General features: G+C 44.5%; 1 protein-coding gene across 2 annotated transcripts; it reads right to left on the bottom strand.

The window, feature by feature from the left end:
- Window positions 1-29,999: 29,999 nt before the first annotated feature.
- On the bottom strand, window positions 30,000-64,121 carry RARRES2 (retinoic acid receptor responder 2). Of its 2 annotated transcripts, none has more exons than XM_063450869.1 (6): window positions 64,042-64,121; window positions 48,045-48,340; window positions 45,740-45,844; window positions 35,054-35,152; window positions 32,903-33,043; window positions 30,000-30,507 (listed from the first exon to the last, which is right to left on the bottom strand). In XM_063450869.1, exons 2-5 carry the CDS (start codon window positions 48,234-48,236, stop codon window positions 32,933-32,935), a joined length of 507 nt encoding a protein of 168 aa, XP_063306939.1. In that variant the 5' UTR covers window positions 48,237-48,340; window positions 64,042-64,121; the 3' UTR covers window positions 30,000-30,507; window positions 32,903-32,932. The 2 variants fall into 2 exon arrangements, with proteins under 2 accessions (XP_063306939.1, XP_063306940.1); XM_063450870.1 differs by having other exon boundaries at window positions 32,912-33,043.
- Window positions 64,122-72,089: the final 7,968 nt, after the last annotated feature.

Genomic DNA, 72,089 nt, shown 5'->3' with positions numbered 1-72,089 from the left:
CTTTAGAGAGCTTGCTCCTTTTACGCTCTCCTTGGAGGAGAGGTCTTCCCCACACGGTCCTGGATGCTGGAGGTTCATACAGGGTGGAAGGAAGACGGCGAGACTCCAGTTAAGCTACGGCGGTTGTTATTAATATTGGATGTATGCAGGCCCGGACTGGCCATAGGGCACACCGAGCAAATGCCTGGTGGGCCGCGGTGGCCATGGGCCGAGGCCGGCAGGGGAAGGTCCCAGGATCTCCCCTGCCGGTCTATGCAGGGCCGGCACTATCCGAGCGCCGGCCCCGCTGTTTTCAATGAAGGGCCGGTGAGGAGATCAGAGATCTCCCTCACCGGCCCCCTTGGAGAGACATGCGGCTGGGGAGGGAGGTAGAGGACCCGGCGGAGCTCTATCTTGCAGCTCCCCCGGGTTCCTCTCGCGAGTTACGGCGCGTTGCCATGGCAACGACCGGATCTCGCGAGAGTGAACTCTAGGTTCACTCACCACTGGACCACTAGGGATGGTGTCGGAGTGCCGGTCCGCCCCTCCCACTCACCAGCATGCCGGTCCCCCCCTCCCAGGCTAAAGGTAAGAAGGGAGGGGGGGACATAATGCATACTTTTTTAACACTCACTCACTCCCCCAACACTCAATCCCTTCTAACATTCACACACAGCACACACATCACTATCACACACAGCACACACATCCCCATCACACACAGCACACACATCCCCATCACACACAGCACTCTCACTCCCATCACACACAGCACTCTCACTCCCATCACACACAGCACTCTCACTCCCATCACAGCACTTTCACACACAGCACTCTCACACACAGCACTCTCACTCCCATCACACACAGCACTCTCACTCCCATCACACACAGCACTCTCACACCCATCACAGCACTTTCACACACAGCACTCTCACACCCATCACTCTCACTCCCATCACACACAGCACTCTCACTCCCATCACACACAGCACTCTCACTCCCATCACACACAGCACTCTCACTCCCATCACAGCACTTTCACACACAGCACTCTCACACACAGCACTCTCACTCCCATCACACACAGCACTCTCACTCCCATCACACACAGCACACACATCCCCATCACACACAGCACACACATCCCCATCACACACAGCACTCTCACTCCCATCACACACAGCACTCTCACTCCCATCACACACAGCACTCTCACTCCCATCACACACAGCACTCTCACACACATCACAGCACTTTCACACACACAGCACTCTCACACCCATCACTCTCACTCCCATCACACACAGCAGTCTCACACCCATCACAGCACTTTCACACACAGCACTCTCACTCCCATCACACACAGCACTCTCACACCCATCACAGCACTTTCACACACAGCACTCTCACACCCATCACACACATAACTCTCACACACATCACACTCAGCACTCACACACATCATCCACAGCACTATCACACTCGGCACTCTCACACACATCACATTTAGGACTCACACACACATCACACTCAGCACTATCACAAAACACATCATACACAGCACTCTCACACACATCACACTCAGCACTCACGCACATCGTCCACAGCACTATCACACTCGGCACTCTCACACACAGCACTCTCACACACATCACATTTAGGACTCACACACACATCACACTCAGCACTATCACAAAACACATCATACACAGCACTCTCACACACATCACACACAGCACTCTCACACATCATCCACAGCACTATCACACTCGGCACTCTCACACACAGCACCCTCACACACATCACCCTCAGCACTCACACACATCATCCACAGCACTCTCACACTCGGCACTCTCACACACATCACACTCAGGACTCACACACATCACACTCAGCACTATCACAAAACACATCATACACAGCACTCTCACACACATCATACACAGCACCCTCACACACATCACACACAGCATCCATCATACACACATACTGCACCCCTCACATACACACTGAACCTCCCCAACACACTGCACCACACACATACACAATACTTCCAAATATATATATATATATATATATATATATATATATACACACGCGCACACACACACTACATTCCTGACATACACACTCTGGAAACCCTATACACACACTAGATTCCTTGTAAGCAAACACATACTACACCCCTAAACACACACTCTCTACAAACACTACATCACATATACACACACACACACTATAGCCTGTATGCACACACTTGCTACATCCCCTATACACACATTCTTTACAGACCCTAGCCACATATGCATTACATTACACCACAAACACAACACGACTAAAACCGACCTTATTACACAATACCACACCACAATCAGCTCACTCTATACACACACACACACTCAATCCCACAAGCAGGCTCCAAACACAGCACGATACTCTTTCCTGGCATTTTTGTCTCCTGGTATCCATTTATAGAGACACCAGAGACAAGTTGCAAGGAAACACAGTGCAAGCATGTTATTCAATTTGCTTGCACTGTGCAGAACAAATACAGGGCTTTTTTCTCATGCTAGAGCTCTTTAGCAGAGCTCTGCGCATGGTCTGCCCTGGCCTGCACTTTGAGAAGGGGGCGTGTTTGTCGTTAGTGACGACAAAACACACCCTCTTTGCACCGCCCCTTCTTAGTGGACCGCTGTGATAAAAAAATGCCCGGGCCGAATTTTTATCCCAGTCCGGCCCTGGATGTATGGTTTTAGAGTTATGAAAGTTGGGTAAAAAGTATGTTTAAATTGTAAGGATAATTGGGTTACCTCTCAGGCTTAGGGGAGGGAATCTGTGGGATGTAACCATTGTGTGATTGGGTAATGTATAATTATATGTGGGCATCTCCCTTGCAGGGGAGAATTGCATAAAAGCAGAGTGTGTGCCTGTAATGGCACCCCGGGCATAAAGGGGTTAAACCGCCGTTTAGTAGATCTTCCCCTTCCAGAGATACAGGCACAGCTACTGCAGAACACCAAACTCCCGAACTGGATACAAAATAGCACTCCAAACTGGAACCTCACGAATAGCTGCTAGCAGACGAACAGGAAAAGCAGACAATCAGCTTACACTCCTGGCAATCAGTCTCTAACAGCATACAGTAAATCCCCCCAAGAACGAGAGCTCCGTGTTGAGGGTCAAACAGTGGTCTGTTTAATGGCACCAAAATAACCTTCTTATATGACAGTTTCCCTTAGGTAGGACCACCCACAGGGTGTTACAAAATAACCAATCATAGACGTACATTACAGAAGACACTCCCAGCATTTACACACAAAATCCTCCCCTCTGCTGTGATACAATTATGTTACACAACGGTTTAACATAATTATCACAGACAGTAAAAATACAGTTTTTACATATGTACTATAACTTTAAAACCACACATCCAATCTTCATGAAAATATTATTAATCAGCATACTTGAAATATGAACATACTCAAAAATCAGACAAATCCTTCCATTAGTTCAAAAGTTATCTGGAAGTCCTTTATGACCGACCACAGGCACATTTTCCTGCCCAAAACAGTTCCAGAGATTTGAGCTGTGCGGTCGGTCTATTTTACACAGAAAAATGACTAAGTCCCATTTGAATGCACGAACGGGGCAATTCGTGCATTTAACTTAGTATAGCAGTGAGTTCAAACTGCCGAACGGGACTTAATCTCTGCAGCTGAAAACTGAGTGTAAAAGAAGGTAAGGGTCAGCGGTGTTCGTTGAAATGTGTAGCCAATTTCAGTTCCATGGATTTGGCTACACATACCGCTGACCTCGTTCGAATGAACAAAGATGGCCGCCGCCACGTGTTTCTTTGTTGAACGGCGGCCACTTCGGATGCAGCGGAAGTGCCGAAGTAGTCGAAGTGCCAATTTAAAGCTGCAGAACTGCTCCAATATAATGCTATAATATGCTATAATATGCCGAAATACTGTATTTAAAGGGTCAAATCTCCCAGGGGCCATAGTTAGCAGGCAGGAGGCGGGCAAACAGGCTTCTCCAATGCAATGTGACGAGATTGGCCATTAAACCTGAGTTCTTCTTGACCCTCAACACGTAGTCTTGTCTCGTGCTTGGAGGGTACAGCTATATTCACACTGGGGATTGCTATGCGCTACATACTCCCTTGAGCTTTAATCACTTAGCTCTTGTTCCTGATATGCTCTTCTGGAGGAGAGGTCTTCCCCACACGGTCCTGGAGGACAGAAGCTGATTCCAGGGTGGACGGAAGACGGCGCGGCTCCAGTTAAGCTACGACGATTGTGGAGTCTGCGGTGGTTGTGGTGTCCAGTGCCGTGCTTGTGGTCCTCGGCGCAAGCTAGGAAGCGTCCATTAACAGAAGGTGTCCGTTACATACGCCATTCCCTCAACTGGGCTCCAACCAGGCTACTGCCGTGGTAGCGCTGGCAGCAAGGCAGAGTACCGCTGGTCTCTGCCCACTCAGCAACCCACCGATCCGGAGCGGTAGTACCCCCCAGAGCCGAGGTGGAGCTCCTGGACATGGACAAGCTACCCACTACCCCAGGTGTAGTAACCAATTCTGGTGGGTGGGTTATACTGTGGATTCTGTTTTGTGGGTGGGTTGCTGGACTAACCAGGGCACTGACCGACAGGAGGTCAGATACCCTGTTAGTCTGGTGGGTAAAGGGGATAAATGTGGCGGAACCAGCCCCGCCACTTGTGCCTGGAGAGGACTGCTTGCCAGCCTCTTTCCCTGTGACTATGGCCCTGGGATGTTGTAACGGACACCTTCCGTTGACGGATGCTCCTAGCGCTTCCTGAGGACTCCAAGCACTGCAGCAGACACCACAACCACCACAGACTCCACAACCGCCGTAGCTTAACTGGAGTCTCGCCGTCTTCCTTCCACCCTGTATGAACCTCCAGCATCCAGGACCGTGTGGGGAAGACCTCTCCTCCAAGGAGAGCGTAAAAGGAGCGTCTAAAGAGCCAGCGGTGTTTGTGCAATTGGGTAGCCGAAAACAGTTCCATAGATTTGGCTGCACACACCGTTGACCGCGTTCGAATAAGTTAAAATGGCCGCCGCCACGTGTTCGTTTATCGAATGGCGGCCACTTCGACGACTTCGGCACTTCGACTGCTTCGGCACTTGACTGCATCCGAAGTTCCAGTTTAAAAGTTGCAACACTGCTCCAAAGTAATTAAAGGGCCAGGAACAGCATTATAAAAATCCATTATGCCCAAATACAGCTCTTAAAGGGCAATACATCCCAGGGCCATAGTCGCAGGGCAGGAGGCTAGCGATCAGTCCTCTCCAATGCCCAGTGGCAAATGGCAGTTTGTCACAGATGTATTGCCCTTCTAGGAACTGATTTGGGCATGTTGTATTGTATTATGCTGCTACTGGCCCTTTAAGAACCATCTGGGGACATACTGTGGAGTTACTGGGTGGCCACCATTTCATGTATCAGAGGCACATGGTGAGAACAATAGATGAAGCACATGGTGAGAACAATGGATGGCGGCTTTTTTAACTTACAGACACTGTTGTGACTTTTCTACACGGTGCCATCTCGCCGGTATTTGGTGCACAAAGACATTGTGCAGTAGTTTTAAACTATACAACAGGGGACACATTATACAGTAATTATTTTTAATATAATCGGTTTATGTTCTGCGGAATCTGCATTAAACTGTATCTTCCAAACTACTGAACGGATCTGGGTGAATTTTGGATATATGGTTCACCCAGATCCCCCGGTTCTGGTTTTATGAGGTTATTGCATGTTTTGGGGTCCCTGTGATATGTTTTATAAAACTGTATTTCTCTGCCTGTGATAATTATATTTCCCATTGTGTTCAGTAATCATATCACAGGCAGAGGGGAGGATTTTGTGTGGGAGTGTCTGTGTGTATTGTACGGATTGATTGGTTGTATTTCAAAACCCTGTGGGCAGTACTATGTTTGTGGATTGTGAATAAAAGAGGCTGTATGTGCCAGGACAGGCAGTTCTGCTTGACCTCAAAACGAAGTGTCATCTCGTTATTGGGGGAATTGGATTGTATGCTGATTGCCAGGAGTGTAAGCTGATTGTATGCTTTTCCTGTTCAGCATTTTTAGATTCATTACCCCCTCCGATCAAATCTCGGTGGTCAACGCCATCATCGGTAGCCGATTGGACTACTGCAATGCTCTGTACCTTGGACTGCCTCAGAACATCATACACAAGCTACAGTTGATACAGAACGCAGCTGCAAGGCTACTTACGGGTGTGGCCCGCAATGACCATATCACTCCATCATTAAGAGCCTTGCACTGGCTGCCCGTTCGTGAACGGGTTCTGTTTAAAAATGGTTGTTTGGTATATAAGGCAATCCATGGTATGGGACCAGACTATCTGAAGGATAAATTCACACGCTATGCTCCCAGTCGATCCTTGAGATCGGCTGATTTAGCCTTATTGAAGATTCCAAATTTTAAAAAGAAAAAGTGCGGAGGGAGAACGAGTGATGTTCAGGGAGCGCAATTTTGGAACTCCCTGCCTCTGACATTAAGACTTGAGAATGATCTACTGAAATTCCGCCGGAGCTTAAAAACTGTTTTATTTGCTCAGGCGTATGGGATGACATGAAATTTTTAACTTGGTTCAAATGCATGTGATTATAATGCTGTGGTTTTGCTGGATATTGTTTTGTCTGTTTTTATTGCTGGTATGCGCATCGAGACCCTATGGGTAATAAGACTGCGTTTTCTTAAGAATTTCTAATAAATAAATAAAAAAATAAGCTGTTTCCAGCATTCATATGCTTGAGAGCATTCGTATGCTTCTCCAGTTCGGTGGTTGTGGTGTCTGCTGCAGTGCTTGGAGTCCTCACGAAGCGCTAGGAGCATCCTTCAATGGAGGTACTCAGTCGGGGTGCCCGTCGATCCATTACAATGTGCATCTTGGATAGATATGTAGGTCCATGGGCAATCTGGGCCATCATGGGGTACAATACTCGTGGCAAACACAGTTTTTTTACCTTTCCTCCACATTCTGTCATCATCAGGTTCTGCATCTTGTTTCCTCCAGTGGTCATGTTCTTGCTTGCTTGCCTGTCTTTGTAAGCTCAGCAGTATATTGTAGTCAATGGTGTCATCTGTAAGAACAACTTGCAGAAAGGTATTACTAATGGTCTATGTGAGCGGTTTAACGTTACCCTCAAGAAGATGTTGAGAACCATTACTGCCACTTGCAGAGACTGGGATTGATTCTTGCCCCATCTTTTGTGTTTGCATCGAGAGGTGCCGCAGGAATCTACTGGGTTTTCCCCTTTTGTGTTACTCTATGGGAGAAGGGTACAAGGTCTCCTCTTTCTCATTAGGTGTAGCGGAAGGCACTAGGGCTGTCCTGAAAGACTGTGGTGAAATTGTAATTCGTGTGTTTTTTCCCATTGCTATGGTTAACTTATATGTATTATTCGTATGTTATTCGGTAGTTTCCATCCATACTCTATGCGAATAGAAACTACCGAACTAATGGACCACCCCAGAGAGAAGTGTGTCGCCTATTAAGCGCTCACACTTCTCTGACCGCAAGTTAATAGGCACTTTATGGAGATATCTGGGTGGCCGCCGTTCAGTATACGAACACGTGGCGGCGGCCATCTTACGCACGAGAATCTCAGCGGTGTTTGGTCGTCGAGTGTCTGGAACTCAAATCGGACACTCGATTACCCGAACACCGCTGAGACCTCCAGAGCTTCATAACTCCCGAACGGGAACCCCCGTTCGGTAGCTTTAAAGTACCGAACGAGGGGATTCGTATGAAGGGAAAGTTAATCGTGGATGGCAGTATTTTCTATGTATTTTATCTCCTGAACAAAGACCGACTGCAGGGCCAAAATGCATGGAACCCTTTTCGGATACCACCTCGTGTGCGGTCGGTCAAATTACACCCTCCACCTAACTCCCGAACCCCTGGTCCGATCTGGGTGAATTTTGGATATGTTAGTCACCCAGATCAGGGCTACCAGGGGGTACCATTTAGATAACTGTACCAGGCTGTTTTGGGGTACATCCAGAATCGGGGTAAAAGTGTGTAACTTATAAGTGGATTATGTGTCACACTGAGGGGTGGAGATGTATGGGAGGTAACTACTGTACTATTAGCTAATGTACTAATGACTGTAAATCCCTCCCTTGCAAGGGAGAACCCTTTATAAGCAAGCTGTGTAATTAAAGGTTTCAGTTCTACTCCTGATACTGTGTGTCGTCCAGTTATTGGGAAAGGTGTTGGGATATCTGTGGATTATATTGCTGATCGTGCTATTTACCCTATTGGATTTGTCTTTTGTTCCTGCCTCCTCTGGATATATTGGTGGAGTACAGCTGTGGGAAATCAGCTCTCCGCTACATTAGGCAACACTGGAAAGGGGAAACGGAGCATGAGGGAACCCCCATTGTGCCGTATGTGCTGGAACTCCGACACCAAATGGAGCAGTTAGCCAAGATGGTGAAGGAAAACCTCCAGTTGGCCCAGGGGTGACAGTGATATAGATCCAAATATTGATCTTTGTTATATTCAGAGGAAGCCCAAATTGGATTGCTTGGATTGCTGCTTGCTTGGCAGCTTCAACTGCTTTGTGGTTTCCTCTTGTAATTTCATCTGTGATCTTCACGTGAGCTGCCATCTTGTTGATGCCTACTTGAGTGGGTAGCATGATAGCGTCCATAAGTGCACTCATGGCTTCAGAGTTCTTGATTGGAGTTCCTGCTGAGGCACGGGCGTAGGAACCGGGGGGGATGGGGGGGACGCATCCCCCCCAGGAAATCATCTGGGGGGGACAGATAATGGAGAAATCCCCCCCAGGTCCGCCGGCCAAAGGGGAGCGCAAAAATCACTTGTCAGACTGACAAGTGATGTTTGCCGTCCCCCTGACAGGCTGCGTGCGGCTCCATAATGGAACCGCACAGAGTGTACGCTGGGAGGGGGAGCACCTCCCCCTCCCGCTCTGCATAGGAGCGCCGGGTGTCACGTGACTACCCGGCGCTCAGTCTGACACCGTGCGCCGCTTGAAGAGGTCCCCCTCCCCTGCTCTGTGCGGTAAAACGGCAGGGAGGGGGACAACAGTGTGCAAGGAGGAGAGTGGAGCCGGCGTCATTATAAGCTCAGACGCCGGCTCTGAAAAAAAAGCAGCTGCCTGCCCGCCCTGCCACTGCCAGGTATTTAGTATGGAAGGGTTAGAGAGGGGAGATATAATTTGGGGAGGGGGAGGGGGAGGGGGAAGAGGTGGGTAGAAAAATGAATGGAAGGGGTTAGAGACTACTAATAGGAATGGAGGGGGGGGGTGGAAGGGTACTAATAGGGATAGAAGGGTATCCTAATATGAATGGAGGGGGTGGGGGTACTAATATGAATGGAGGGGGGTAGGAGGGGGTATTAATATTAATGGAGGGGAGTACTAATATGAATGAAGGGGGTAAGGGGGCTAATAATATGACTAGAGGGGGTGGTGCTGTGGGGGGGTAGTAATATGAATAGGAGGGGGTAGTTATATGAACGGAACAGGTATGTGGGGGTAGTAATATGAACGGAAGGGGTATGGGGGGTAGTAATATGAACGGTAGGGGTATGGGGGGGTAGTAATATGAACGGTAGGGATATAGGGGTGTAGTAATATGAACGGTAGGGGTATGCGGGGGGTAGTAATATGAACAGAAGGGGTATGGGGGGGGTAGTAATATGGCCGGAAGGGGTATGGGGGGGTAGTAATATGGCCGGAAGGGGTATGGGGGGGTAGTAATATGGCCGGTAGGGGTATGGGGGGTAGTAATATGGCCAGAAGGGGTATGGGGGTAGTAATATGAACGGAAGGGGTATGGGGGGTAGTAATATGAACGGAAGGGGTATGGGGGGGTAGTAATATGAACGGAAGGGATAGGGTAGTAATATGAATGGAAGGGGTAGAGGAGGTAGTAAGTGTCCCTAAATAGCAGTTAGGAAATGTGGTCACCCTAAGTCAGGGCATCCATTAACACGGGGCAAAAAGGGCAGCTGCCGGGCCCAGTTGCTCCTGGGGGGCCCAAGGCAGCTGCCTCTTGAGCCCCGCTGCCCACAATAATATGCTAAAAATGTTCCCTCTCAAATCCTGATCTGATTCAATCCTCCACTATTCGGCATCGCCACATATTGAAGGACTTTGTTTGCTCCTCCCGACCTCCCTTGCCCTCTGCGTACGCGCGTTCCATGATGTCACGACAACGCTAGGGTGAGCTCCGGTCTCCTACAACTGCAGAGCAGCGCCTCACGCTTTCAGCCCTGAACCCAGATCACTGCTGGTGTCTTCAGTACTGTAAGTACAAGAAGATATATTACTTGTTTTATGGGGGTTAGGAGGCTAGGTGGTTGGAGGGGAGACAATTAGGGACGGGTGGATAAAGGGGTTAACCAGGGATATCATACTGATTACATGGAATGCTCCCATCCAGCCAGGGATATCATTAGTACAGTACTATCTGCACATTGTTTCCCAAAAAAAATGATAGACATTTTTATTTCATACATTTGTGATGATTCTTTTTTTCCCTCTATATTCAAGTGACACTATAGTCACCAGAACCACAACGGCTAAACGTAGTAGTTTTGGTGTTTATAGCATGTCTCTGCAGGCTTTTTAAAGGACCACTCTAGGCACCCAGACCACTTCAGCTTAATGAATTGGTTTGGGTGCCAGGTCCAGCTAGGTTTAACCCTTTTTTATATAAACATAGCAGTTTCAGAGAAACTGCTATGTTTATATAAGGGTTAAGCCAGCTTCTAAATCCTCTAGTGGCTGTCTCACTGACAGCCGCTAGAGGCGCTTGCGTGATTCTCACTGTGAAAATCACAGTGAGAGCACGCAAGCGTTCATAGGAAAGCATTGTAAATGCTTTCCTATGCGACCGGCTGAATGTGCGCGCAGCTCTTGCCGCGCATTCAGCCGAAAGGGAGGATCGGAGGCGGAGAGGAGGAGGAGAGCTCCCCGCCCGGCGCTGGAATAAAGGTAAGTTTTAACCCTTTCCTCTGCCCAGAGCCGGGCGGGAGGGGGGCCCTGAGGGTGGGGGCACGAGTATGTTTTCCTGGCACTATAGTGGTCCTTTAATGTAAGCGCACTGCCTTTTCAGAAAAAGGCAGTATTTACATTACTGCCGAGGAATACCTTATCAGGCGGCCACTAGAGGTGCTTCCTAGTCCAGTGTTGCACAACGTGCAGCACTAGCATTCACGCTGAACACTCCTCATAGAAATGCATTGATTCAACGCATCTCTGTGAAGAGATGCTGATTGGTGCAGCGCAGTGTTTTGCCACGCATTGGGTTGGCTGATATATATTCAAACACTGTATATTCCTGTGCATTGTATTGATGAGGTGATCTGTAATACGCTCACAAACTGCACGTTCCTGTGAGTTATTTTGCTGTAGAGCTTGTGATACACTCACACACTGCACTTTCCCATGCATTTTATTGCTGAGGTGTTCTGTGATGTACTTGCACCTCACACATTACTGTCAGTTGTATTGCTGTGGAGCTATGCGATACACTGATATGCTTCACATTATATTATTTCACACACACACACACACACACTTAAAATGTAACATTATTATTTTATTATTTACATAGCGCCATCAAATTCCGTAGCGCTGTACAATGGGATAAACAACTCCCAGTTTACTGAATAAGAATATACCCGGCGAGTAAGAATGCTATCCCCCCCAGATTTGTGGGGGTTCCTACGCCCATGTGCTGAGGTGAGAAAATCACGAGCCCACTAAATAGAGCCAAAATCATGGGCTATACCGAAGGCATAGCGAGAGTCTGTGTAAATATTAGCTGTCTTACCAGAGGCCAGTGTGCACGCTTCAGTAAGTGCCTTCAGCTCTGCCTCGTTTGCAGAACAGTGAGGAACGAGTGGTTCAGCTTTTATTACATCATGTGCAGAGACTACAGCATATCCAGTGTGGAAATTACCCTTCTCATCAGCATATCTGGAACCATCTACAAAAAACTCAAAATCTGCATTAGATAATGGAGAATCAATTACATGCGAAACACCTGCTGTCTCTTTGTGCCATTAGTGCTGCACAATGATGGGGTACCTGGGCGTCAGCTAACTCATCTGGTGAAAGTGAATTTACAAAAAGATCAGAAGTACAAGTACCATTCCCACTCCCCTCTTTTAAATCCAGGAGAAGCAATGTAGATGGATTTAACACCATCCACCTTTTCAGAGTAACATTAGGTGGCATAAGCAAGGCACATTGCATTCTGAGATGCCTTGCAGTAAACATAGAAACATAGAATGTGACGGCAGATGAGAACCATTCGGCCCATCTAGTCTGCCCAGTTTTCTAAATACTTTCATTAGTCCCTGGCCTTATCTTATAGTTAGGATAGCCTTATGCCTATCCCACGCATGCTTAAACTCCTTTACTGTGTTAACCTCTACCACTTCAGCTGGAAGGCTATTCCATGCATCTACTACCCTCTCAGTAAAGTAATACTTCCTGATATTATTTTTAAACCTTTGTCCCTCTAATTTAAGACTATGTCCTATGGTTGTGGTAGTTTTTCTTCTTTTAAATATAGTGTCCTCCTTTACTGTGTTATGTATGTGTTTTGGTTGAACTTGTATGCTGTTGATATCATGCGGTGTGTGTGTATATGGTCACTGGATTATCCAAAACAATATCAGTGGCTTTGTCCAGGAGGGCAGTAACAGCCGCCACTGCCCTAACACATGAGGGGCACCCCTGGCAACAGGGTCCAATCTGGTGGAGTAATATGCTATTGGTCTTTGTTTCCCACCATGGTCCTGTGTAAGGACAGATGTAGCATTTTCTGCTGCATGGGATAATTTAAATGGTTTGATTTAGTTGGTGAGACAATCATACAGGGGCTGCATGTAGATTGCTGCGGAGCAAAGCCAAGGTCGGCAGTATGAACGTAGCTGGGCTAGGCTGCGGGGGGAGGGGGGTTTAATATTTTGAACTGCAGTCTTTCTACTTTCTGTGAGATGTTTTATGCCATGGGAAATACAATGTCCTAGGAAAATAACTTTTTCAACACATGGTTGCAGTTTCGCTTTTGTGGCTTACAAGTTTTCATATCTTTGCCACATAGCTTCAATAATCTGGGCCATAGCCATGCTGTACATAGTGGGTGAGTTTTGTGCGCCCTGTGGCAATACTGTCCAAGTGTACTGCTTGTGTTTATGTGTAAATGCAAATAAAAACTGGCTGTCGGGATCCAGGGGGACACTGAAAAATGCATTTGCCAAGTCAATAACAGTAAATACTTTAGAGGAAGGTGGGATCTGTGCCAACAAGGTGTGTGGGTTGGGAACATTAGGGGCAATGAGTTCAGTTACAGCATTAATTGCCCTCAAATCATGTACCACACGGTATACCACGGGTTTCCCTTTCTCTTGCTTTTTCCTAACTGGGTACAATGGTGTGTTACAAGGAGAGGTGGTCTGGACAATTACCCCTGCCTGTAGAAACTCTTGCACAGATTGGGAAATAGCATCTTCCTGTGCTGGGCTTAGGGGGTATTGTTTTTGGTAGGGAGGTTTGGCTCCGGGCAGGAGATTCACTTTGACAAGTCAATGGTAGGTTCTGGCACATGGCTGGGCATAGTGAGAGTTGCCAGAACATTTGAAAGGAATATCATTTGTTTGTCTCTAAATGCACAGACAATGTTCATTTTCCAGTGGGGCTATACTGGATATAAGAGCAGACAGTATATCACTGCCTAGTAGATTAGCAGGGGCATGAGGGCTGACAAGGATGCCTCCCAAGCAGGGGTCAAGTCCTGGGTAAAAAAGTGCAGGAACTCACCCAAGATCCACTCCCCGCCCCCTCCCCCTCCCGTCCCCCCCCCCAAAAAAAAATGATATATGCAGGGGCTGAGTAAGGGCACAGGGCTGAGGAGGGGGACAGGGGCTGAGGAAGAGGGACAGGGGCTGAGGAAGAGGGACAGGGGCTGGTGCTCGTATGCAGGGGCTGAGTAAGAGCACTGGGCTGAGTAAGGTGGACAGGGGCTGAGTAAGGTGGACAGGGGCTGAGGAGGGGGACAGGGGCTAAGTAAGTTGACAGTGCTGTGGAAAAGGGACAGGAGCTTAGGAGGAGGGGGGGGACATGGGTTGAGGAAGGGGCCATGGGCTGAGGAAGAGGGACAGGAGCTTAGGAGGAGGGGGGGGGGGGCATGGGCTGAGGAAGGGGGCATGGGCTGAGGAAGAGGACAGGGGCTGATGAAGGGAGCAGGGGCTGATGAAGGGAGCAGGGGCTGATGAAGGGAGCAGGGGCTGAGGAGGGAGACAGGCACTGAGTAAGGGGACAGGACTTGAGGAGGGAGACAGGCACTGAGTAAGGGGACAGGACTTGAGGAGGGGGGCAGGGACTGAGGAGGGGGACATGGACTGAGGAGGGGGACAGGGACTGAGGAGGGGGACCGGGACTGAGGAGGGGGACAGGGACTGAGGAGGGGGATAGGGCTTGAGGAGGGGGACAGGGACTGGGGAAAGGGACTAAGGAGGGGGACAGGAACTGAGGAGGGGGGACAGGGCCTTAAATAGGGGGACAGGGACTGAGGAGGGGGACAGGGACTGAGGAGGGGGACAGGGACTGAGGAGGGGGGCAGGGACTGAGGAGGGGGGCAGGGACTGGGGAGGGGGACAGGGACTGGGGAGGGGGACAGGGACTGGGGAGGGGGACAGAGACTGGGGAGGGGGACAGGGACTGGGGAGGGGGGCAGGGACTGGGGAGGGAGACAGGGACTGGGGAGGGGGGCAGGGACTGGGGAGGGGGACAGGGACTGGGGAGGGGGACAGAGACTGGGGAGGGGGACTGGGGAGGGAGACAGGGACTGGGGAGGGAGACAGGGACTGGGGAGGGGGACAGGGACTGGGGAGGGGGACAGGGACTGGGGAGGGGGGCAGGGACTGGGGAGGGGGACAGGGACTGGGAGGGGGACAGGGACTGGGGAGGGGGACAGAGACTGGGGAGGGGGACTGGGGAGGGAGACAGGGACTGGGGAGGGAGACAGGGGCTGGGGAGATGGACAGGGACTGGGGAGATGGACAGGGACTGGTGAGATGGACAGGGACTCAGGAAAGGGATTAAAAACAAACAAAAAAAACTAAAGTGCCTTCCCCCCTCCCTGAGGCTTACCTTGGGCCAGGAGGGGTGGGACTGTATCTGGAGCCTGCAGCCTGCAGTCAGTGGAGTAAGCCAGCCTCTCCTGATGATGTCAGGAGGAGGGGGCGTGGCTTCCTCTGCTCCCCAGCGGTCCTGTGAGAAGAGCCGAGAAAGTCACGCCCCCTCCTACTGACATTATCAGGAGAGGCCGGACGACTCCACTGACTGCAGGGGGAGAGGTGAGTTTAAAAATCCGAGTCCCCAGTCAGAGGCAGGGGATTCGGATTTGTCCTCCCCCTGCTCTGGCAGCCGCTTGTGCCAGCCCTGGGTCCTGCAGGACTAGTAATGGGAACTGCGTTCCTGCTGTGGAAAAAGTGCACGAACGCCGTTCCCACGCGTTCCTGCAGGACTCGAGCCCTGCTCCCAAGCCATCTGAATGTTTCTACAGATTCATCTTCCCCTTGTACTATATCACCTCATTTATGGGCTTTGTCCTATGTCTTTACTTTAGCCCATTCTCTCATTGCAGTGACATAGCATGCTCCAAATGCAGACTTGGTTCTAAACCATTCATCTGTCTTTACGTGTTGCCTCTTCAGGCCCCAAGGAGAGTGCGCAGCTTAGCGGACAGGGGCACATGTATTAGTGTGGGATGGATGATGCATGATTGGCTATATGCTACATGTGGGAGTGTGAGATGTGAGGAAGTGGGTGGTGACAGATTAGACTGACCTTAGTGCCACTTAGGAGCCGGGCCAGCAACAAGTTTCCCGCACACCCTCCCTTTGCTGCTTTGGGCCTGGGGGGTTGTCACAGCGAGGCGGGGGGGTGTCCTTGCCAAATAAGGGATGGTTTGGTAGATTAGATGAAAAAGGGGGATAATGGCCGGGTCTCATCCTCCTCCTGTCTCTTATGGTGAACCTGGAGGAGGTACCAGGTTATAAGTCGACTATTGGGGGTACCACTGGGTTGTAAGTCGACCATTGGGGAGCATTATGGTCGGGCCCCACCAAGTGGTGGGGAGCCCTGAAAAGGAAGATGTTTTTATTATGCCGAGGGGGGGAGGTGAGAGCCTTGGGGAAGTTAGATTGGCAAGGACGGTTTATTTGGTTACTGTATGACTATATGCAAATTGTTTATGTTAATTTATGATAATTATTATTTCGTTATATGGAGTTATACAGTATTTGGTTGTGTTAATAAATGCTGTGGCCTGTTTTCTCCAAGAAGTTGTCTGTCGTTATTTGAAGGGGTAAGTTATGTTTTTTATGTGGGGTGAAGGGAATGCTATCCAATGCCCACTACATACATACATGAGACTATCCTCATGGGCAGCAGTATATTTAGCAATTATTCTTGCCTAAATGGGGCCAGCTTTTAGGGCGACAATCTGTTTTAAATCCATCCAAGTACACTGGTAAGTAGCTTGAATGGTGGATAGAGACTGGACTAGAACTAAGGGGGCCTTTTCAACATCTGGCAGCTGCTGTATTATTGCCAGTTGTTCACTAGGTATATTCTTCCCAGTATTCGAAACCTGAGCTCGGCTGTCTCTTCTCATGGTATACACTCTCAACTTTGGGTATTGTAGCGGACTGGACCCTGCACCAGATTCTGCCCCAGTTTCCTGGAGGGGACTGCTTGCTCGCCTCCTGCCCATTGATTATGGCCCCTGGGAGACATTGCCCTTTAAGGGACTGAGTTGGGGCTTATGGACTGCTATTATACTGTACTGACCCTTTAAGAACTGTATTTGGGCATAATGGATTGCATAATACTGTTCCTAGCCCTTTAAATACTTTGGGGAAAGATTGGTACTTTTTATATGGCACTTCGGACACAGTCGAAGCACTCGAAGCAGTCGAAGCTGTCAAAGTCATCGAAGTGGGCGCCATTTCAGGAGTTCGACACGTGTTCGCGGCCATTTTATTCCCGAACAGCGGTGTTTTGCCGTCGAGTGTCTGGAACTAAAATCGGACACTCGAGTAGGCAGACACTGCTGAGACCTCCAGACCTTCACAATTTCGTACCAAAACTACCGAATGCCCAACCGTTCGGTAGAAAGACTTAACTATGGGGATTCATCCGAACCTCGGTATAACCATGGATGGCAAGCTGTTCGGGACTTTTAACGCACGAACAGAGACCGACCGCAAGGCCAAAACCTATGGAACTATATTCGGCTATTTTGCCTGTGCGGTCGGTCAAAACTTTAAAGTCCCATAACTCCCGAACCCTTTATCCGAATGGGCTAATTTTTACATATGTTGAAAAAAATGGAAAAATGGAAGAATGAGACAGCGCTTACTTAACTTATAGGCAGCAACCTTAAAAGGAATCCCTCAAACCCTTTAAAATAAGACAAGAAAAACAATAAAAAAGGCTGCGCCACAATCAGTAATAAAAAGTCCAGTTAAAAGGCAAAAGTCCAAATATATTATCCTTACAAATGGTCTTTAGTGATGAGGTCTTCTACTATTGCAGTGGATCCACTTTATATGAAAGATAAAAAGATGGATATCTAATATTGTGTTCTTTTATATATATTAAAGTATTTTTGGTCATTTTATTGTGCCAATTACCTTTTTTATAGACACATAATCTATTTTACCCTGGCTTTTTAGTATTATCTTATTCACCTTTTATTGGTTTTATGTAAAACCTCTGAAATACATCTTTGGAAGTTTCCTGTACCTAAAGAAATCCTTAGGTGGGGATAAATCCACCCACGCTGTCATCACAGAGCAGTTGGTCTGCTCTTGTCTTGTAAGTACATTCTTTTATTCTTTTATCAATATTACCATACAGTGAGCACTATTGGTTGTCTCTTTTTATCCGAGAATTGGACAACAGTGACGGAGAGGAATACATTTATATCCCACAAGCGGGGATTAAACCGCTGTATGCACTTCACCCCAGAGCTGGTTATTAGCTCTGGCAAATGTGAGTTTTATATTATTACTCCTTTACGTCTATACTTGAATTTTACATACTGCACCATTGGTTGTCCTTCTCTCTTTTTATCTTTCATATAAAGTGGATCCACTGCAAAAGTAGAAGACCTCATCACTAAAGACCATTTGTAAGGATAATATATTTGGACTTTTGCCTTTTAACTGGACTTTTTATTACTGATTGTGGCGCAGCCTTTTTTATTGTTTTTCTAATTTTTACATATGTTGTTCCCCCAGACCAGGGCTATCTGGATTTTTGGGGTATTTGGGGTACATCCAAAACTCAGGGAAAAATATGTACGTGGTAATTATGTTAACTGGTTATCTGAGGGGAGGGAATCTGTGGGTTGCAACTGTTATGTTATTGGCTATTTTATACCTCCCCTGTGGGCGGTCTTATGTGTGCAAGACCGTAATAAAAACCAGGCTGGGTGTGCCAGCACTTGAGTTCCTGCTTAACCCTCAAAGTGAAGTGTCGTCTCATTATTGGGGGAGGATTTATTGTATGCTGTTCCAGTTTGACTGCTAGGTGCAAACCTATTCGTAAGGTTCCTATTCAACTGTCTACAGCATTCAGAGGCTTGAGAGGATTCATATGTGTTACAAATCGCTATTTGTAACTGGCCCTTTAAATGAGAAATTGCCCTGCTTCCCTGGATTGTGGAGAAGCATGTTTGCCAGCCTCCTTCCTCATGACTATGGCCCCTGGAAGATTGTGCCCCTGAAAACGTATTAACATTTATTGGGTGTGTATGGCCCTTTAAGAACCGTCTGGGGACATATTGTGACTTTGCTGAACAATGCCCCTTTAAGACTATGTCCCCAGACCTGTAAAATAACTTGTTCCTGGCTTTCCCCCACTTGGTTCAGTAAATAGGGCTTACTGAACCAAGTACCACACAGGCGGACCACCCAGAAGTGGAAGTGTGCAGGCAATTTACCTCCCAGGCTGTGAGGTTACTGCCGGTCAATTGCACGTGGCGGCGGCCATCTTGGTTTCCTCGAATGCGGTCAGCGGTGTATGCTAAAGATTCTGTGGAACTGAAATCGGCTACACATTTTGCCGAACACCGCTGACCCTTACTGTTGTGGTTTAAATTTAGCAGACAGCAATGTTTTCTCTCAGGTATGAAGACAAGGAATGGACACAGCAGAAATACAAGCTTGGAGGGCAGTACTCCATCACACAAGTGTATGACAAAATACTGCTCCTAATTTTAATGGGAAAAAACACAGATTATATAACAGAATGCTGTACACATCCAAAAGGGGTTGTCTTTACATAATACAGTCATCTCCTGTCAATTGCATCTTCAAAGAACTTAAAGCACATTTGGCATTAGCTGGTCAAAAGGTGTTACTTGATTACACAAACACTTCCCAATAGTCACAAAGATAAGGTGTTAACAGGATATGCAGTGCAGGGGGGGAAACAAGAAGATTTATACAAATCAGGATCAAAGGCCAGCTGTTATAATAGAGCATCCTGACATTACTTAATCAATTGTGTAGTGTGACACAGGATAAGGGGAAAGGTGCTCATTATTCCATATCATTCCAATCTTTTATTCTGAAAGAATAACATATCAGTAAATTAATTAAATGTCTATTATAGCACTCAGGGAAGAAAAAAAACTTCAGAACCGTTATTTCTGAAGAAAATCTCCGGGGAGCCATGGCTATAATAAGACCGTCCCTCCCTCCTGGACGAATTAAGGTTTATTAAACAATTAGTTCAATTTTAGGGCTTGGTATAAATTCTTTGCAGATCCAATAAAATGATTGTTTCCCATGATGAAGAAGATAAAGCCTGCTTAGAGTAAAATATATTAATAACATATTTTACTATCACTGTTCTTTGAGATCAAATAATATTAATCAGCGCATAACCAAGTCCCATGGAAAGAAGAATAATTAGGGTGCACCGAGCACTATTGTTCATTCTGGATCAGTCTGAGGTTGATTATTCTTTGCTTGGAATATCCAGAGTGCTTGATGGGACATCTTTCTAATCAGCTTTCACGAATCCACATCTGGTTCTCCTCGGTCAGAACAGCTCTTCTGGTGATGGCAACAACGGTTGTTGAAGGACTGTATGGTGGATCAAAGGTTCCGGATTTGAAGAGGGATTTCCCCAAGACTTGGTCTCCAGGCCTGAAATGATGTGTGGTTGTACCTGAAGGATGAGGAAGATATAGAGACAAATCACCATAGATGCCATTCAATTCGTCTACAAGGTTCAATACATATAACACAACATTTAGGTCTCCGCTCACCATCGAAGCACCTTTAGACTTACACCATGAAGTTGGAAAAGGTCTCCCCATTAAAATTTCAAATGGTGAATAACCCGTAGTTGAACTAGGGGTCATTCTGATTTCAGCTAAAACTGCTGGCAAATTGTCTGGCCAATTACATGTGCTACCCAAGCCTCCTTTTGTCAATTTCTCCTTGATCGTTCTATTCATCATTTCTACTTGCCCTGATGACTGAGGGTGATGAGGTATATGAAATTTCCAATCTATACTCGACATTTTACAAACCTGCTGTGTAACTGCTGAAGTAAAAGGAGTTCCTTTATCACTATTAAATATAACAGCCAAAACGTGTCTACAATACAAGTAGATACTTTAGTCCACTTTTGCCATTTTCATATGCGTGAAGTCAATTTGTAAATGTAACATTGGGCCTTCCACTGGAGAAAGGTGGTCATGTTTACTAAACTGTGGTTTGGTAGTATTAACTCTTGCACATGTTAAGCACCTGGATAAAATATTGCTAACTGTCTGATCTAACCTGTTAATTACAAATCGTTCTTTTAACATAGCCAATACCCCTCTTCGTCCGACATGTCCATAGCCATGGAACTGTCGGACGAGTAACACAGAAGAAGCTTGAGGGATCTGCTAAGGATCTAGGTAACAGTATGGCCCTCAATAATCCATCAATTAATGCAAAATGAGAAACAGTTCGGCCATCAGCTGCAACAAAACCTCTAGCCTGCCAAATTACACCAAAATCATGAACCACTCCAAAGGCATATCTCGAATCAGTATAAATAGTCACATCTTGATCTTGAAAAGCAATACAGGCTTGTGTAAGAGCAATCAACTCCGCCGCCTGCGCTGAGACAAAAGGTAAAGAACCTGCAGCTATTACACTATCAGGTATTTGTACAACTGCAAAACCACAAAGGAAAATACCATCGGATGGTTTTGAACAAGACCCATCAACAAAACAAATTTCTCCATGACCCAACGGAACCGATAACAAATCTGCTCGAGGTGAGGTGTTGGATTGTATAAGATCTAAACAATCATGTTTTGTTTCCACTAAAGGGCAGTGTTTAAGAAGGGAGTGCAATAGGGCAGCTGGACCAGTACCCGTAGGAGTATATTTCAGAGACAAACCTATGGTAGAAGTTAATATAGTTTCATAACCTGAGTATTCCATATCACTTACCTTCTCCCATACTGAACTTGCAGCTCCAGAGACTAAGTCCCGTTCGAAATGGGACTTAGTCATTTTTTCGCATGAAATTGACCGACCGCACAGCCCAAATCTATGGAACTGTTTTGGGCAGGAAATTGTGCTTGCGGTCGGTCATAAAGGACTTCCAGCTAACTTTTGATCCACTGGAGGGATTTGGCTGATTTTTGGAAGTGTTTATGTTTGATGTATGCTGAGTCTGAATATGCAACTGAGAGCGCTAGGAGCATCCATCAACGGAGGGTACTTGGTCGGGGTACACGGAGCTCCGTTACAGTGGTGGCAGCGGTGGGATGGCGTCCTAGTGCGAGGAGAAGCAGCTCAGAGACACTGGTAACGTTTGGAGTTACAATTGAGGGCAACGCTAGCCATTGGGCAGCGCCCCTGACTACAACAGGATGGAATCAGCTGGTTTGCGGACAGCGTTCCATGATGAGGAGGAGAAGGAGGCCGCAGATTACAGGGATGTAGCCAGAAGGGAACTCTGGTATGATGCCCTGGAAGATGCCCAGTGGCGGCGAGGTGAGAGTCTCCCCAGTGATGAGCAGCGGCTACAGAGGCGTGTGGCAATGCGAATGTGTCTATTGGGAGAGCAGCCCCTGGATGAATGGGTGGCAAGACTAGAGACCCTGGTATGGCGAGAGATCGGGCTAGACAACGCATACCAGGCCCTCTGGTGGCATACCATTCGACTTACTCCCTGGACAGCCGAGCACGACTTACCGGAGGGGGATGATTATGATGGTCCTGGTCTACTTCTGGACGCCATGGAGGAGGAGCCTGATTTCGGCAGCACGGAGGAGTCTAGGTTCTGGGACATCTACGACTACCGGATGGGCATGTATGTCTGGGCTGACGAACGAGAGGTGAGAGAAGACATGACCCACCTGGTAACAAGGGAGTGGGAGCTGGAGCAAGACTACCTACACCTGCTCAGCTCCGTGCAGCCCCAACCTACCCGACAAGCAGAACCAGGTCTAGAGCCCTTCAGCTGGAAGGATATCGTAGATGTTAACTGGGAAGATCCCCAACCCCAGAGTGAGTGTCAGGGAGCAGAGACAGTTGGTCCCTCTCTACAGCAACAGGACAATGGTAAGGGAGTGGAGACAGGCGGTCTCCCTCTCCAGCGGCAGTGTGTACCCCAGGGGGCCGAAGGTGCCGACCTTCCCCCCCAGCAGCAGTGTGTCCTACAGAGAGCAGAGACAGTTGGTCCCTCTCTACAGCAACAGGACAATGTTACGGGAGTGGAGACAGGCGGTCTCCCTCTCCAGCGGCAGCCTGTGTTTCCGGGAAAGGAGCACAGCACCCCCTCTCCCCAGCGGCAGCTTACTCTAACAAGGGGAGACACCAATCCCCCAGACGGCGCAGATGGGACCGTGGTCTCTGTGCCTGACCTACAGGGATGCTGGACAGCCTTTCCAGATCCCCAACTACCCTCACCGGGACACCCAGAGGAGGGGGTAAGTACAAATTCCCCTCCCCAGGTAACTCCTAGCGTGGCACCAGAGTTAACAGAGGCAATGTTAACCCCTACTGACGTCCATGTTCCCTTGGCTACTGAGCCGGACTATGTCCCAAGCATCCCAGCAGACGAGCTGGCAGCTGGGCAGAGTGCAGTCGGCCTCTGCCCTACCTTTGTCCCTGGTCCAGAGCCGGATGTCCCGCAGGCTACCCCAGCCGAAGAGCTGGCAGCTGGGCAGAGTGCAGTCGGCCTCTGCCCTACCTTTGTCCCTGGTCCAGAGCCTGATGTCCTGCAGGCTACCCCAGCAGAAGAGCTGGCAGCTGGGCAGAGTGCAGTCGGCCTCTGCCCTACCTTTTTCCCTGGTCCAGAGCCTGATGTCCTGCAGGCTACCCCAGCAGAAGAGCTGGCAGCTGGGCAGAGTGCAGTCGGCCTCTGCCCTACCTTTGTCCCTGGTCCAGAGCCTGATGTCCTGCAGGCTACCCCAGCAGAAGAGCTGGCATCTGGGCAGAGTGCAGTTGGCCTCTGCCCTTCAAGTACCCTCGGCATGTGGCCTCATTACCACAGCCAAATACCCAGGTGCAGTGACTGTGTGTTGTGGGTGGGCTGTTCCTGTACTTTGATGTTGTGGGGGGGCTACTCGGACATCTGTTTATTGGGGGTTGGTGGATCGACTAACGGAGGCACTGACCGACAGAAGGTCAGGTGCCTGGTTAGTCTTCCCCCCAAAGGGGAGATGTGTTACAAATCGCTATTTGTAACTGGCCCTTTAAATGAGAAATTGCCCTGCTTCCCTGGATTGTGGAGAAGCATGTTTGTCAGCCTCCTGCCTCATGACTATGGCCCCTGGAAGATTGTGCCCCTGAAAACTTATTAACATTTATTGGGTGTGTATGGCCCTTTAAGAACCGTCTGGGGACATATTGTGACTTTGCTGAACAATGCCCCTTTAAGACTATGTCCCCAGACCGGTAAAATAACTTGTTCCTGGCTTTCTCCCACTTGGTTCAGTAAATAGGGCTTACTGAACCAAGTACCACACAGGCGGACCACCCAGAAGCTAAAGTGTGCAGGCAATTTACCTCCCAGGCTGTGAGGTTACTGCCGGTCAATTGCACGTGGCGGCGGCCATCTTGGTTTCCTCGAATGCGGTCAGCGGTGTATGCTAAAGATTCTGTGGAACTAAAATCGGCTACACATTCTGCCGAACACCGCTGACCCTTACCTTCTCCCATACGGAATTTGCAGCTCCAGAGACTAAGTCCCGTTCGAAATGGGACTTAGTCGTTTTTTCGGCATGAAATTGACCGACCGCACAGCCCAAATCTATGGAACTGTTTTGGGCAGGAAATTGTGCTTGCGGTCGGTCATAAAGGACTTCCAGCTAACTTTTGATCCACTGGAGGGATTTGGCTGATTTTTGGAAGGGTTTATGTTTGATGTATGCTGAGTCTGAATATGCATATTTTATTGAAATTGGATGTATGGTTTTAAAGTCACAGTGTGTGTGTAAAAACTGTATTTTTATTGTATGTAATAATTGGTTTAACTGTTTATCTGAGGGGAGGGAATGTGTGGGCTGCACCAGATGTGTGATTGGTGATTTTATGCCTCCCCCTGGGAGTGTCCTATTTGCATGTAACCTCAATAAAAGCCAGGCTGGGTGTTCCAGACCTCAGACCTCTTCTGACCCTCAATACGTAGCCGTGTCTCGTTATTGGAGGGAACTGCTATATCACACTGGGGATTGCTATGCGCTGCATATTCCCCTGAGCTCTTAATCACTTAGCTCTTGTAAGAGCTTGTTCCGGATACGCTCTCCTGGAGGAGAGGTCTTCCCCACACGGTCCTGGAGGACAGAAGCCGATCCAGGGTGGAAGGAAGACGGCGCGGCTCCAGTTAAGCTACAGCGGTTGTGGAGCCTGCGGTGGTTGTGGTGTCGTCTGCAGTGCTTGGAGTCCTCTGAGAGCGCTAGGAGCATCCATCAACGGAGGGTACTCGGTCGGGGTACACGGAGCTCCGTTACAATATGCTTCTCCGATACAGTGATTGTGGTGTCTGCCAGAATGCTTGGAGTCCTCAGGAAATGCTAGGAGCATCCTTTAACGGAGGTACCCAGTCGGGGTGCCAGGCGATCCGTTACATTGGTGGCAAGCGGTGGGATGGCGTCCTGGTGTGAGAGGAACGACACCCTAGAGACACAGGAATCAATATGGAGCGACATAGAGCCAGCGAGTCCCTGGACAATGCTCGAGGTAACAGAGGAGTTTAACCGGAGGTTACAGAGCCTCTTGGTCACACTGGATAAGCCGATAACAGAGGCAGCCAGGATGGCATGCAGAGAGCAAGCCCGACAAGAGAATTGTGGGAAGAAACTTTGGAGGGTGTCCAGCATTGGCGAGGTGAGCGCCTCCCCAGCGAGGAGCAACAACTACAAGCGCGAGTGGCCCTACGGATGCCTATGCGGGGACACCAGCCCCGGGAAGAGTTGGTGATACAGCTTGATACACTGTTATGGAGAGAACTAGTTCTCGATGATGCGTACCAAGCGATACGTGGGTACGTGGTTCAGCGGGTTCACGGAATGGCCAAGTTCGACAAACCGGAGGGCCAGGAGAACAATGGCCCTGGTTTATTATAGGGGGCCTTTGCGCAACCGGACTTTGGGAGTGCAGCAGAATCCCGGCTTTGGGACATACTTAACTATAGAGAGGCCATGCTGGATCTCCCTATGGCTGGAGACCTGGAGCCAGACCTGATTGACTTGGCCGTCCAGGAATGGGAGATTGAACAGGATTACCAACACCTGATCAGTTCCAGTCAGTCATCTTATACTCTGCAGGTACCACCAGAGCAGGGGGAGTTCGAACAGGATTATACCCTTTTATTTGATACAGTAACCCTACCTGATTCTAACCTGAGGGGGCTTATGGACTGTTCACCATTGGGAGCGTTGAGTTTCGTCCTTCCTCCCCAACCACCAAGCCCGTCATCAGGAGACCTGGAGTCTGTACCATCTACCCCCCAACAGCAGATTGTACCCCAGGGAGCTGAAGGTGCTTTGCCTCCCCAGCGGCAGTGTGTATCCCAGGGAGCTGAAGGTGCCGTCCTTCCTCCCCAGCGGCAGTGTGTACCCCAGGGAGCTGAAGGTGCCGTCCTTCCTCCCCAGCGGCAGTGTGTACCCCAGGGAGCTGAAGGTGCTGTCCTTCCTCCCCAGCGGCAGTGTGTACCCCAGGGAGCTGAAGGTGCTGTCCTTCCTCCCCAGCGGCAGTGTGTACCCCAGGGAGCTGAAGGTGCCGTCCTTCCTCATCAGCGGCAGAGTGTCCTGCAGGCAGCAGAGACAGTCAGTCTCGCACCCCAGCCGCAGGACAAAATATTGAAAGGGGAGACAGTTGGCTCCCCTCTCTACCAGCAGAGAGAGTGTCAGGGAGAGGAGCCTGTGACCCCCTCTCCCCAGCGGCTGGAAGTGTGTAAGGGAGAGGAGTTTGTTGCCCCCTCTCCCCAGCGGCAGCCTAACCCACCAAGGGGAGATGTTAAACCCCACAACTGTGCAGATGGGACCGCAGTCTCTGCACTTGCAGCACAAGGGGTAGGGACGGTCGATCCTGTCCCCCAGCCACAGAGCCGTGTATCCAGAGGGGAGACAGTCGGTCTCCCCCTCCCACAACCAGGCTCCAACCAGGCTACTTTCGTACCAAAACTACCGAACGCCCTGCCGTTCGGTAGAAAGACTCCGTTAACTATGGGGATTCATCCGAACCTCGGTATAACCATGGATGGCAAGCTGTTTGGGACTTTTAACGCACGAACAGAGACCGACCGCAAGGCCAAAACCTATGGAACTATATTCGGCTATTTTACCTGTGCGGTTGGTCAAAACTTTAAAGTCCCATAACTCCCGAACCCTTTATCCGAATGGGATAATTTTTACATATGTTGTTCCCCCAGACTAGGGCTATCTGGATACTGGATTTATGGATGTACCCCAAGTATTTGGGGTACATCCAAAACTCAGGTAAAAATATGTACGTGGTAATTATGTTAACTGGTTATCTGAGGGGAGGTAATCTGTGGGTTGCAACTGTTATGTTATTGGATATTTTAGACCTCCCCTGTGGGCGGTCTTATGTGTGCAAGACCGTAATAAAAACCAGGCTGGGTGTGCCAGCACTTGAGTTCCTGCTTAACCCTCAAAGTGAAGTGTCGTCTCATTATTGTGGGAGGATTTATTGTATGCTGTTCCAGTTTGACTGCTAGGAGTGCAAACCTATTCGTAAGGTTCCTATTCAACTGTCTACAGCATTCAGAGGCTTGAGAGGATTCATATGCTTCTCTGATACGGTGATTGTGGTGTCTGCCAGAGTGCTCGGAGTCCACAGGAAACGATAGGAGCATCCTTTAACGGAGCTACCCAGTCAGGGTGCCAAGCGATCCGTTAAAGGTATCATGGGAGTAGTAAATTGTTGAGCTAATGGCCCCACCAGGGTGTCTAAAGGGGCAACTAGGGATTCCCTTAAGTCTGGTGGACTGCCCTCCTCCTCTAATGAACCCATAGGTCTTACTGGGGCTGCTGGGGAACCATATGAAATCCCCCTACGTAATATTACTAGAAAGAGATTTTTAGGGACCAAAGGAGTCCCTGCATTATCCTGGTAAAGGGGTGGGTTTAAAAGATTTTTCCCAGGATATTGCCTACTCTGGGACCCTAGAGGTCCAAAACATTGATAATATGGTACACCTTTTCTGATGGTTTCTCTACAACCACATTTAGTTAATTCAACAGCAGTATCATGCCATTTTTGGGCGACTTCTACTAACTCATTATCTTCTAACCAACCTCTGTAATTTGCCATAAATTTACTCCATATATGTGGGTCTAGAGGGCATGCCAGCTTTCTTAAGTAACCTCTTAATATTCTTAATTGCTCCTTGTCCTTTGTGATGCTTGACAATTGTCAAAGTCGTAAATCCCCCCTTGAGTGCTTTGAGAGCTACCCATCTTAAAACTTGTAAGGGTTAATTACTTCCTTACACAAGACAAACTGTACAAAAACTGTGTATAAGACACTTAGGACCAGTGCAGTGGAATTTTCACAATCTTGTCTTCGTTATTCTAAACACAGATCAGGAGATCTGCCCTTGGATGATTCTAACTCAAATTATAAAACAAATGACAAGGCAAACTATAAAAATAACTTAAAACCCACAGATATATTCCACTATCTCAAGATTCCTTTCACAAGACATAACACAACATCCACCTGAATATAACCATGTAACGGAACCGCTGGCACCCCGACCGGGTACCCTCCGCTGACGGATGCTCCTAGTGCTTTCCGAGGTCTCCAAGCACTCCACCAGACACCATAACCACTGTAGACTCCCACGAACCGCCGCAGCTTGGTTGGGGTCTCGCCACGCTACCCACTCTGGACCCAAGACCAGGGTCTAGCTTCCAGTAGATGGACCTCTCCGAATTCCAGAGCGCAGGAACAGGAACCAGCTCTTAGCAGAGCTCAGCGATTATACCCTGGGGAGTATAGTGATTATAGCAATCCCCAGAGTGTAGTTCTCCAATCCCCCCAAACATGAGCCGAAACTTCATGAAGGTACAAGATGATCTGAGGTGCTAGCACACCCAGTCTGCTTTTATTTCCAACTTACACATATATGACCGCCCACAGGGGCGGGGTAAAACAGCCAATAGCATAACGGTTACAACCCACAAGTTCCCTCCCCTCAGATAACCAGTTAACATAATTATTACAGCCAGGGAAAATACAGTTTTTATACATGTGCTATAACTTTAAATCCATACATCCAATCTTCCTAAAAACTGCATATTTGGAATCAGCACACTTTAAACATAAACCCTTCCAAAAATCACACAGATCCCTCCAGTGAATCAAAAGTTAGGTGGAAGTCCTTTATGACCGACCGCAAGCACAATTTCCTGCCCAAAACAGTTCCATAGATTTGGGCTGTGCGGTCGGTCAATTTCATGCCGAAAAAACGACTAAGTCCCATTTCGAACGGGACTTAGTCTCTGGAGCTGCAAGTTCCGTATGGGAGAAGGTAAGGGTCAGCGGTGTTCGGCAGAATGTGTAGCCGATTTTAGTTCCACAGAATCTTTAGCATACACCGCTGACCGCATTCGAGGAAACCAAGATGGCCGCCGCCACGTGCAATTAACCTGCAGTAACCTCACAGCCTGGGAGGTAAATTGCCTGCACACTTTAGCTTCTGGGTGGTCCGCCTGTGTGGTACTTGGTTCAGTAAGCCCTATTTACTGAACCAAGTGGGGGAAAGCCAGGAACAAGTTATTTTACCGGTCTGGGGACATAGTCTTAAAGGGGCATTGTTCAGCAAAGTCACAATATGTCCCCAGACGGTTCTTAAAGGGCCATACACACCCAATAAATGTTAATAAGTTTTCAGGGGCCATAGTCTTAAAGGGTATTGTTACCCAAAGTCTCAATATGTCCCCAGACAGTTCTTAAAGGGCCAGCAGCAGTACAATAAAATACAATATGCCCCAAATAATCCAGGGGCCATAGTCAGCAGGTAGGAGGCGGGCAAACAGGTTTCTCCAATGCCCAGTGGCGAGGTTGGTTTCGTCACAAACCATAATACCACAGAAAACAAGTTCTTTAGATCAGATGTTTTTAAGTCGTTCCTTACCCAGACAGACCAGTAGGACGTGGATCTGAGAGCGAAATTGATAAAGGTAGAAAAAAGTTTTACTTACCTTGCTGCAGCTGATTTTGCTGTCCACCTGTACGCTAGTGTCCGAGCCTTTCGACCGTCAGATCCTGGGTTTCGGCACCAAATTGATATAGATCCAAATATTGATCTTTATTATATTCATAGGAAGCCCAAATTATTATAACAAGTGCACTTGGAGAAGTGCGAATTAGACACCAGACGCGTGTTGGTTATCAAAATAAGCCTCTGTTGTTTATTCGTCAGCGGGATTTTTATACATTAAAAAGTAAGTGCTTACGTGCAAATACTAATAGGACAGTAGTAGGAAGGGAGTGAAAGGGTGAAAGGAGTACAGATAAGACATAGGGATGAATGTCATGTATATATAACAGATAGGTTCAGAGAAAGAGAAGGAACAGACTGATTTAGGAGAGACAGCTCAGGTGGGGGCTATCTGCTCCCGGAACTAGACATATATGGTCTTAAGTGTCGGTTTAAACATCAAGCATTTCCTGAGTCCAAGTTAGCCAATTTTAATATAGGATATCATAATATGACACCTATAAGCTTGAGCCTTGGAACCAAGATAAATTCTATCACACTTCTGATCCTATATAGTAATATGTTTTAATACATGTCGTCTGACTCTACATAGTGATATGTTTTATTATATGTGGAAGGTTTCCAGGTCCGCATTGGATTTATCCTGGCGTTCAGCGTTCATTCTCCATCATGCGTTCACCTTCCAGCCGTGAGCTGGAAATAAAAGAATATTCGGGTTAAAATCTTAAAAAATGTCACTCATGGCTGGGACTACGGATCTTTCTGTCTCTTTGCAGTTCTAGTTTCTCCTTCCTTTCTTTCTCAGGGTCTCCATCCCACGTCTCTCTCCATTCTGCTTCTTTCTCTACCCCGGGTCTTACTCTATACCCTGTCTCTCTATATACCCTGTCTCTCTCTATACCGTGTCTCTCTCTATACCTTGTCTCTCTCTATACCGTGTCTCTCTCTATACCCTGTCTCTCTCTATACCGTGTCTCTCTCTATACCTTGTCTCTCTCTATACCGTGTCTCTATCTATACTGTCTCTCTCTATACCGTGTCTCTTTCTATACTGTGTCTCTCTCTATACCTTGTCTCTCTCTATACCGTGTCTCTCTCTATACCGTGTCTCTCTATATACGTGTCTCTCTCTATATACCCTGTCTCTCTATATACCGTGTCTCTCTCTCTATATACCCTGTCTCTCTCTATATACCCTGTCTCTCTCTATACCCTGTCTCTCTCTATACCGTGTCTCTCTCTATACCGTGTCTCTCTCTATACTGTGTCTCTCTCTATACCGTGTCTCTCTATATATGTGTCTCTCTCTATATACCCTGTCTCTCTATATACCGTGTCTCTCTCTCTATATACCGTCTCTCTCTATACCCTGTCTCTCTCTATACCGTGTCTCTCTCTATACCGTGTCTCTCTCTATACTGTGTCTCTCTCTATACCGTGTCTCTCTATATACGTGTCTCTCTCTATACCGTGTCTCTCTCTCTATACCATGTCTCTCTCTATACCGTGTCTCTCTCTATACCGTGTCACTCTCTATACCGTGTCTCTCTCTCTATACCATGTCTCTCTCTATACCGTGTCTCTCTCTCTATACCGTGTCTCTCTCTATACCGTGTCTCTTTCTATACCGTGTCACTCTCTATACCGTGTCTCTCTCTCTATACCGTGTCTCTCTCTATACCGTGTCTCTCTCTCTCTATACCGTGTCTCTCTCTATACCGTCTCTCTCTCTATACCGTGTCTCTCTCTATACCGTGTCTCTCTCTATACCGTGTCTCTCTCTCTATACTGTGTCTCTCTCTATACCGTGTCACTCTCTATACCGTGTCTCTCTCTATATACCGTGTCTCTCTCTCTATACCGCGTCTCTCTCTCTCTATACCGTGTCTCTCTCTATACCGTGTGTCTCTCTCTATACCGTGTCTCTCTCTATACCGTGTCTCTCTCTCTCTATACCGTGTCTCTATCTATACTGTCTCTCTCTCTATACCGTGTCTCTCTCTATACTGTGTATCTCTCTATACCGTGTCTCTTTCTATACCGTGTCTCTCTCTCTATACTGTGTCTCTCTCTATACCGTGTCTCTCTCTATACCGTGTCTCTCTCTATACCATGTCTCTCTATATACCGTGTCTCTCTCTATATACCGTGTCTCTCGCTATACCGTGTCTCTCTCTATACTGTGTCTCTCTCTATACCGTGTCTCTTTCTATACCGTGTCTCTCTCTCTATACCGTGTCTCTCTCTATACCGTGTCTCTTTCTATACTGTCTCTCTCTATACCGTGTCTCTTTCTATACTGTGTCTCTCTCTATACCGTGTCTCTTTCTATACCGTGTCTCTCTCTCTATACCGTGTCTCTCTCTCTATACCGTGTCTCTCTCTATACCGTGTCTCTCTCTCTATACCGTGTCTCTATCTATACTGTCTCTCTCTATACCGTGTCTCTTTCTATACTGTGTCTCTCTCTATACCGTGTCTCTTTCTATACCGTGTCTCTCTCTCTATACCGTGACTCTCCATCACATTCATGTTGGATTTTTTTAACCTGCCTCTCTTGTTTTCATTCTGGGCCATTCTCTCTCCCTGTCATTCTAACTCCACACCAGTCTTGTCCTTTTATACACCATTTTCTATTTCCGTTTCTTCCTTATAATTTTCCACGATTTGCACTGTAACCGTTTCTTGGCTGGTGGGCTGTGATTTAACTTAATGTATGTGGACAGATGTTTATATAAATGAGAGATGAAAAGATGTGGGGAAGCAGATTGTGTAGTGGTGGCAATGGACTGAATCTATGATTTCTTGGGCTGCCATCTCTAGGTCAGACATCTGAGTAGTCCGGTGCCATCTGGATTGTTGTTTTACTCCGACATACAAGCAGGATCCTCTCGTCATCTCAATGTAGACTTTATTTTGGGTAGGAGACCTCTTGCAGCCTTTCTGAGCCACAAGACACATACACTGGCACTCTGTGGAGCCTACTAGACACATACACTGGCACACAACACTGGACGTCCCAGCCATGAGTCGATAGTTTTAGGGAGAAGACTACCATAGAGATGTCCTTTTTATCCCCCAAACTCACCCTGCATACCCATCTCCATGTGGCAGAATCTCACTGATTTCCACTTTTCAGGAAGCTGTACACGCCTGGAAGAATCAGACCAGGAGGCTCGTCCTTGCGCTTCACCTCTGAGCAGGATTCAGTCCACTTCTGTTTACGTTCCTGTACAGACAGAATGACAACAAAATTCATAAATTCATATATAGCAATGTATAGCTTGTAAAAAGAGGGATCCCCCTTTACAGAATTTGCTCGGTGCAGCCAGGATCCGCAAGCTTAGGGTCACCCAATGGGTATGTCTGATCAGGCACTTTAGTAGTGAGACCAGCCACTGTCAGACCAGCAGTTTGGCCGTGGTGCCGAGAGGAAGTGAGTGAAGATGACAGCTTTCGAGTGCAGTGGGGAGGGAAACTGAACAGGAGTCAAAAAGAGGAGCAGGTAGCCCCAGTAAATCAGTTCTACTTCACCTTCACCCTCAATTTGGAGTGCCATCTCTTATTGGGGGAATCTGCTACAAGGGATTGCTTTGCTAGTCATACTCTCTTGCTAAATTACTACTAAGCTCTTGTAAGAGCTTGTTCCTGTCTTGCTCTCTGGAGGAGTCTACGGGGGTTATGGTGTCTGCTGCAGTGCTTGGAGTCCTCAGGAAGCGCTAGGAGCATCCTTCAACTGAGGTACCCAGTCGGGGTGCCCGTCAATCCATTACACTCACTAATTATTATTATTATTTTTTTGTTTTTATTTAAGTCCACCCAGCCTCCCTACCTTTGGGAGAGCTGGAGTGGATCCTGTCCCTGGGCTCCGGTTGCTGGTGTGCTTAGAGCTCCTGGTGTGCTGGGAGCTTCTGTGTATGTTGGGGGCTACTGGTGTGCTGGTAGTTGCTGTGGGTGCTGGGGAGTTCCTGTAGATGCAGGGGAGCTGCTGTGGGTGCTGGCGTGCTCTTGCTGATGTGCTCCTGGTGGGTGCTGGGGGGCTTCAGTGGGTGCTGGTGGGCTTCCATGGGAACTGCTGTGGGGTCCTGGGGCTGATGGGCTGTCCATGGTAGGTGGTGAGGGAGCTGAGTGATGCTGAGAGCTGGAGTGATGTCTTATTCCCGCTCCCAGGATGAGGGAACGCAAGGGAGCTAAGCAAGAGGAGCACAAATCAGTGATCCCTTACGCACCTGGTTAGAATATGAGCCTCGGGGAAAGTGCCGCCCAAGGCAAATGCCTTGTTAGCCTTGCGATATATACAACCCTGACAACATACAGACACACCCCGGCAAGTACTTACAAACATCCCTGCATTCAACACCAACAATACATACAAACACTACACACAAATACAACACTGCAATTAAATGGCAACAATAAATACAATCACACAACTGAATTTACTACACAAAGAAACACCCCTTCATTTACACACACACACACTTCACACAAAAACATGCTTACATTCAAACACACAAACCATGCTTAAAAATACAACCCTGCAGAAATGTGCAAATGGTAGATCCCCAGCTAGTGAAACATTGTGGTAGCTGGGATCTACCTTTCAGCCACCCTTGCGCTAGAGGGGGCTCAAAATATTTCGTGCACCACGGCCCTCTCTGCATGAGTTCCACCACTGCTGAAAACAACATCTATGGCTGCTCTATGATGTGCTCTCTCTCTTTTAACTCCAGAACACATACAATACTACTGGGTGATACTACACATTGTTATTTCCATGGCGTGCATCACGTTACAGAAACAAACAGTGGTAATTTCATTTGAATGAATTAAAGGCCTCTTTTTCTGGTGTCTCCTGTAAGCCATGGTCATGCAGCAATGCTAAGCATTCCCACAAACTTCCTACTATAAGAGCAGAGAATTGGTGTCGAGACAGATGCTTAGCAACTTTCCAATGCCATGCCACTTCTCGATCTTTCTAAGTCACTTCCTGACATCCCAACCCACATCCAACCATCACTTCCTGCTCATTTCGTAGCATGTCCTGCTTACTCCTTATCACTTCCTGACATTCTAAACCACTTCCTTCCAATATTTTTTGCCCATTTCCTGCTGCCTGCTCATTCCATGACACTTCCTCTCGGGCCACTTCCTGCTACATCGTGCTTACTGCTGTCCATTCCTAATTCAGGTAAAACGAAGATCATATTAATACAGGAGACACACATCCAATACGTACCGCACTTAAATGGCGCTGTAGAACGCAGTCCTTCACCTCAGACATGACTTGATGTGACCCATATTGAAACTTAAAGCAGGCCAAACAATGGAACGACCTCTGGTTAAAAAAAATCATAAATAATATAAGAACATACGTTATGCATTTGTTACAAATTAAAAACTTTACAGACAATAAAACAGGACATGCAGTATGCGCTATGTTCCCATATAACTCCAAGGACTGGCTAGTGGCAGCCCAGCAAGCATGATCCGTTGGTTTATTTGCTAACGAATGGGTGTGTGTAGTTGATGCAGGGAATGGTTACCCATTATTATTATTATTATGATATTTATAGAGCGCCATTAAATTCTGCAGCGCTTTACAATGGGTGGACGAACAGACATGTAGTTGTAACCAGACAAGTTGGACACACAGGAACAGAGGGGTTGAGGGCCCTGCTCAATGAGCTTACATGCTAGAGGGAGTGGGGTATAGTGACACAGTAACAGAGGGATTGAGAGCCCTGCTCAGTGAGTTTACATGTTAGAGGGAGTGGGGTATAGTGACACAGTAACAGAGGGACTGAGGGCTGCTCAGTGAGTTTACATGCTAGAGGGAGTGGGGTATGGTGACACAGTAACAGAGGGATTGAGGGCCCTGCTCAGTGAGTTTACATGCTAGAGGGAGTGGGGTATAGTGACACAGTAACAGAGGGATTGAGGGCCTGCTCAGTGAGTTTACATGTTAGAGGGAGTGGGGTATAGTGACACAGTAACAGAGGGATTGAGGTCTGCTCAGTGAGTTTACATGCTAGAGGGAGTGGGGTATAGTGACACAGTAACAGAGGGATTGAGGGCCCTGCTCAGTGAGTTTACATGCTAGAGGGAGTGGGGTATAGTGACACAGTAACAGAGGGATTGAGGGTCCTGCTCAGTGAGTTTACATGTTAGAGGGAGTGGGGTATAGTGACACAGTAACAGAGAAATTGAGGGCCTGCTCAGTGAGTTTACATGTTAGAGGGAGTGGGGTATAGTGACACAGTAACAGAGGGATTGAGGGCCCTGCTCAGTGAGTTTACATGTTAGAGGGAGTGTGGTATAGTGACACAGTAACAGAGGGACTGAGGGCTGCTCAGTGAGGTTACATGTTAGAGGGAGTGGGGTATAGAGACAGTAACAGAGGGATTGAGGGTCCTGCTCAGTGAGTTTACATGTTAGAGGGAGTGGGGTATAGTGACACAGTAACAGAGGGACTGAGGGCTGCTCAGTGAGGTTACATGTTAGAGGGAGTGGGGTATAGTGACACAGTAACAGAGGGGTTGAGGGCCCTGCTCAGTGAGTTTACATGCTAGAGGGAGTGGGGTAAAATGACACAAAAAGGTAAAGATAGTATTCGACTAGTGACAGTTTCAGAAGAGGAATCAGTCGGAAGCTATTAACAGTTTAATTGATATGCTTTTATGAAGAAGCGGGTTTTTAACGATTTTTTGAAGGAGTGGAGACTGGGTGAGCATCTAACGGAGGAGGGAAGCGAGTTCCACAGGAACGGTGCAGCCCTCGAGAAATCTTGAAGGCGAGCATGAGAGGTGGGAGTACGGACAGAAGATAGACGGAAGTCTTCAGCAGATCGTAAGGGCCTAGACGGGACATACTTGTGTATTAGGGAAGATAGATAGGTGGGAGCAGCATTATGTAGAGATTTGAAAGCAAGAACCAGAATTTTAAATTGAGCTCTATATTTTATAGGAAGCCAATGTAGGGACTGACAGAAGGGTGAGGCATGGGAGGTGCGGGCGGACAGATAGATGAGCCTCGCCGCCACATTCATTATGGACTGTAACAGTGCAAGTTGGGAGCACGTAAGACCACTGAGAAGCGGATTACAGTAGTCAAGGCAAGAAAGGACAGTGGAATGGACCAACACCGTAGTCGCATCTGGCGTTAAGTAGGGGCGGATGCGCGCAATGTTTTTGAGATGGAAATGACAAGATTTGGCGATAGATTGAACATGAGGCTTGAAGGAGAGGTCGGAGTCAAAGTGAACCCCTAGGCAGCGAGCCTGCGTGGTGGAGCTGATGGTAGCACCGTTGACTTGGAGGGAGACAGACACAGGAGTAACAACACTTGAGGGAGGAAAGACCAGAATTTCAGTTTTGGTCAAGTTTAGTTTAAGGAAGTGGGCATCCATCCAGTTAGAAACAGCAGAAAGGCAGTCAGAGACACTAGTCAAGAGGGACGGGGAGAGATCAGGAGAGGACAGGTAGATTTGCGTGTCATCTGCATAGAAATGATATTGGAAGCCAAAAGAGCTAATGAGTTTACCAAGGGAGGCAGTATAGATGGAGAACAGTAGGGGACCAAGGACTGAACCTTGGGGGACACCAACAGAGAGGAGTTGGTGAGAAGAAGCAGATCCACACCGAAAGAGTGCTGGGAGAGGTAGGAGGAGCACCAGGAGAGAGCAATATCTTGTAGACAGATATTGCGGAGGATGAGAAGAAGCTGTTGATGATCAACAGTGTCAAAAGCCGCAGACAGGTCAAGGAGAATTAGGATAGAGTAGTGACCACGAGATTTTGCAGCGACTAGATCATTGGATACTTTGGTCAGTGCCGTTTCCACAGAGTGCTTAGCGCGGAAACCAGACTGAAGTGGGTCTAGCAGAGAGTTGGACTCGAGGAAGTCTGTCAATCTCGCATACACATATCTTTCAAGGATCTTGGATGCAAAAGGCAGTAGCGAGATAGGACGATAGTTGGATGGGGAGTTAGGGTCAAGATTGGGCTTCTTTAGAATTGGGGTTACAGTTGCATGTTTGAAGGGCGATAGAAATATACCAGAGGAAAGAGAGAGATTGAGAGAAGAAGATAGAGTACAGATGAGATGCGAGGGAATTGGATCTAGGGAGCAGGTGGTGGGGCGGGAGGACTGGAGCAGAGCAGAAACGTCTTCCAATGTAGCGGGTGCGAATGAGCAGAGGGAGTGAAGTTAGGGGAAATATTGTAAGGGGAAGAAGAAAGATGAGAGATCTCTTCTCTGATTGTAGATATCTTGTCAGTGAAGTGAGTTGCAAAGTCTGAGGCGGTCAAGTTAGTAGGTGGAGGAGGAACAGCAGGGGGAAGATAAGAGTTAAATGTGTGAAATAGTCGTTTGGGTTCGCGGGAGAGAGTGGTTATGAGGGTGTTGAAGTAATTGTAGATTATGCTAGCTTTAGTGTAACTATAATCTTAATTTTATTAATGACAGGAGGGGAATATTTGCTTAAGTCTCTCTTTACTAGAACTCCACAGCAGCACATTAACATAGAGATAAAAACACCAGAGACAAAAAATCAGGAATCTATAAAAGGCTTCTCCCAACTAACTATTTCCTCTTGCTGCTCCGCAGTCAGTACAGGTCAGAGTACCACTGCCTCCTGTTTTATATGGGTGGTTGTGGATATTTTACTGTATTTATATGTTTATTACTGTATAGATTTATTTGTTTAGAGGGTATTTCTCCATCTACCTGCTTAGTGCTGTAGGGATTGATTTATTTAGCTATACTGTATTTTCTCCATCTACCTTCTTAGTGCTGTAGGGATTGATTTATTTAGCTATACTGTATTTTCTCCATCTACCTGCTTAGTGCTGTAGGGATTGATTTATTTAGCTATACTGTATTTTCTCCATCTACCTTCTTAGTGCTGTAGGGATTGATTTATTTAGCTATACTGTATTTCTCCATCTACCTTCTTAGTGCTGCAGAGATTGATTTATTTAGCTATACTGTATTTCTCCATCTACCTTCTTAGTGCTGCAGAGATTGATTTATTTAGCTATACTGTATTTTCTCCATCTACCTTCTTAGTGCTGTAGGGATTTATTTATTTAGCTATACTGTATTTTCTCCATCTACCTGCTTAGTGCTGCAGGGATTTATTTATTTAGCTATACTGTATTTTCTGCATCTACCTTCTTAGTGCTGTAGGGATTGATTTATTAGCTATACTGTATTTTCTCCATCTACCTTCTTAGTGCTCTAGTGATTGATTTATTAAGCTATACTGTATTTTCTCCATCTACCTTCTTAGTGCTGTAGGGATTGATTTATTTAGCCATACTGTATTTTCTCCATCTACCTTCTTAGTGCTGTAGGGATTGATTTATTTAGCTATACTGTATTTTCTGCATCTACCTTCTTAGTGCTGTAGGGATTGACTTATTAAGCTATACTGTATTTTCTCCATCTACCTTCTTAGTGCTATAGGGATTGATTTATTTAGCTATACTGTATTTTCTCCATCTACCTTCTTAGTGCTGTAGGGATTGATTTATTTAGCTATATTGTATTTTCTCCATCTACCTGCTTAGTGCTGTAGGGATTGATTTATTTAGCTATACTGTATTTTCTGCATCTACCTTCTTAGTGCTGTAGGGATTGATTTATTAGCTATACTGTATTTTCTCCATCTACCTTCTTAGTGCTCTAGTGATTGATTTATTAAGCTATACTGTATTTTCTCCATCTACCTTCTTAGTGCTGTAGGGATTGATTTATTTAGCTATACTGTATTTTCTCCATCTACCTTCTTAGTGCTGTAGGGATTGATTTATTTAGCTAAACTGTATTTTCTGCATCTACCTTCTTAGTGCTGTAGGGATTGATTTATTTAGCTATACTGTATTTTCTCCATCTACCTTCTTAGTGCTGTAGGGATTGATTTATTTAGCTATACTGTATTTTCTGCATCTACCTTCTTAGTGCTGTAGGGATTGACTTATTAAGCTATACTGTATTTTCTCCATCTACCTTCTTAGTGCTGTAGGGATTTATTTATTTAGCTAAACTGTATTTTCTCCATCTACCTTCTTAGTGCTCTAGTGATTGATGTATTTAGCTATACTGTATTTTCTGCATCTACCTTCTTAGTGCTGTAGGGATTGACTTATTAAGCTATACTGTATTTTCTCCATCTACCTTCTTAGTGCTGTAGGGATTTATTTATTTAGCTATACTGTATTTTCTGCATCTACCTTCTTAGTGCTGTAGGGATTGATTTATTTAGCTATACTGTATTTTCTCCATCTACCTTCTTAGTGCTGTAGGGATTGATTTATTTAGCTATACTGTATTTTCTCCATCTACCTGCTTAGTGCTGTAGGGATTGATTTATTTAGCTATACTGTATTTTCTCCATCTACCTTCTTAGTGCTGCAGAGATTGATTTATTTAGCTATACTGTATTTTCTCCATCTACCTTCTTAGTGCTGTAGGGATTGATTTATTTAGCTATACTGTATTTTCTCCATCTACCTTCTTAGTGCTGGAGGGATTTATTTATTTAGCTATACTGTATTTTCTCCATCTACCTGCTTAGTGCTGTAGGGATTTATTTATTTAGCTATACTGTATTTTCTCCATCTACCTTCTTAGTGCTGTAGTGATTTATTTATTTAGCTATACTGTATTTTCTCCATCTACATTCTTAGTGCTGTAGGGATTGATTTATTTAGCTATACTGTATTTTCGCCATCTACCTTCTTAGTGCTGTAAGGATTGATTTATTTAGCTATACTGTATTTTCTGCATCTACCTTCTTAGTGCTGTAGGGATTGATTTATTTAGTTATACTGTATTTTCTCCATCTACCTTCTTAGTGCTGTAGGGATTGATTTATTTAGCTATACTGTATTTTCTCCATCTACCTCTTTAGTGCTGTAGGGATTGATTTATTTAGCTATACTGTATTTTCTCCATCTACCTTCTTAGTGCTGTAGGGATTTATTTATTTAGCTAAACTGTATTTTCGGCATCTACCTTCTTAGTGCTGTAGGGATTTATTTATTTAGCTATACTGTATTTTCTCCATCTACCTTCTTAGTGCTGTAGGGATTTATTTATTTAGCTATACTGTATTTTCTCCATCTACCTGCTTAGTGCTGTAGGGATTGATTTATTTAGCTATACTGTATTTTCTCCATCTACCTTCTTAGTGCTGCAGAGATTGATTTATTTAGCTATACTGTATTTTCTCAATTTACCTGCTTAGTGCTGTAGGGATTTATTTATTTAGCTATACTGTATTTTCTCCATCTACCTTCTTAGTGCTGTAGTGATTTATTTATTTAGCTATACTGTATTTTCTCCATCTACATTCTTAGTGCTGTAGGGATTGATTTATTTAGCTATACTGTATTTCTCCATCTACCTGCTTAGTGCTGTAGGGATTGATTTATTTAGCTATACTGTATTTTCTCCATCTACCTTCTTAGTGCTGTAGGGATTGATTTATTTAGCTATACTGTATTTTCTCCATCTACCTTCTTAGTGCTGTAGTGATTTATTTATTTAGCTATACTGTATTTTCTCCATCTACATTCTTAGTGCTGTAGGGATTGATTTATTTAGCTATACTGTATTTTCTCCATCTACCTTCTTAGTGCTGTAGTGATTTATTTATTTAGCTATACTGTATTTTCTCCATCTACATTCTGAGTGCTGTAGGGATTGATTTATTTAGCTATACTGTATTTCTCCATCTACCTGCTTAGTGCTGTAGGGATTGATTTATTTAGCTATACTGTATTTTCTCCATCTACCTTCTTAGTGCTGTAGGGATTGATTTATTTAGCTATACTGTATTTTCTCCATCTACCTTCTTAGTGCTGTAGTGATTTATTTATTTAGCTATACTGTATTTTCTCCATCTACATTCTTAGTGCTGTAGGGATTGATTTATTTAGCTATACTGTATTTTCTGCATCTACCTTCTTAGTGCTGTAGGGATTGATTTATTTAGCTATACTGTATTTTCTCCATCTACCTTCTTAGTGCTGTAGTGATTGATGTATTTAGCTATACTGTATTTTCTCCATCTACCTTCTTAGTGCTGTAGGGATTGATTTATTTAGCTATACTGTATTTTCTCCATCTACCTTCTTAGTGCTGCAGGGATTTATTTATTTAGCTATACTGTATTTTCTCCATCTACCTTCTTAGTGCTGCAGGGATTTATTTATTTAGCTATACTGTACTTTCTGCATCTACCTTCTTAGTGCTGTAGGGATTTATTTATTTAGCTATACTGTATTTTCTCCATCTACCTTCTTAGTGCTGCAGGGATTTATTTATTTAGCTATACTGTATTTTCTCCATCTACCTTCTTAGTGCTGTAGGGATTGATTTATTTAGCTATACTGTATTTTCTCCATCTACCTTCTTAGTGCTGTAGGGATTGATTTATTTAGCTATACTGTATTTTCTCCATCTACCTTCTTAGTGCTGTAGGGATTGATTTATTTAGCTATACTGTATTTTCTGCATCTACCTTCTTAGTGCTGTAGGGATTGATTTATTTAGCTATACTGTATTTTCTCCATCTACCTTCTTAGTGCTGTAGTGATTGATGTATTTAGCTATACTGTATTTTCTCCATCTACCTTCTTACTGCTGTAGGGATTGATTTATTTAGCTATACTGTATTTTCTCCATCTACCTTCTTAGTGCTGCAGGGATTTATTTATTTAGCTATACTGTATTTTCTCCATCTACCTTCTTAGTGCTGTAGGGATTGATTTATTTAGCTATACTGTACTTTCTGCATCTACCTTCTTAGTGCTGTAGGGATTTATTTATTTAGCTATACTGTATTTTCTCCATCTACCTTCTTAGTGCTGCAGGGATTTATTTATTTAGCTATACTGTATTTTCTCCATCTACCTTCTTAGTGCTGTAGGGATTGATTTATTTAGCTATACTGTATTTTCTCCATCTACCTTCTTAGTGCTGTAGGGATTGATTTATTTAGCTATACTGTATTTTCTCCATCTACCTTCTTAGTGCTGTAGGGATTGATTTATTTAGCTATACTGTATTTTCTACATCTACCTGCTTAGTGCTGTAGGGATTGATTTATTTAGCTATACTGTATTTTCTACATCTACCTGCTTAGTGCTGTAGGGATTGATTTATTTAGCTATACTGTATTTTCTGCATCTACCTTCTTAGTGCTGTAGGGATTGATTTATTTAGCTATACTGTATTTTCTGCATCTACCTTCTTAGTGCTGTAGGGATTGATTTATTTAGCTATACTGTATTTTCTGCATCTACCTTCTTAGTGCTGTAGGGATTGATTTATTTAGCTGTACTGTATTTTCTCCATCTACCTTCTTAGTGCTGTAGGGATTGATTTATTTAGCTATACTGTATTTTCTCCATCTACCTTCTTAGTGCTGTAGGGATTAATTTATTTAGCTATACTGTATTTTCTGCATCTACCTTCTTAGTGCTGCAGGGATTTATCTATTTAGCTATACTGTATTTTCTCCATCTACCTTCTTAGTGCTGTAGGGATTTATTTATTTAGCTATACTGTATTTTCTCCATCTACCTTCTTAGTGCTGTAGGGATTTATTTATTTAGCTATACTGTATTTTCTCCATCTACCTTCTTAGTGCTGCAGGGATTTATTTATTTAGCTATACTGTATTTTCTACATCTACCTTCTTAGTGCTGTAGGGATTTATTTATTTAGCTATACTGTATTTTCTGCATCTACCTTCTTAGTGCTGTAGGGATTTATTTATTTAGCTATACTGTATTTTCTCCATCTACCTGCTTAGATCTGTAGGGATTTATTTATTTAGCTATACTGTATTTTCTCCATCTACCTTCTTAGTGCTGTAGGGATTTATTTATTTAGCTATACTGTATTTTCTCCATCTACCTTCTTAGTGCTGTAGGGATTTATTTATTTAGTTATACTGTATTTTCTCCATCTACCTTCTTAGTGCTGTAGGGATTGATTTATTTAGCTATACTGTATTTTCTCCATCTACCTTCTTAGTGCTGTAGGGATTGATTTATTTAGCTATACTGTATTTTCTCCATCTACCTTCTTAGTGCTGTAGGGATTGATTTATTTAGCTATACTGTATTTTCTCCATCTACCTTCTTAGTGCTGTAGGGATTGATTTATTTAGCTATACTGTATTTTCTGCATCTACCTGCTTAGTGCTGTAGGGATTGATTGATTTATTTAGCTATACTGTATTTTCTCCATCTACCTTCTTAGTGCTGTAGGGATTGATTTATTTAGCTATACTGTATTTTCTCCATCTACCTTCTTAGTGCTGTAGGGATTGATTTATTTAGCTATACTGTATTTTCTCCATCTACCTCCTTAGTGCTGTAGGGATTGATTTATTTAGCTATACTGTATTTTCTGCATCTACCTGCTTAGTGCTGTAGGGATTGATTTATGAAGCCTCCTGTCATGCTATAAAATTTACTTTTGCAGAGGAAAGAGCCAAGCTGTATGAGCTCAGCATAAATTTATAGTGGAGAAAGTCAGATGCACAGTGAGACTTTCTCCAACAGCGTTCAGCAGTTCTGGAGCATTTTTGGAGGTATCGAGTGTGTTTGGTGTGCCAGGGTTGTTGTTGGGGGGGTATCACTGATTACATCACTAGAATGGTTAGTTTAGTTGCCCGGCTACATGAAATGTGCCATTTATCTGGACTACACACATAGCAAGAATTGGGACTTTTTTCCTACATTTTTTTATATAAATTTGTGTATCAATTGATATTAACAGTAAGAACCTAGCATCCCTGCAGTCACGCCTACCCTCTACCAACTGCTGGGCCGGCATGGAAACTCGAGATGGGGAAAAGGGCATAAAATCCATGAAGTAAACATTGTACTAGGGGTCAAGATCTAATTTGGAGTAAGTTTCCATTTTCTTGCTGGAGCCCAGAGAGAACAGAAGACACAAATACTTTACTAGCAAAGTGAATAATTGGGGGTTTTGTTAATTTTTTTTTTTATATATTTTTTTATTTTTCATCTGTCTCTTGGTGTAAATAATGTGTTTATCCTCTATTGGTTTTGAAGGCACTGTGACCATTTTTGTTCATTTATTAAAGTGGATCTGTCATTTTTAGGATTCAGCATTCTCCTTGCATGGTTATTTGCGAGGTACCTCGATAGTGCTGTACTTTCGTGCATTTGTGAGAAGACAAGACTGAGGTCTATGGAGGATCCCGCAAGATTGCATCTCCTAAAACTGTGGTATCCTCCATAGACACAGCCGGAATTCCACAGCTGTCACTTGTGATGGCTGCTGGGATTGAACAAAAAATGACAAAGCTCAGGCTTTCAACATAAGACAAAGTAGTACTTTTTGGTATCTTTGGATTGAGTTGGAATCTCACTGAAACATCAACACCCTCTGGATCAGTATTTCATGAAGATTATATCGTTACGAAATACTGAAAAGTGACAGACCACTGTAATTTCTGCCTTTGTCGTTATGGTTTATTAGTCGTCCTACTTGTGTTTCGATATACTGTGCTGTCCGTACCAATCTCAGTGAAGGTTTTATTCCTTCCATAAGTGCAGAGTTTTCAACAAACCCAAACACAACATGATGTAAGCTGCACACAGTGAAACATATCCAGCAGTCATGTAAAAAACACGCAGAGCGTCTGTGAGACCATGTAACAATTACACCGTCAAATCAATGTGAACGTTCACATGTTTGCACCAGTGTGTGCACTAATGGGGGGAAACACACTGCCTCTTAAATATTAAATTAACGGCTTTAGTTTCTTTGAGAAAATGGACGTGGTCCTTCAGCTTGAGGACATTAAATCATTAATTGAAGAGTTTCTGACACTGAAAGAGTGAAAAGACCCTTTTGCCAGTCGATAGACGCTTACCGGATCTTTAGTGATCTTGCAGTCAGGTTGTTTCCACTGGTGTTTTCGGCATGTGGTTGGTTTCAGTGTAAACTGCAAATGAACAAAGGATCCGGCAGAGAATTCCTGGAATGAACAAGAAGAGGACAATGACGGCCGGATCCTGAATGTTGGCTGCTGTGGAGATCAGAGAGTTCAGGGGCAGGAGAGAAACTGGATTGAAGTAAACAGGGCTCCAATGTTCGCATGGAGTGTGACCTTGTCCATGGAGTGAGACCTTGTCCATGGAGTGTGACCTTGTCCATGGAGTGAGGCCTTGTCCATGGAGTGTGACCTTGTCCATGGAGTGAGACCTTGTCCATGGAGTGTGACCTTGTCCATGGAGTGAGGCCTTGTCCATGGAGTGTGACCTTGTCCATGGAGTGAGACCTTGTCCATGGAGTGTGACCTTGTCCATGGAGTGTGACCTTGTCCATGGAGTGAGACCTTGTCCATGGAGTGTGACCTTGTCCATGGAGTGAGGCCTTGTCCATGGAGTGAGGCCTTGTCCATGGTGTGTGACCTTGTCCATGGAGTGAGACCTTGTCCATGGAGTGTGACCTTGTCCATGGAGTGAGACCTTGTCCATGGAGTGTGACCTTGTCCATGGAGTGAGACCTTGTCCATGGAGTGTGACCTTGTCCATGGAGTGAGGCCTTGTCCATGGAGTGTGACCTTGTCCATGGAGTGAGACCTTGTCCATGGAGTGTGACCTTGTCCATGGAGTGTGACCTTGTCCATGGAGTGAGACCTTGTCCATGGAGTGTGACCTTGTCCATGGAGTGAGGCCTTGTCCATGGAGTGAGGCCTTGTCCATGGTGTCTGACCTTGTCCATGGAGTGAGACCTTGTCCATGGAGTGTGACCTTGTCCATGGAGTGAGGCCTTGTCCATGGAGTGAGGCCTTGTCCATGGAGTGAGACCTTGTCCATGGAGTGAGACCTTGTCCATGAAGTGAGGCCTTGTCCATGGAGAGAGACCTTGTCCATGGAGTGTGACCTTGTCCATGGAGTGTGACCTTGTCCATGGAGTGTGACCTTGTCCATGGAGTGAGGCCTTGTCCATGGAGTGAGGCCTTGTCCATGGAGTGAGACCTTGTCCATGGACAAGGCCTCACTCCATGGACAAGGCCTCACTCCATGGAAACATCATATTCCTGGACCATCCTGTCTTGTTCCTGATATGTAAGCACCATATTCCTTAGTAGTAAATTTATTACCTATGTTTTGAGGATTGAGCAAAAACCCTTTTTACTCCATATTTGTGAGTACATTTCCAATTATCTCTTTTTACCCTTTTGCACACTAAATATTTTTCTGTTTTTTTCCACATACTATTATGGTAAGGACCACTACCACTTACATATCTGAGAGTAAAGATTATACTACTTCACGCCAATTGGTAGGGGCCAGCTCCATAAAATGTAAGTGCATATTGATATATTATATCCACCACATCCACAAATCAAATACACTACACTATATACTGTCATCTATTTTTGTTTATATTGCATAACCTCTGGACTACTACTCATTGAATCAAGTGATACACCTCATATCCTCAGGTGGGGATTATACCACCCAGACCCACAGAAGTAGAGATTACTGATAGCTTTGTACACTGTAAGTATATCCCTCTTTATTTTTCTAAACAATACGTAGACTTACTACACCTTCTCCTTGTCTCGTTACATACTTGCCTACATTTGGAGATTTCTCAAGGCGCTGTTCCCTACATTTTATGCACACATCCTACCTCTGACTGGATGAGAGAGACTCACTGTGGCAAACCTAGCCACTTCTGGACACTTAGGGTGAATATTTTGTTAACTGTTGCTATGCTCATTTTATATGCAGTGTGTAGAATTTGTCTGAATATTATATCAGTTATGTATTTTTATGTAAAACTGTATACAGTATTTTGCTTTACGGAGAGATTATGTGATTAACAGTACATTCTTGCACAATTATCTCTCCTGTACAGCAAGGCATGCTGGGAAACAGCCTTGCAGGCTAAGTTGACAGTTGACTCCTGGAGCCGTGAATAAAATTGTCAGTTGACTCCCTGAACTGTGTTTCGTCCGGATACTGGGGGATTTGGGATATTGCCTTCTTTTCCAGCGCTTTACTTTGGATTACCTTCTATACCAGCGGAGATCTTGGGATTTAATATTGCAGCTCCGCTACACTCACCTTTCTTCCTAATTATAGAGCTGCCTCTACTGTCAAGTAACAATGAGAAGGCAAAGTATTTACATGGTCATCGACATATATCTGGCTTTTTATTACCGTTTCTGTTGCTTTAGTTATGGAGAAGACATTGAAGGCATTTTGGATGTGTTCCCTCTTGTGGAAATGTTCCATTACAATGTTGACAGCCTGTGTCTGTCTGTCCGTGAGCTCATTCTTCGGTATCTCAGCATAGACGGAGAGTGAGAGAAGGACACACACCATCCCCGGTGCTCCTGTAAATCTTGTCATCTTTCCAAATCTTCTCTGAGAACCAGGCGTTTATCCAACCCGGGCGCGTCTCCAATCCGTCCGTCCTCTCTGATATTACACTCTAGGTACGCTCTGTCCAAAAACTGAAAAAGAGACATATACCATAAACGCCATGTGTATATTTACTACACTAACCCTGCACTACTCAAAGGGCCGAGAAGTGGATTTGGGAAGAATTTCTGAATAATGCAGTCGGCACGGATTGTGGCTGGCCGGTAAACATGAAGCATAGCTGACACGGACAGGTCTGGCTAATTTTCCATTTAATGTTAAAATCCGCTGGTCAATTCTTGGTTTATTGAATAACCCTGATGTATTCAGTACAATGTTTCTGCAATACTGCAGCCTACATCTAATTATTATTATTATTATTATTATTATTGCCATTTATATAGCGCCAACAGATTCCGTAGCGCTTTACAATATTATGAGAAGGGATTTAACTATAAATAGGACAATTACAAATAAACTTACAGGAACAATAGGTTGAAGAGGACCCTGCTCAATCGAGCTTACATTCTATAGGAGGTGGGGTGTAAAACACATTAGGACAGGAATTTACAATCAAATAAGGTGGGCTGCCCTTTAGGAGAGAGCAAGAGACAGGTATGTGAGGTAGGGGTTAGTCTTGGAGGCCATAAGCTTTCCTAACGAGATGGGTTTAAGGCACTTCTTAAAAGATGCAAGACTGTAATGCAGTGGCGTACTAAGGGGGGGGCGGTCCGCCCCGGGTGCCATCCAGTAGGGGGGTGCCACACTCTTTACCTCCTGCTGGTCGTCCTCTCCCTCGCGGCTCAGGCGCTCCATGAGTGAGTCAGAGCACAGGGATGGGATTCCCAGCCTGTGTTCTGCGCCATCACTGAGCACCAGGGAGGCTGTTATGGAGTGTGCCAGCAGGGGGCGCAGAGCGTGCATTCTGCAAGATTTCTCCCCTGCGGCCACTCTGCCTGCACCTCCTGCACTGCCTGGGATGGAGAGAGACAGCCCCTGAATCACGGTAAGACAATATTATTGTAAATTCACCCTCACCCCCTCCCTCAATCACCCTGTCACCCCCTCCCTCAGTCACCCTGTCATCCCCCTCAGTCACCCTGTCATCCCCCTCAGTCACCCTGTCACCCCCTCCCTCAGTCACTCTGTCACCCCCCTCAGTCACCCTGTCACCCCCCAGTCACCCTGTCACCCCCCTCACTCACCCTGTCACCAATCACCCCCCAGTCACCCTGTCACCCCCCCTCAGTCACCCTGTCACCAGTCACCCCTCACCCTGTCACACCCTCCCTCAATCACCCTGTCACCCCCTCCCTCAGTCACCCTGTCACCCCCTCTAAATTGGTGCCCTTATGTGAGATTCCACATGTAAAGATACCAAATTAGGGTGCTGTTTAGCAGATAGCTCCCTTATTTGGTATCCTTAAATATGGCAATCCAACATCTCAGCATCTTGCCAACACTACACACAAACACATCCCTGCATTCCAATGTAAACACTACACACAAACACATCCCTGCATTCCAATGTAAACACTACACACAAACACATCCCTGCATTCCAATGTAAACACTACACACAAACACATCCCTGCATTCCAATGTAAACACTACACGCAAACACATCCCTGCATTCCAATGTAAACACTACATGCAAAAACATCCCTGCATTCCAATGTAAACACTACAGACAAACACATCCCTGCATTCCAATGTAAACACTACACACAAACACATCCCTGCATTCCAATGTAAACACTACATGCAAACACATCCCTGCATTCCAATGTAAACACTACACACAAACACATCCCTGCATTCCAATGCAAACACTACACACAAACACATCACTGCATTCCAATGTAAACACTACATACAAACACATCCCTGCATTCCAATGTAAACACTACACACAAACACATCCCTGCATTCCAATGTAAACACTACATACAAACACATCCCTGCATTCCAGTGCAAACACTACATACAAACACATCCCTGCATTCCAATGTAAACACTACACACAAACACATCCCTGCATTCCAATGTAAACACTACAGACAAACACATCCCTGCATTCCAATGTAAACACTACAGACAAACACATCCCTGCATTCCAATGTAAACACTACACACAAACACATCCCTGCATTCCAATGTAAACACTACACACAAACACATCCCTACATTCCAATGTAAACACTACATGCAAACACATCCCTGCATTTCAATGTAAACACTACACACAAACACATCCCTGCATTCCAATGTAAACACTACACACAAACACATCCCTGCATTCCAATGTAAACTCTACACACAAACACATCCCTGCATTCAATGTAAACACTACATGCAAACACATCCCTGCATTCCAATGTAAACACTACACACAAACACATCCCTGCATTCCAATGCAAACACTACACACAAACACATCCCTGCATTCCAATGTAAACACTACATACAAACACATCCCTGCATTCCAGTGCAAACACTACATACAGACACATCCCTGCATTCCAATGTAAACACTACACACAAACACATCCCTGCATTCCAATGTAAACACTAAAAACAAACACATCCCTGCATTCCAATGTAAACACTACACACAAACACATCCCTGCATTCCAATGTAAACACTACACACAAACACATCCCTGCATTCCAATGTAAACACTACATGCAAACACATCCCTGCATTCCAATGTAAACACTACATACAAACACATCCCTGCATTCCAGTGCAAACACTACATACAAACACATCCCTGCATTCCAATGTAAACACTACACACAAACACATCCCTGCATTCCAATGTAAACACTACACACAAACACATCCCTGCATTCCAATGTAAACACTACATGCAAACACATCCCTGCATTCCAATGTAAACACTACACGCAAACACATCCCTGCATTCCAATGTAAACACTACATGCAAACACATCCCTGCATTCCAATGTAAACACTACACACAGACACATCCCTGCATTCCAATGCAAACACTACACACAAACACATCCCTGCATTCCAATGTAAACACTACATACAAACACATCCCTGCATTCCAATGTAAACACTACACACAAACACATCCCTGCATTCCAATGTAAACACTACATACAAACACATCCCTGCATTCCAGTGCAAACACTACATACAAACACATCCCTGCATTCCAATGTAAACACTACATACAAACACATCCCTGCATTCCAATGTAAACACTACACACAAACACATCCCTGCATTCCAATGTAAACACTACACACAGACACATCCCTGCATTCCAATGCAAACACTACACACAAACACATCCCTGCATTCCAATGTAAACACTACATACAAACACATCCCTGCATTCCAATGTAAACACTACACGCAAACACATCCCTGCATTCCAATGTAAACACTACATACAAACACATCCCTGCATTCCAGTGCAAACACTACATACAAACACATCCCTGCATTCCAATGTAAACACTACACACAAACACATCCCTGCATTCCAATGTAAACACTACACACAAACACATCCCTGCATTCCAATGTAAACACTACATGCAAACACATCCCTGCATTCCAATGTAAACACTACACGCAAACACATCCCTGCATTCCAATGTAAACACTACACGCAAACACATCCCTGCATTCCAATGTAAACACTACACGCAAACACATCCCTGCATTCCAATGCAAACACTACACGCAAACACATCCCTGCATTCCAATGTAAACACTACATACAAACACATCCCTGCATTCCAGTGCAAACACTACATACAAACACATCCCTGCATTCCAATGTAAACACTACACACAAACACATCCCTGCATTCCAATGTAAACACTACAGACAAACACATCCCTGCATTCCAATGTAAACACTACAGACAAACACATCCCTGCATTCCAATGTAAACACTACACACAAACACATCCCTGCATTCCAATGTAAACACTACATGCAAACACATCCCTGCATTCCAATGTAAACACTACACGCAAACACATCCCTGCATTCCAATGTAAACACTACACGCAAACACATCCCTGCATTCCAATGTAAACACTACACGCAAACACATCCCTGCATTCCAATGCAAACACCACACGCAAACACATCCCTGCATTCCAATGTAAACACTACACACAAACACATCCCTGCATTCCAATGCAAACACTACACACAAACACATCCCTGCATTCCAATGTAAACACTACACACAAACACATCCCTGCATTCCAATGTAAACACTACACACAAACACATCCCTGCATTCCAATGCAAACACTACACGCAAACACATCCCTGCATTCCAATGTAAACACTACACGCAAACACATCCCTGCATTCCAATGTAAACACTACACACAAACACATCCCTGCATTCCAATGTAAACACTACACGCAAACAAATCCCTGCATTCCAATGTAAACACTACACACAAACACATCCCTGCATTCCAATGTAAACACTACATGCAAACACATCCCTGCATTCCAATGTAAACACTACACGCAAACACATCCCTGCATTCCAATGTAAACACTACATACAAACACATCCCTGCATTCCAATGTAAACACTACACGCAAACACATCCCTACATTCCAATGTAAACACTACACGCAAACACATCCCTGCATTCCAATGTAAACACTACACGCAAACACATCCCTGCATTCCAATGTAAACACTACATACAAACACATCCCTGCATTCCAGTGCAAACACTACATACAAACACATCCCTGCATTCCAATGTAAACACTACACACAAACACATCCCTGCATTCCAATGTAAACACTACAGACAAACACATCCCTGCATTCCAATGTAAACACTACAGACAAACACATCCCTGCATTCCAATGTAAACACTACACACAAACACATCCCTGCATTCCAATGTAAACACTACATGCAAACACATCCCTGCATTCCAATGTAAACACTACACGCAAACACATCCCTGCATTCCAATGTAAACACTACACGCAAACACATCCCTGCATTCTAATGTAAACACTACACGCAAACACATCCCTGCATTCCAATGCAAACACTACACGCAAACACATCCCTGCATTCCAATGTAAACACTACACACAAACACTTCCCTGCATTCCAATGCAAACACTACACACAGACACATCACTGCATTCCAATGTAAACACTACACACAAACACATCCCTGCATTCCAATGTAAACACTACACACAAACACATCCCTGCATTCCAATGCAAACACTACACGCAAACACATCCCTGCATTCCAATGTAAACACTACACGCAAACACATCCCTGCATTCCAATGTAAACACTACACACAAACACATCCCTGCATTCCAATGTAAACACTACACGCAAACACATCCCTGCATTCCAATGTAAACACTACACACAAACACATCCCTGCATTCCAATGTAAACACTACATGCAAACACATCCCTGCATTCCAATGTAAACACTACACGCAAACACATCCCTGCATTCCAATGTAAACACTACATACAAACACATCCCTGCATTCCAATGTAAACACTACACGCAAACACATCCCTGCATTCCAATGTAAACACTACACGCAAACACATCCCTGCATTCCAATGTAAACACTACACGCAAACACATCCCTGCATTCCAATGTAAACACTACACGCAAACACATCCCTTCATTCCAATGTAAACACTACACGCAAACACATCCCTGCATTCCAATGTAAACACTACACACAAACAGATCCCTGCATTCCAATGTAAACACGACAGACAAACACATCCCTGCATTCCAATGTAAACACTACAGACAAACACATCCCTGCATTCCAATGTAAACACTACAGACAAACACATCCCTGCATTCCAATGTAAACACTACAGACAAACACATCCCTGCATTCCAATGCAAACACTACACACAAACACATCCCTGCATTCCAATGTAAACACTACACACAAACACATCCCTGCATTCCAATGTAAACACTACACACAAACACATCCCTGCATTCCAATGTAAACACTACACACAAACACATCCCTGCATTCCAATGTAAACACTACACGCAAACACATCCCTGCATTCCAATGTAAACACTACATGCAAAAACATCCCTGCATTCCAATGTAAACACTACAGACAAACACATCCCTGCATTCCAATGTAAACACTACACACAAACACATCCCTGCATTCCAATGTAAACACTACAGACAAACACATCCCTGCATTCCAATGTAAACACTACAGACAAACACATCCCTGCATTCCAATGTAAACACTACAAACACATCCCTGCATTCCAATGTAAACACTACACACAAACACATCCCTGCATTCCAATGCAAACACTACACACAAACACATCCCTGCATTCCAATGTAAACACTACACACAAACACATCCCTGCATTCCAATGTAAACACTACAGACAAACACATCCCTGCATTCCAATGTAAACACTACAGACAAACACATCCCTGCATTCCAATGTAAACACTACAGACAAACACATCCCTGCATTCCAATGTAAACACTACAGACAAACACATCCCTGCATTCCAATGTAAACACTACATACAAACACATCCCTGCATTCCAGTGCAAACACTACATACAAACACATCCCTGCATTCCAATGTAAACACTACACACAAACACATCCCTGCATTCCAATGTAAACACTACAGACAAACACATCCCTGCATTCCAATGTAAACACTACAGACAAACACATCCCTGCATTCCAATGTAAACACTACACACAAACACATCCCTGCATTCCAATGTAAACACTACATGCAAACACATCCCTGCATTCCAATGTAAACACTACACGCAAACACATCCCTGCATTCCAATGTAAACACTACACGCAAACACATCCCTGCATTCCAATGTAAACACTACACGCAAACACATCACTGCATTCCAATGTAAACACTACATACAAACACATCCCTGCATTCCAGTGCAAACACTACATACAAACACATCCCTGCATTCCAATGTAAACACTACACACAAACACATCCCTGCATTCCAATGTAAACACTACAGACAAACACATCCCTGCATTCCAAAGTAAACACTACAGACAAACACATCCCTGCATTCCAATGTAAACACTACACACAAACACATCCCTGCATTCCAATGTAAACACTACATGCAAACACATCCCTGCATTCCAATGTAAACACTACACGCAAACACATCCCTGCATTCCAATGTAAACACTACACGCAAACACATCCCTGCATTCCAATGTAAACACTACACGCAAACACATCCCTGCATTCCAATGCAAACACTACACGCAAACACATCCCTGCATTCCAATGTAAACACTACACACAAACACATCCCTGCATTCCAATGCAAACACTACACACAAACACATCCCTGCATTCCAATGTAAACACTACACACAAACACATCCCTGCATTCCAATGTAAACACTACACACAAACACATCCCTGCATTCCAATGCAAACACTACACGCAAACACATCCCTGCATTCCAATGTAAACACTACACGCAAACACATCCCTGCATTACAATGTAAACACTACACACAAACAGATCCCTGCATTCCAATGTAAACACTACACGCAAACACATCCCTGCATTCCAATGTAAACACTACACACAAATACATCCCTGCATTCCAATGTAAACATTACATGCAAACACATCCCTGCATTCCAATGTAAACACTACACACAAACACATCCCTGCATTCCAATGTAAACACTACATACAAACACATCCCTGCATTCCAATGTAAACACTACACGCAAACACATCCCTGCATTCCAATGTAAACACTACACGCAAACACATCCCTGCATTCTAATGTAAACACTACATACAAACACATCCCTGCATTCCAGTGCAAACACTACATACAAACACATCCCTGCATTCGAATGTAAACACTACACACAAACACATCCCTGCATTCCAATGTAAACACTACAGACAAACACATCCCTGCATTCCAATGTAAACACTACAGACAAACACATCCCTGCATTCCAATGTAAACACTACACACAAACACATCCCTGCATTCCAATGTAAACACTACATGCAAACACATCCCTGCATTCCAATGTAAACACTACACGCAAACACATCCCTGCATTCCAATGTAAACACTACACGCAAACACATCCCTGCATTCCAATGTAAACACTACACGCAAACACATCCCTGCATTCCAATGCAAACACTACACGCAAACACATCCCTGCATTCCAATGTAAACACTACACACAAACACATCCCTGCATTCCAATGCAAACACTACACACAAACACATCCCTGCATTCCAATGTAAACACTACACACAAACACATCCCTGCATTCCAATGTAAACACTACACACAAACACATCCCTGCATTCCAATGCAAACACTACACGCAAACACATCCCTGCATTCCAATGTAAACACTACACGCAAACACATCCCTGCATTCCAATGTAAACACTACACACAAACACATCCCTGCATTCCAATGTAAACACTACACGCAAACACATCCCTGCATTCCAATGTAAACACTACACACAAACACATCCCTGCATTCCAATGTAAACACTACACACAAACACATCCCTGCATTCCAATGTAAACACTACACACAAACACATCCCTGCATTCCAATGCAAACACTACACGCAAACACATCCCTGCATTCCAATGTAAACACTACACGCAAACACATCCCTGCATTCCAATGTAAACACTACACACAAACACATCCCTGCATTCCAATGTAAACACTACACGCAAACACATCCCTGCATTCCAATGTAAACACTACACACAAACACATCCCTGCATTCCAATGTAAACACTACATGCAAACACATCCCTGCATTCCAATGTAAACACTACACGCAAACACATCCCTGCATTCCAATGTAAACACTACATACAAACACATCCCTGCATTCCAATGTAAACACTACACGCAAACACATCCCTGCATTCCAATGTAAACACTACACGCAAACACATCCCTGCATTCCAATGTAAACACTACACGCAAACACATCCCTGCATTCCAATGTAAACACTACACGCAAACACATCCCTGCATTCCAATGTAAACACTACACACAAACACATCCCTGCATTCCAATGTAAACACTACAGACAAACACATCCCTGCATTCCAATGTAAACACTACAGACAAACACATCCCTGCATTCCAATGTAAACACTACAGACAAACACATCCCTGCATTCCAATGCAAACACTACACACAAACACATCCCTGCATTCCAATGTAAACACTACACACAAACACATGCCTGCATTCCAATGTAAACACTACAGACAAACACATCCCTGCATTCCAATGTAAACACTACAGACAAACACATCCCTGCATTCCAATGTAAACACTACACACAAACACATCCCTGCATTCCAATGTAAACACTACACGCAAACACATCCCTGCATTCCAATGTAAACACTACATGCAAAAACATCCCTGCATTCCAATGTAAACACTACAGACAAACACATCCCTGCATTCCAATGTAAACACTACACACAAACACATCCCTGCATTCCAATGTAAACACTACAGACAAACACATCCCTGCATTCCAATGTAAACACTACAGACAAACACATCCCTGCATTCCAATGTAAACACTACAGACAAACACATCCCTGCATTCCAATGTAAACACTACACACAAACACATCCCTGCATTCCAATGTAAACACTACACACAAACACATCTCTGCATTCCAATGCAAACACTACACACAAACACATCCCTGCATTCCAATGTAAACACTACACACAAACACATCCCTGCATTCCAATGTAAACACTACAGACAAACACATCCCTGCATTCCAATGTAAACACTACAGACAAACACATCCCTGCATTCCAATGTAAACACTACACGCAAACACATCCCTGCATTCCAATGTAAACACTACACACAAACACATCCCTGCATTCCAATGTAAACACTACAGACAAACACATCCCTGCATTCCAATGTAAACACTACACACAAACACATCCCTGCATTCCAGTGCAAACACTACATACAACACACACCTCTGTATTAAAACATCACCATTATATATAACCACACCACTGCATCTCGCCAACACTACACACAAAAGCATGCCTGCATTAAAATGCCAACACTACATACAAACACACCCATTCATTCACTCACACTTACTCCATACAAAAGCATGCTTACATTGAAACATGCAAGCACTGCTCAATGCTACATACATTAAAAAAATTGTGGGTGTTTTGTACATTTTAAAGTGCAGGGGGTGCCAAAACTAGGACCCGCCCCGGGTGCCATATGCTCTAGGTACGCCCCTGCTGTAATGTCCCATTGTACAGCGCTACGGAATTTACTGGCGCTAGATAAATAATAATAAAATAATAATAATGTTCAAGCCTGCTGTAGGTTTGTAAAAAATAAAATGATATTGAATTATCTCGCAGCAGGGGTAGCTTTACTGGGTCGTGTTTGTATCAGCATGAATTTTCGCAATATCAGCTGGTCCTTTATGACTCTGTAAAGAAATGTCAATGTCAGCCTGATTGTCACCCCTTTTTCCCTGGCAACCTATTAGGTGAAAATACCTTTAGCTTCCCTTATTGCACAGTGTGTTTAATTTAAACTTTCACATTCCCTGTTGATTGCCTGCTAAAGACTGCAGCAGCCTCTTGTGTGTGATTAATTAACAGAGCAGGAAAAAAGATCTTCCAAAGTAAACACACTGTGCTGTAAGCGAAGCCAAGACTCTGTTACAGGAAGTGTTTTGGAAGGCTGTGTTAGATAACTGACGGGGAGGTGGACTAGAGTTGTATAAACAAAGTAATTAACTCCTAAATGGCAGGGACATGATCTATACACCAACACTGCTTCATTAGCTAAAGTTGTTTTGGTGTTTAGGGTGTCCAGTTGAGTGCATGTGATATGAGTTTGGCCTCGTAGTCAGTCTGTATTTTTCTCCATGTACAAATCTGTCTGCATTTAAAAAAAAGTATAAAAAAGTGCGTAATTTACTATAAATATAATAAATATAATACTTGTCTCTGTAAGTAGTGTTGGTGCGTGGAGTGTCTCTATAAGTAGTGTTGGTGCGTGGAGTGTCTCTGTAAGTAGTGTTGGTGCGTGGAGTGTCTCTATAAGTAGTGTTGATGTGTAGAGTGTCTATGTAAGTAGTGTTGGTGCGTGGAGTGTCTCTATAAGTAGTGTTGGTGCGTGGAGTGTCTCTGTAAGTAGTGTTGGTGCATGGAGTGTCTCTATAAGTAGTGTTGGTGCGTGGAGTGTCTCTATAAGTAGTGTTAGTGTGTGGAGTGTCTCTATAAGTAGTGTTGGTGCATGGAGTGTCTCTATAAGTAGTGTTTGTGCGTGTAGTGTCTCTATAAGTAGTGTTGGTGCGTGGAGTGTCTCTATAAGTAGTGTTAGTGCGTGGAGTGTCTCTATAAGTAGTGTTGGTGCGTGGAGTGTCTCTGTAAGTAGTGTTAGTGCGTGGAGTGTCTCTATAAGTAGTGTTGGTGCGTGGAGTGTCTCTATAAGTAGTGTTAGTGTGTGGAGTGTCTCTATAAGTAGTGTTGGTGCGTGGAGTGTCTCTATCAGTAGTGTTAGTGTGTGGAGTGTCTCTATAAGTAGTGTTTGTGCGTGTAGTGTCTCTATAAGTAGTGTTGGTATGTGGAGTGTCTCTATAAGTAGTGTTGGTGCATGGAGTGTCTCTATAAGTAGTGTTTGTGCGTGGAGTGTCTCTATAAGTAGTGTTGCTGCGTGGAGTGTCTCTATAAGTAGTGTTAGTGTGTGGAGTGTCTCTAAGTAGTGTTGGGGCGTGGAGTGTCTCTATAAGTAGTGTTTGTGCATGTAGTGTCTCTATAAGTAGTGTTGGTATGTGGAGTGTCTCTATAAGTTGTGTTGGTGCGTGGAGTGTCTCTATAAGTAGTGTTTGTGCGTGGAGTGTCTCTATAAGTTGTGTTGGTACGTGGAGTGTCTCTATAAGTAGTGTTGGTGCGTGTAGTATCTCTATTAGTAGTGTTGGTACGTGGAGTGTCTCTATAAGTAGTGTTGGTGCGTGTAGTGTCTCTTTAAGTAGTGTTGGTACGTGGAGTGTCTCTATAAGTAGTGTTGGTGCGTGTAGTGTCTCTTTAAGTAGTATTGGTGCGAGTAGTGTCTCTATAAGTAGTGTTGGTATGTGGAGTGTCTCTATAAGTAGTGTTGGTACGTGTAGTGTCTCTATAAGTAGTGTTGGTACGTGGAGTGTCTCTATAAGTAGTGTTTGTGCGTGTAGTGTCTCTAAGTTGTGTTGGTACGTGGAGTGTCTCTATAAGTAGTGTTGGTGCGTGGAGTGTCTCTATAATTAGTGTTTGTGCGTGTAGTGTCTCTATAAGTAGTGTTGGTACGTGAAGTGTCTCTATAAGTAGTGTTGGTACGTGGAGTGTCTCTATAAGTTGTGTTGGTACGTGGAGTGTCTCTATAAGTAGTGTTGGTGCGTGGAGTGTCTCTATAAGTAGTATTGGTGCGAGTAGTGTCTCTATAAGTAGTGTTGGTGCGTGTAGTGTCTCTATAAGTAGTGTTGGTATGTGGAGTGTCTCTATAAGTAGTGTTGGTGCGTGTAGTGTCTCTATAAGTAGTGTTGGTACGTGGAGTGTCTCTATAAGTATTGTTTGTGCGTGTAGTGTCTCTAAGTTGTGTTGGTACGTGGAGTGTCTCTATAAGTATTGTTGGTGCGTGGAGTGTCTCTACAAGTAGTGTTTGTGCGTGTAGTGTCTCTATAAGTAGTGTTGGTACGTGAAGTGTCTCTTTAAGTTGTGTTGGTACGTGGAGTGTCTCTATAAGTAGTGTTGGTACGTGGAGTGTCTCTATAAGTTGTGTTGGTACGTGGAGTGTCTCTATAAGTAGTGTTGGTACGTGGAGTGTCTCTATAAGTTGTGTTGGTACGTGGAGTGTCTCTATAAGTTGTGTTGGTACGTGGAGTGTCTCTATAAGTAGTGTTGGTACGTGGAGTGTCTCTATAAGTTGTGTTGGTACGTGGAGTGTCTCTATAAGTTGTGTTGGTACGTGGAGTGTCTCTATAAGTAGTGTTGGTACGTGGAGTGTCTCTATAAGTTGTGTTGGTACGTGGAGTGTCTCTATAAGTAGTGTTGGTACGTGGAGTGTCTCTATAAGTTGTGTTGGTACGTGGAGTGTTTCTATAAGTAGTGTTGGTACGTGGAGTGTCTCTATAAGTTGTGTTGGTACGTGGAGTGTCTCTATAAGTAGTGTTGGTACGTGGAGTGTCTCTATAAGTTGTGTTGGTACGTGGAGTGTTTCTATAAGTAGTGTTGTGATAACTCGGGGATAACTTGAAGCCTATAAACTTTTAACTAGATCACAAATTTAATTATGCTTCAACTCCCATACTGCCCAGTAAGCAACAAGCACAGTTTTTATTCTTTTATCTGCATCTTGACAAAAGAGTAAGCGAAGCCAAGACTCTGTTACAGGAAGTGTTTTGGAAGGCTGTGTTAGATAACTGACGGGGAGGTGGACTAGAGTTGTATAAACAAAGTTAATTAACTCCTAAATGGCAGGGACATGATCTATACACCAACACTGCTTCATTAGCTAAAGTTGTTTTGGTGTTTAGGGTGTCCAGTTGAGTGCATGTGATAGGAGTTTGGCCTCGTGGTCAGCAGGGCCGGATTAACATAGGGGCTGATGGAGCTGCAGCTCCAGGCCCAGGCCCATGGATTAGGCCCATTGATTAAAAAAAAAAAGAAAAAGTTTTTTTTACATTTTTTTTTACACACTACTCTTAGGGTTGCCAGGTATTTCTCATGTATTTCTTATGGTTGCCAGGTATTTCTCAGAAGTATTTCTAGGGGACACTGGGCGACATGGGGACACTGAGACACTAGGGGACACCAAGAGACATGGGGACACTGTCCATAGTGTTCCAGTGTCCGTAGTGTTTCAGTGTTTCCTAGTCTCCCAAAGTCCCCTAGTCTCCCAGTGTCTCAGTGTCCCAATGTCTCCCAGTGTCTCCATGTCTCCTAGTGTCTCAGTGTCCCCTAGTATAAAAGAAAAAATCTCAGGAACTTGCTGTGATAGATTTAAGCAGGTTTATTGGACACCGCAATGTTTTTACCTGTACCCAGGTCTTTATCAAGTCTCTAGTGTCCCCTATGTATCACAGTGCCTCAGTGCCCCATGTCTCCCAGTGTCCCCTTGTGTCCCAAAGTCACCCAGTGTCCCCATGTGTCCCAGTTTCCCCAAGAGTCTCAGTCTCCCCAGGTCTCCCAGTGTTTCCTAGTATTTCAGTGTCCCTATATCTCCCAGTGTCCCAATGTCCCCTAGTGACATGGGGACACTGGGACACTGGGAGACATGGGGACACAAACACTAAGGGACTGGGAGACATGGGGACACAGACATTCCCCCTTTTTGTGTATGTTCGCCCCTTTCGGCAGTTCTGGTTATGTGATTTGTGTCAGTGGCCCACCCTTTTACCCCGCCCATAGACTTCCTGCTTTACTGGACACTGCTGTTAGGGGGTATGGGTTTACTTGAAAGAGGAAAGCATGAGATTAGCATAGGGTATGTGTTTTCTCATAGCTGCATCCTATGAGTTTCCCTCCAGCGCCATCTCCATCAGATACATGACGCTTAGGAGGTAGGACTGTTTTAGTGTTTTTGGTCAATAAGATTTTGTAATTAGGCCCATTATAATTGTCAGCACCAGGCCCACTGGGCTCTTAATCTGGCCCTGGTGGTCAGTCTGTATTTTTCTCCATGTACAAATCTGTCTGCATTAAAAAAAAGTATAAAAAAGTGCGTAATTTACTATCAATATAATAAATAAATATAAAATCTTAGTGAGCAGCTGGCTCTGCTTAAAGTGAATTTAATACTTCTAAAAGTGATACAAATTCAGACTGCAGCGCCTATACAAATTAAGTGCATCCAACTGTAAAGAAATTAGGAAGTGAATTATAGTTTGAAATATATTTTACCATCTGCACTAATGTGTACTTTTTCTTTCTAGTTTTTAAGGTTTTTTGTTCTGTTAAGTATTTTATTAACACAATTTGAACTCTTTGCTTTCTCCAGCATCGGCACTTTATTTTAATGGTGGTTTGATATTTAAAGCACAAGGAATTATTAAAGACACTTATTGTGTAAAACAGGTTTTGAGTGATGAAGTTCTATGCACCAATTATATGGTTACTAAGCAACAAGCACAGTTTTTATTCGTTTATCTGCATCTTGACAAAATGGCGAGTTGTGACTAATTTCTGGAACTCTAAATTAGCGGGAAGATTGAGAGGTACTCTCTGGGCTCCCTCCTGGGGACCACATTGCTGGATAAATAGCTCCCCCATAACGGCAGAACATTACTTCCTGTACCGAATGGGAGTGAAATCTCTCCAATCATGTTTTACACCTTAGTACATGTCCCTCAGTAACTACAAGTATTTACCGGTCACGAGTCAGATTATTGTGGAAGAGAGATTTTACCTGGTTTGTACACGGCTAAGGGGGCCTACACAGCCACGCATTGTTCTTCAAACCCAGAAATAGGGAGAAATGACAAATAAATGGCTAATTTTCTACCATAATGGAGTATCTGGAATAATTCCTGGCTTAATGAAATTGCCCCTGAGATTTGATAATTACCCCTTGTACTCAAAGCACGTACGGATTGCGCTGCGTCAGTGCTGTTAGTAAAGTATTAGTTTTACCTCTGATCCACCGGGCGAGGAAGGAAGAAAACAGCCTCAGCTCCCAGCGAGAAATAACAATGCTTTCCCTTTCTGTGTTTGGAATATAATCTGTAGCAGCCTCGTGATCAGGGGAACCAATCCTGTCTCAGACTAAAACCAGGAAGAGTTTTTTCACATCCAGAAAGATTCCTCAAACTGACACAAAGTTCAAAACAACACATTAATCAAACCGACGTAACACTAAGAGTAAAATACCAATCAAACCAGCACTAAACTAAGAATAAAATACTAATCAAACCAGCACTAAACTAAGAATAAAATACTAATCAAACCGACGCTAAACTAAGAATAAAATACCAATCAAACCGACGCTAAACTAAGAATAAAATACCAATCAAACCGACGCAAAACTAAGAATAAAATACTAATCAAACCGACGCTAAACTGAGAATAAAATACTAATCAAACCGACGCTAAACTGAGAATAAAATACTAATCAAACCGACGTTAAACTAAGAATAAAATACCAATCAAACCGACGCTAAACTAAGAATAAAATACTAATCAAACTGACGCTAAACTAAGAATAAAATACTAATCAAACCAACGCTAAATGAAGAATAAAATACTAATCAAACCGACGCTAAACTAAGAGTAAAATACTAATCAAACCGACGCTAAACTAAGAGTAAAATACTAATCAAACCGACGCTAAACTAAGAGTAAAATACCAATCAAACCGACGCTAAACTAAGAATAAAATACCAATCAAACCGACGCTAAACTAAGAATAAAATACCAATCAAACCGACGCTAAACTAAGAGTAAAATACTAATCAAACCGACGCTAAATGAAGAATAAAATACTAATCAAACCGACGCTAAACTAAGAGTAAAATACTAATCAAACCGACGCTAAACTAAGAGTAAAATACCAATCAAACCGACGCTAAACTAAGAATAAAATACCAATCAAACCGATGCTAAACTAAGAGTAAAATACCAATCAAACCGACGCTAAACTAAGAGTAAAATACCAATCAAACCGACGCTAAACTAAGAATAAAATACTAATCAAACCGACGCTAAACTAAGAATAAAATACCAATCAAACCGGCACTAAACTAAGAATAAAATACCAATCAAACCGACGCTAAACTAAGAATAAAATACTAATCAAACCGACGCTAAACTAAGAATAAAATACTAATTAAACCGGCACTAAACTAAGAATAAAATACTAATCAAACCGACGCTAAACTAAGAATAAAATACCAATCAAATCGACGCTAAACTAAGAATAAACTACTAATCAAACCGACGCTAAACTAAGAGTAAAATACTAATCAAACCGATCCCGAAATAAAATACCAATCAAACCGACGCTAAACTAAGAATAAAATACTAATCAAACCGATCCCGAAATAAAATACCAATCAAACCGACGCTAAACTAAGAATAAAATACTAATCAAACCGACGCTAAACTAAGAATAAAATACTAATTAAACCGGCACTAAACTAAGAATAAAATACTAATCAAACCGACGCTAAACTAAGAATAAAATACCAATCAAATCGACGCTAAACTAAGAGTAAAATACTAATCAAACCGACGCTAAACTAAGAATAAAATACTAATCAAACCGATGCTAAACTAAGAATAAAATACTAATCAAACCGACGCTAAACTAAGAATAAAATACTAATTAAACCGGCACTAAACTAAGAATAAAATACTAATCAAACCGACGCTAAACTAAGAATAAAATACCAATCAAATCGACGCTAAACTAAGAGTAAAATACTAATCAAACCGACGCTAAACTAAGAATAAAATACTAATCAAACCGATCCCGAAATAAAATACCAATCAAACCGACGCTAAACTAAGAATAAAATACTAATCAAACCGATCCCGAAATAAAATACCAATCAAACCGACGCTAAACTAAGAATAAAATACTAATCAAACCGACGCTAAACTAAGAATAAAATACCAATCAAACCGACGCTAAACTAAGAATAAAATACTAATCAAACCGACGCTAAACTAAGAATAAAATACCAATCAAACCGACGCTAAACAAAGAATAAAATACTAATTAAACCGACGCTAAACTAAGAATAAAATACCAATCAAACCGACGCTAAACTAAGAATAAAATACTAATCAAACCGACGCTAAACTAAGAATAAAATACTAATCAAACCGACGCTAAACTAAGAATAAAATACTAATTAAACCGGCACTAAACTAAGAATAAAATACTAATCAAACCGACGCTAAACTAAGAATAAAATACTAATTAAACCGGCACTAAACTAAGAATAAAATACTAATTTCACGAACCGTAAACAAAGCATTGGATCCAGAATATTTACAAAGCACCAATTTTAAACTAAGTCAGGAACGCATGTATCCAGTAATTATTATTTACACGCTTTTTGCACACAAATGATAATTTTAAGACATATTCAGCAGAGCAATGGTTAACCATATAGCGGTGTGCCAAAACATTCTAGCTGGCCGCCACATTAAAATGTAACAGAGAAAAAGCCTGGAGTGGGTCGTTATGAGCCCAATATCAGTAGAAGGCAGGTTTACACCTCCCTCATGCTCCCACTTACCATTCCACGGGTGGGGTCTACTAAACAGCCCAGCTGTTAATAATGGCCCCATCGCCTGTTAAATACTGAGCGGTGACATGGTGGTGGTGGCATGTCTACTAAACAGCCCAGCTGTTAATAATGGCCCCATCGCCTGTTAAATACTGAGCGGTGACATGGTGGTGGTGGCATGTCTACTAAACAGCCCAGCTGTTAATAATGGCCCCATCGCCTGTTAAATACTGAGCGGTGACATGGTGGTGGTGGCATGTCTACTAAACAGCCCAGCTGTTAATAATGGCCCCATCGCCTGTTAAATACTGAACGGTGACATGGTGGTGGTGGCATGTCTACTAAACAGCCCAGCTGTTAATAATGACCCCATCGCCTGTTAAATACTGAGCGGTGACATGGTGGTGGTGGCATGTCTACTAAAGAGCCCAGCTGTTAATAATGGCCCCATCGCCTGTTAAATACTGAGCGGTGACATGGTGGTGGTGGCATGTCTACTAAACAGCCCAGCTGTTAATAATGGTCCCATCGCCTGTCAAATACTGGGCGATGGATATGGTGGTGGAATGTCTACTAAACAGCCCAGCTGCTAATAATGACCTGTCACAGATCCCATGTTATTGCCATTTAAAAAACTCTATTTGTGCCCATTGGATTTTGGACCACTGTTTCTGCCCCTTTAAATTGTACTGGAACAGTTCTGCACCTTTGAAATGGCACTTCGGATGCAGCCGAAGTGCCAAAGTAGTCGAAGTGGCCGCCATTCGACATACGAACACATTGCGGCAGCTATTTTAATTCAGTCTAACGCGTTCAGCTGTGTTTGGCCGTCGAGTTCATTGAACTCAAATCAGATACGCGACGGCACGAACACCGCTGGACCTTACCTTCTCCAGACTTCGACAATCGAAGTACGTTCGACAAATGGAACGCCACTTTAACTTTGAGCATTTGCACGAACGGCCCTTAGTCTTTGAACTATTTGAAATAGTCCGGCCGCACAGCCAAATTCTCTGGAACTGTTTTGGGCATGAAAATGTGCGTGCAGTCGGTCAAATATGACTTCCAAAAAACGTTTGAACCCCTGCTCTGATCTCGGTGATTTTTGGATATGTTGTTCACCCAGATCAGGGCTATCCAGGGATGTGTGAGGATACGTGGTGTTTTCTGTAAAAACTGATATTTTCTGCCTGTGGATAATTAGGTTATTCCATTAGCTAGCTTAATTATATCACAGGCAGAGGGGAGGGCTTGCTGACTGTATGTGGGAGTGTTACTATGTTAATTATTGTTCCTATTGGTTTGGTAACTTTGTGTCCTGTGCTCCACAAGGTCCATGTGGGTGGTAACCTTGTGGGGAAAATGTGTATAAAAGAAATGCCTTTGTGCTCATTAAAACAGATCTGCTTAACCCTCAATACGTAGCCTCGTCTCGTTATTGTAGGGAAACTGCCTCCAGCTAATCACTAGCTCTTGTAAGAGCGCTGCTATTCTCTCTCTCCACTGGTTCGGCTGATGGGACAACTGGAACACACTGCAGCACAGCTTCTACCCAGGGAAAAGGACTGTGACAAACTGCCATTTGCCACTGGGCATTGGAGAGGACTTATTGCTAGCCTCCTGACCTGCGACTATGGCCCTGGAAGGTATTGCCCTTTGAGACTTGTATTTGGGCCCAATGGATGTTTGTATGCTGTTCCTGGCCCTTTAAATACTTGGGAGCAGTGTTCCAACTTTTAAACTGGCACTTCGAATGCAGTCGAAGTGCCGAAGCCGTCGAAGTGCCGAAGCCGTCAAAGTGCCAAAGCCGTCAAAGTGGCCGCCATTACAGTCGAACACGTGGCGGCGGCCATTTTAATCCAGTCGAACGCGGTGAGCTGTACCTTCCCCTACCCTTTGACACTGCGGCTGGAGACTAAGTCCCGTTCGAAGATTCGAACACACGTTCGAATGGGACTTTGTCATTTCTGGGTGTAAAACAGACCTCTGAGTTCGAAGTGAGTTCGACGATTCGAACAGCACCTTCGGACGGGACTTTGTAACTTTTCAGGGCAGAAATAGACCGACCGCACAGCCTGAATCTGTGGAACTGTTTTGGGCAGGGAAATGTGCTTGCGGTCGGTCCAAAGAGAATTTTTAATATCTCCGGAACCACTGGACGGATTCTCACGAATTTTGAATATGTTTTTCCACAATTTATGTTGTTCATAAAAATGTATGTATGTTTTATTCATGTACCATGTAAAATGGGGAAGTTATGAAAAAAAGCAGAGTCCCTGTCATTAAACATCAGAGTTCTTCTTGACCCTCAATACATAGCCTTGTCTCGTTATTGGAGGGAACTGCTATATCACACTGGGGATTGCTATGCGCTGCATATCCCCTGGAGCTTTAATCATTTTGTTCCTGTTACGCTCTCCTTGGAGGAGAGGTCTTTCCCACACGGTCCTGAATGCTGGAGGTTCATTTAGGGTGGAAGGAAGACGGCGCGGCTCCAGTTAAGCTACGGCGGTTGTGGAGTCTGCGGTGGTTGTGGTGTCGTCTGCAGTGCGTGGAGTCCTCAGGAAGCGCTAGGAGCATCCGTCAACGGAAGGTGATCCGTTACAAGGACGTCTCCAATGGCATACACCCCTCTGACACACAGGATGGCCGTTACATGGCCCATCGCATGTTAAATACTACTACTCTGTTAAACCAATTCTAAACATTAATCAAATTGACACTAAACTAAAAACAAAATAATCAAATTGACAATAAACCAGAGACAGAAAACTCAAACTGGCGCAGCTAAAGTCTGTTGCTTTTTCCAGAAATCTGAACCTCCCGCTTTGAGCACATGTTCAGTGAATGCACACTGCGCCTCAGACCTTCCCTGAACGTCTCTCTATTAGTGGCTGTGCCATGGCTGTATCTGCGTGTGGTCAGTGGTTCATTGTGCAATACTCCATAAGACTGTCAGTAACTACGCTGCCATTAGTTTACTCAGCACTGTCAGCAGCTGTTACTACACCAACTGCAGGGTCTTAATTACAAACCCCTAAACCTGCTGGAATGGAATGGAATGGAGGACCGTGCTAAGCCTCCTGTACTCTCTGGAGGTCCATGCTAAGCCTCCTGTACTCCCTTGAGTTCCATGCTAAACATCCTGTACTCTATGGAGGTCCATGTTAAGCCTCCTGTAATCTCTGGAGGTCCATGCTAAGCATCCTGTACTCTCTGGAGGTCCTGTACTCTCTGGAGGTCCATGCTAAGCATCATGTACTCTCTGGAGGTCCATGCTAAGCATCCTGTACTCTCTGGAGGTCCGTGCTAAGCATCATGTACTCTCTGGAGGTCCTGTACTCTCTGGAGGTCCATGCTAAGCATCCTGTACTCTCTGGAGGTCCATGCTAAGCATCCTGTACTCTCTGGAGGTCCATGCTAAGCCTCCTGTACTCCCTTGAGTTCCATGCTAAACATCCTGTACTCTATGGAGGTCCATGTTAAGCCTCCTGTAATCTCTGGAGGTCCATGCTAAGCATCCTGTACTCTCTGGAGGTCCTGTACTCTCTGGAGGTCCATGCTAAGCATCATGTACTCTCTGGAGGTCCATGCTAAGCATCCTGTACTCTCTGGAGGTCCGTGCTAAGCATCATGTACTCTCTGGAGGTCCTGTACTCTCTGGAGGTCCATGCTAAGCATCCTGTACTCTCTGGAGGTCCATGCTAAGCATCCTGTACTCTCTGGAGGTCCGTGCTAAGCATCATGTACTCTCTGGAGATCCATGCTAAGCATCCTGTAATCTCTGGAGGTCCATGCTAAGCATCCTGTGCTCTCTGGAGGTCCATGCTAAGCATCCTGTACTCGCTGGAGGTCCTGTACTCTCTGGAGGTCCATGCTAAGCATCATGTACTCTCTGGAGATCCATGCTAAGCATCCTGTACTCTCTGGAGGTCCATGCTAAGCATCCTGTACTCTCTGGAGGTCCATGCTAAGTATCCTGTACTCTCTGGAGGTCCATGCTAAGCATCCTGTACTCTGTGGAGGTCCATGCTAAGCACCCTGTACTCTCTGGAAGTCCATGCTAAGCATCCTGTACTCTCTGGAGGTCTAAGCTAAACCTCTGCATTGTATTATCCTATGGAGTGAGAGTATGACATTGTCACGGCTCCTGGTGGGTTAAGGGCAGGAGCTGAAAGTGCTTTTCATCATTATGATGATGGCGGTTCCTATGCGGGAGGGATTAGGTGAGTAATACACATTCTTCCCCCGATCACTGCAATAAATATAGGCATATCACCTTCAGGGGTCTGTGCTAAAATTCCTTATATTGCAAACATATAGAGATTATATAAATAAAAATCACAGATTTGTATAGGCACTCTGCTATTCAAAATAGGTGCTGGTATCCAGGTAGCCCACTCCGCATACCACTAAGATATATATATACAAACATATGATACCGCACTCTAAACTGGTAAATATCAATACAAATTACCACATAGGTACTTATTCTGAGATTTTATTGAATCACTATGCTCAAAAGCACAAAAGAACGAACAGCGGTGTTTGGCAGCAATCGTCTGGAACTAAAAACGGATACGCAAACAGACGAACACCGCTGAGACCTCCAGGATAACAGAGCTTCGTGCTGGAACTACCGAGCGACCAGCCGTTCGGTAGAAAGACTACACCATACATGGGGATTCCAGCGAACACCGAGATAGCTGTGGATGGCAAGTATTTCGTGGGGTTTCAATGCACGAATGGAGACCGACCGCAAGGCCAAAACTTGTGGAACTATTTTCGGCCAGAAAGTCTGTGCGGTCGGTCAAAACTTCAAAGATCCATAACTCCCGAACCCTTTAACCGAATAAGCTGGATTTTGGATATGTGGTTCCCCTGAACCAGGGATATTTAATGATTTAAAGATTTACCCCCTGTTTTTGGGGTACATCCAGAACTTGGGTAAAATTATGTGTGTGTTAATTATGTTAAATGTTTATCGGAGGGGGGGGAGACGTGGGGGTTGTACCATGTATGTGATTGGTTATTGTAAGTGTAGCCCTTCCCAGGGCAGTATTGCATAAAAGGAGACCCCTGTCAATAAATCTCAGTTCTGCTTGACCTTTCAAAACGTAGCCTCGTCTTGGAGGGGATCTATTGTACCATTACTCTGTTCCAGTTTACAGCTATGCCTGACTCTACCCTTGGATTTCGTGGATGGGATTAAGAGCTCCATTACTACACAGCAGCTTTTCAGGAAAAGGACGTCTCCAGCGGCTGATACCCTCTTACTACCTGGGTAGCCGTTACAGTTACTTCATCTATTACTTCACTCCGATACTCTGTTACTTCATCTATTACTCACTCTGATACTCTGTTACTTCATCTATTACTCACTCTGATACTCTGTTACTCCATCTATTACTCACTCCGATACTCTGTTACTTTATCTATTACTCA

Source organism: Pelobates fuscus, chromosome 4, assembly GCF_036172605.1.
Source record: "Pelobates fuscus isolate aPelFus1 chromosome 4, aPelFus1.pri, whole genome shotgun sequence".
Classification (NCBI taxonomy): domain Eukaryota; kingdom Metazoa; phylum Chordata; class Amphibia; order Anura; family Pelobatidae; genus Pelobates; species Pelobates fuscus.
Note: the sequence above shows the minus strand (reverse complement) of the source record. Positions and strands in the feature narration are given on the sequence as shown.

Excerpts from the sequence above, each read along its gene's own strand:
- RARRES2 (XM_063450869.1), bottom strand. The coding sequence starts at position 48,236 with ATGACAAGATTTACAGGAGCACCGGGGATGGTGTGTGTCCTTCTCTCA. Across the intron at positions 45,845-48,044 it reads TAACTAAAGCAACAGAAACG|GAATTCTCTGCCGGATCCTT; the intron begins GTAATAAAAAGC and ends TGTTCATTCCAG. Across the intron at positions 35,153-45,739 it reads GCAAGATCACTAAAGATCCG|AGGTCGTTCCATTGTTTGGC; the intron begins GTAAGCGTCTAT and ends TTTTTTAACCAG.